The following is a 72,089-nucleotide window of genomic DNA, read 5'->3' on the forward strand; positions in this document are numbered from 1 at the left end:
TAAGATATGTCAACCATACAAGAACAACATTGGTAAAATATGAATAGTTGAATCACTAACTCCATGTGCCACTGCCAAGGATATAAATCATGCACACTAAAATAGATGATCAAGTGCAATTGCATATAATAACATAGCCGAAGCAATAAATGCATTAAATACCCTAATTTAACCATTTATTTAATTTTATTGAAATAATCCATTTACATTACTCATGTTCGCATAAAGCATAACAAAGAAAGAATGAAGTAAATAACCATAACATTAAATCCAACATATAACCAAATTAGAGATATGTCCAAATATTAGATAACTAGATATCATCATAAAACATACGATCATCTCAAAATGGCATCATCATGCAAATATGATCAACTGAACAACATAGTAATCTAACATCCATGATATATGCTGGTAAAATATTGGATGTTAGATTACTATGTTATCCTTGAAGAATGGAATTCCTGAAGAATTGTAAAGAATCATATTTGACATGTTTAAAACCTAATTTTTTTGTAAAGAATCATATTCAACATGTTTAAAACCTAAAATTCTTGCTGAATTTATGATGTTATCACATACCTTATCAATGTCTTGAGGAGGTCGCCTGAGAACAATCTTAAATCTTCTCATATCAGCAGAATTTATTCTTTCTACTTCATCATCATGAGACATAGCTACTAGTTTCCTCCCCAACTTCTTATGTTGACCTTGCTTGGTCCAGTTAGGCACTAGTTTTCTCTTTGATGGGGGCTTTCCTTTGACTGGATTGGTAATCTTTGTTGCCCCTTCCTTTTGCTTAGTAGTTGCACGGGATGTTGCCTTAGATACTTGACTAGTTATTCTTCTCTAAGGTGTAGAGGAGGGAAGTGTAATCCCTTTCTTCAGAGTCCTCTTGACCTTAGGATCTATAATAATTATTTTCTTCTATTTTGGTGCCTGAGGCTCGACAACCACCAATTCTTTTCCTTTTGATACACCTTCTTCTTCTCCCCAAGTTTTCTCATCCCATCTCTCCAATTTTTCCTTCAAGATTTGCAATCATCTTCTTCTTTTTCCTGTCTATCTTGGGCACTTTAGTTTGCATGAGAATCTTAAACTTTGCAATTTCATAAGTGTCTAATGGCTCGACATTCTTATCTACCTCTTATTGTAGCAGAATTGTCATTTTTGTGGATATCTCATCAACATTTACCTCATATTACATAAGCCTCAACCATGCAACCCTTGGTATTACAACTTGGGCATATGTGTAGTCAGTCTCCACCATGAAGCAAATGTGATCATAGTAATGATCAACAAATGACTTGGGGATTCTCATTTGTTCTTCATTTTTCCTTTGAACTCATCAAAGTATCCATCCAAAATAGTTTCAAAGTTCTCTCCCAGTTGCTCAATGTAGTCATTAATTTGCTTAGTTATATGTTTGGTTTTATCCCACACAACTTCTCCTATGGTAGAAAATGATTTTTGCATATAAAAGAATATACACATCAGAAATGATCCAAATGTACATGGGGTATTTTTAGCCTTCCTAATGGCTCCAATATTTTTTGCTAATTGGATGAACTACATAGTGCCTCTCTTGTTTGCAATCTGTACCTTGTTATGATAATGGATTTAAGTATATGCCTATAGAGGTACGTAATGGAATTCTTGATAAATTGTATAATAAAATGGATAAAAAATGGAAATGGGCATTGTCTATTGAAAGACAAATAAGAGAAACCACACTAGCTCATATTATGCTAGATTTAGGGAAGAAACACATGTCTATATCCCTAAGGGATTATGCCAAGAAATTTGTGCCAAAACTGAGGGCATATAAAATTTTGTAGAAAAAAATTGAAGATGTAGTACATGAGAGTAAATTAATATGGAAGAAAGTTTTAGGGTTGTTAACTACACTGACAGAAGAAGAAACAGAGGAAGAAGAGATAGAATTAGGTAATAAGGAGGATTTTTATGAGCCTCAAAATTTGGAGGAAGAAATAAGAAAAAATGTAGAGGAGAGTGAACAACAAGACGTTGCCATTATAAAATATCTCACTTAGGAAACACAACAAAATATTAATACCTTGACTAAGGCCGATCTAAAGAATGAAGCAGTTGTCAAGGATACCTCATATACACCTCTACGATGCATCAATGCAGTTTTGATACAAGTACATGATTATCCTAGGATTGATAATGCTTCTATTGTTGACTCAACACCTGGTAGTTTACAAATAACTACAGTCATAGTTGAAGACAAGAGCACACAAGGTTTAAGTGTCGACGAATAGGGAAAGACCATAATCACAATTCTACACTCACCACCCTCAGCCAATATTGTCATTAAAAAAGAAGAAGAGGAGCAAGAGAAACAAGATAAATCTAGGATTGATGCCTCAAGAACTCATGTTGAGGGAATAAAGGAGGCTAAAAACACAAAAGATCAAGGAATCATAGAAGCCAAAAGAGAAAGAGGTAATTCAATCATTAGTAGTTTAATTGCCAAGTATAGTGCCTACAACTAATCAATAGGTTGTATCTACTCATCAGGAGATAAGTGTTGCTACATCAAGCCAAGAGATGTTGAGGCCAAATGTTGAAATAACAATATTGTAGATAAGAATGTCGAGCGTTAGCACACCTAAGGCTAAGAAAATCAAGAAGAAGAAGAAGTCACCTGGAAAGCCAATGATGCTAGATCAAGTCATAGTGATTCCCAAGTATGACCCTAAGACAATAATTTTTGATAAAATTCAAAATTTTCAAGAATTATTGAAGAGAAAGACAAAGAGAGAGGAATTAAGGAGAGAACATCAGTAGAGGCAAGTACTACATGAAATAAAGGATATTTTTGTTGATGCTTTTGAGATTCTTAATATTAATGAATAGACACATATTATAGATAAATTAGTTTATATTATTGAGAAGGTCAACCATGATGATCTTGAGGCAAATGAAAAGCTAATGAGGTGGTCTGAGAAGAAATTTGAGACCAAAGTTTTCGAGAAATTTTTAACAAAAATTGCCATTAGGAAGGTTAAACTTTCCACCCTTGTACATAATTTAGAGGAAGTTATACAGAATGTTCATTATTTGTATAAGAAGCTTTGTGATGTAGAGTTCTTAACCAAGGAGAATCAACAATCTATTGATAAGCTTCAGTTAGACTTGAAGTCAACTAGGCATTCTTTGAGCATGGATGCAAGTTCAAGCTCCATTCATTTCAATAGATTGACTTTTTCCCAAAGCAGATTAGTCGAGTTAATGGCTAAAGATTATAACATAAGAGAAAATTTGATTTGTATTTGATCCATAATGATACATCATTTGGAGGTCATGTAGAAAGAACCGATAGCTACAAAGGACTTAGTACAAAGAGATCTTCATCTCTCAACAACAAACAACATACTTGATCTAGCTACTCAACTAGAAATCAATATAGAAGCTTTGGAATCTTTTAGATCTAGTCAGGATCATGCATTGTTCATAATTCTAAAGATTCATCAATCATTGTTGGATAAACATAATTTGAACCCAATACCCCCACAACCATTAGTGACAAACATAAAGGGGAATAGGTACCATGTAATATATACAAAGGGGAAATAGGAAGGAAACATGAACATATAAGTGTATGCATGTTACAAGAGGAAATCAATAGAAGAACAGGAACAAGGTATGCCAATGTAACAAATTACTCACTTTTGGAAGCATGTATAGATGATGTATGTAGTGAAGTCTTTATCAGGACTGAGTCATAATCTAAGGGGGAGTGCTATTTTGTAATTTTGAATTTAATGATAAGTCATGACAAAGTGTTTTTGCCACTAATGTCAAAGGGGGAGATTGTTGATCTCCAAGTCATGTTGACTATATGTGTTAAACACTTAGTCATTTCCTAGGTAGAGTTGGTCGATCATCATTGTGACTGAGCTACTCAATGAAGGTCAAGTGATGTATTTAGACTTGTTTATATGTCAATCTGAGTTGAGAAATTCTTAGGTTGTTGAGCACCCCGATATGCACCTAGTTATAGTTTATGCCGAGGAAGTCAAAAAATTTCGAGCTAAATAGAATTAGTTCATGCCGAGTTTCACAGTTAGTGGGGAGTATTTAGAAGTTGAGTGACAACAAGAAGTATTAGTCATGACAGAGCATCAGGGTATTCAAGTGTCGAGTAAACTAGTTTTGTTATATGTATTTGGAATGACACAAACACTTATGTAAATCATTTTGGCCTGTTAACATGATTTAATAACTATTGAGATAGCTAAGGAGTTGTTTACTTGTTTTGTCAATTATCATGAATCCCTATGCAAGGTGATCAAACAATCAAAAAAATGGAAGGATTAAGTGGCAAAAGGGAGAGATCTAGATCTTTGATTATGATCTAGAACCTTCTTCACATGGTTATTTAAGAAGGGTCCAAACCCTAAATCGGTGTGGTGAACAAGAGAGATGAAGAGATAGCGAAGGATATACTGAATGTGTGAAAGAAGCTATGTTTGATTATTAGAAGAAGAGATCAGAAAGAGCAACCTAGCAGTAAAGGACATAACAAAGTTTATCAGATAAGGAGATAATATCATTTGGAAAGAGGAGGTCCATAATCTAGCATTAGAGTGCAAACTGAAGGATCGGGTATTGATACATTCTAGCAAGTGAATCTGGGTAAATCTCTTAATAGAGTTGTCCTAACATGCCTATGTAAATCTCCTAACATAGTACTTACTTAATTGTAAGTTTAAATCCTTTAATCAAGGTAGACTGAATAAGTCTTGTAAGCTCTTAGCAAGGCAGATCCCTCACAGGGTAGATCACTAGAAGTGATCAGACATTGTAGCCTTAGCAAATACTTTATTGCTATAGTAGTGAAGATTTGTGGGTGTCATCCCCAAATGACTCTACTAAAGAGGATTAACAAACTACATTGTTGAGAAACATAACATCATAATTTTTCAGAGAAATCTACTAAATAGAAAATAAACTAGGACATTGTACAAGTATTCCAATTGTGTCCAAACCACACTATTAGAAACATCAATTCATAGCATTTTCTTGACTAATCTTGTAAAATTGCCACACTATCAATAGATTTCAATTATCAACCACATCATTGCAATTTTGAGGAATTGAAACCATAAGAGTGAAATGTCTTCATAAACATTGTCTTTAGAAGAACAATCTATCATCATCAAATGTAAAGGAAGGCAAAGCATATCAATAAAAGTTAATTAAAACCACATCAATTATGTTTTAGAGGGCTTGAAACCATAATAGTACAAGAAGGTAGAGAATTGTCCCATATAGCCTTCAAATGATCTTTCCTACATATTCTATCTTTTGACATTGTAGCATCATAAATGACAAATGATCACACAAGAAATGCCAAAGAATATAAGAACATATAAACACATATTCCATCACACCAGATTGACATCAATCACAACATTAACTCACATTTCCAAAATATATTACTTTCCATTTATGATCACTAATATATTGGGAAAACATTCATATGAGCATATGTACTATATTGTTTGATCCAATTGTAATTTTGGTTTTGACAAACCAAGTGTAACAATTTTGACAATGGTTGGAACTTATTTATTTGGTATTATAATGAAATGTCCCTTTTCTGATTTTACATGATATTTCCAACCTTTAATCAGATCTTTAAGATCAAACAACTAATATCACAAAGATCCTCCAAATTTCTCAAGAAACCCCAAATCGGGTATGCCAGAAATTGTGCCAAAAGCTTCACAGCTTCACCAATTACTAATAAATCTGAAAATGGAAATTTTTATAGAACTTTCAGCAGCATAACAGCCTACAAATTGACATTTCCAGATCCGTATAGCCTTTACACAACAGCTCAAAAATGTAGGACCAAAACTATGCTCATCGGGCTCCCGAAATAGCACAAAATATGCCCGAAAACACCACAAGAACACTAATAATCTATCTCAGAAGTTTAATCACGTCCCAATATATATATTCAGATCTATTTTAATAGCTTAAAGTCTAAAATACAGCAGCAACCAAAACTGATATGAAATACTCAACCGGAAACACCAAACTCTTACAAAAATACACCCGGAAACTCACAAATCTGCACTGTTCAGCACAAAGGCAAACTCTGTATGAGCATGCACATGGAATGGCTTCAAACTCCCGTCCTTAGCCTTCCTGGAAACCTGCAAACTCCCGTTCTTGGGTCTCCCTGGAAACCTGCAAACTCCCGTTCTTGGGTCTCCTTCTCCACAGGTTTGGCAGCCTCTGAAGAATAACAAAGAATGAGCGAAAATCAAGTCTGGAATCCCCCCAAAATGCCTCCAAACCTCTTTAAAAAGGGCATAACTGTAACTCACGTCCAAGAGAGGTTAATGAAACATATTTTAATAATAATTATCATTTATTAGTCCAACGATTTCCAAAGATTAACTCCCTTTTTCCGTAACTTCACTTTCTTGGGCCTGCCTGCCTTAGCAAAGATTTTCTTTTTTTTTTTTTAAATTATTTGAAAAGGGGACATGACAAGTCCTCCCCTCCCAATCATTGCTTGTCCTCAAGCAATGGCTGAACAATAAACCAATCAATCCACCTGGATCCCAAATGTAGTCATGAACTATACTACTACCAATTAACATAGGCTCCTGCAATATCCTTTGCAATATGACCAAGAGGAATCCATAATCAAATTGACAATTATAGCTCAACCAAACTCCGAAATCACCACTACCACAAACAAAAACCCATGAGGCACAAACTCTTAGAACATCAGAACCCAAGTAAAGTGGACAAATCAAACTACCAACACAGTAAATACCATCAACGCATCCCACTGGCCTATATGGAATGTACAATCCAACTCTGAAACAATGGTGAACCCTCTTGAATGAAACTGTACCAAGTATGGAGAATCCACACACTGTACAACTCCTGCAGTCAACACAACTCTGCAAATCATCGGCCACTATCTCATAACCATAACTCCCATACACTGCTGATGGTGAAAAGACATTACAAGATAAAGAGTAAGAAATGGAATCCAAACCAAATTTGTCTACCATCAACTCCTCAGCACAAGGATCAAATGCTAACTGATGTACATACCCTGCAATATAATGTTGATAAAAAAAACCAACCTCAGTCAAGAGCTCACCATGAAGAAGTGATACAACCCACTGTGACTGATCACCAGCTAAGTCAAGAGATGTCATAGCCAAAGGAGTAGAATCAATAACAACACCTGCTGAAGCATCACTCTGAAACTCCTGCTCTAAGTCATGTATTATCAAGCTGTCAACTGTAGAACCTATCGCCATGTCATGCCCATCACAACTCTCATCTTGAGGCATCAAATTGTCCCATAACTGATGATAAGCACTAGGAACCAAAGTACATCTCTGTATCATCATCTCATCAACATGGTCATCAAAGGTAGATAGATGAGCATACCTCACAGTGTAATGCCGATAGAATGCACCAATCTCAGTCAGTGGCTCAGACTGCAATCCAGATGTAACTAACTGCAATCGATCATTAACCAAATTGGAACTGACTACTACCTCTGAAGACATTGCGAAGGGAGTAGTATTACTAGTAGGAACCATGCCAACTATCAGCTCACCAATGTCACACATGGTCTTTGATACAACATCTCTAGTCTTCGTGCCATTAGTACTAGAGGTCACCACCATGTCAGGCATACAACAATCTGCTACAACACCCAACTCAATTGAACCTAACTCTAGTGGGAATGAACCTGATATTCCAATGTTAGTATCAAGAATGGATGCATCCCCATCTCTACTGTCTCTGACAATCTCGGCCATGGACATCCTCGGATCACCAAACACCACTGCTTGTGACTGTATAGAATCAGGTGAAGACTGTAGTCGCTCTAACTCCATGGTCACCTTAGCCAAATGAAACTGTGACTCCTTGAAAGCCAACTATGTACTCTCAAGAATCTCAGAAGTCACCACAAGCTGCTCAGTAATCTCACTCACCTCATCTTCCTTGGCCAACAATGCATCATATGCTGTACTGCCCCACTTCATAAGATAATCTCTGTCGGCTACCAACTGCATATAATCCTGTCTCAGAATCTGGATAGCCTCCCATAAAGAGTGGAACTCTGTCAAGGAAAGATAACTGCCTCCCTGCTCATCACTAGTAGGAGAACCCCATCCATAAACTGCTAACAACTGACGAGCAGCATCGAAATGCTGGCAAGTGATAGCAATGTCTTGGTCACTAACTCTCAACTGATTAGACACATGATGGCACTGGCTTGACTGTCTCCTACAAACCTCCTCTGATGCACTGTCTAAAGGAGTATCCTCAAAGTTACTAGTCTCTAGAGTATTACCATCCATATCCTGTGAATCAAATCTAAAACTCATATCAACATACAGAGTATCAAAAACATTAGCATTTCTGTCCAACTCCTCTATACCCAAGGAAACTAAGTCTTCAAAATTGCCCATTGCATCCTTCTGGATGTCATCAATGCCAATATGATCCTGGGACTCATCTATACACACTGCCACATATGAAATATCATCAACACATTCCAACAAGTATGGCCGACTGGATATATGAACAAGGCCCAACATTGGTGTATAAAAACTAATACCAACATCAGACAAGATACTGGCACAAGAAAAAACAACACCATGTAATCTGCTAATCAAATCCATGATAGCACCCAAACAAACACTGCTACCAAAAAGTGTTAAAGATATCCAGTCAACTGAATCCCAAATGCCAATATAACAATCTCGAGTCCATATCCGTAAACTAGAATCAACTGGTAACTCAAGCAAACTCCTCACCTGAGTAATATGACCAATACCAACTAACTCCACATACCTGTCATGATGAGATAATGAAGTCACAATACTATCTTGGTTCACCTTGAGCTGGCTGGACAAATCATGTGAAGTACTACCAGCCTCAACCTCATGTGATGAAGCATCTAACTGTGCTGGTACTCTTTCTCAGCAAAGTCATGAATGCTCAATGTCTGCTCATCTCTACCAGGTATCTCACCATCCTGCACAACAACATCCTCATAATCATCATCTGAACCCACTACACTGTTGTCACTGCCTGTTGTAACTATACCATCCTGAATACCTGTGGCATCACCCTTTGACAACCTGTAAACAATTGTCTCAATTTGAGTATCAAGTTGACCGTTACTATCAATCTGTGTAATATCCTTTCCCACCACCTCCTGTGGCAGAGTAGAATCTGAGACCTCTACCTGGCTATCAGCTAGTTTCTCAAACTCCTCATGCAAGTTCTTGGAAATTGTGTCATCTGTCCTGTGAGAAAATCTGCCAAATAGAAATCCAGTCAACTTATCCACCTTAGCTGGGTCAGATAACATGTCATTTATACGGTGGTGCTCAACCAACTGTTTAGACATGTCATGGCTTATTTTCATAAGTTTATCTCGAATGTCTAAATAACCATCCTTTCTATTATTTTGACTCTGGCTATCAATTGTCCAAGATTGTTCCCTCTGAGACTCTGTACTATACCTGTCCATTCTGGATAAAGTAGAGTGTAACCCCAATAGGATATAACTTCTTCAAACACCAAGAACTAACATGCAAATGATTAGAAGTAGCATGCAACCATAGATTTGGACATGCAACTGATTAGAAGCAACATGCAACCACCAAATTATGACATGCAAGATCTGGGTAGTTGTCAAAACTGAAATGCAAACTTCTACAACCACCAAATTCACCAAGAACTAACATGCAAATGATTATAAGTAGCATGAAACTATAGATTTGGACATGCAACTGATTAGAAGCATGCAACCACCAAATTATGACATGCAAGATCTGGGTAGTTGTCAAAACTGATATGCAAGATCTGGGTACTTGTCAAAACTGAAATGCAAACTTCTACAACCACCAAATTCACCAAGAACTAACATGAAAATGATTAGAAGTAGCATGCAACCATAAATTTTGACATGCAACTGATTAGAAGCAACATGCAATCATAAATTATGACATGCAAGATTTGGGTAGTTCTCAAAACTGAAATGCAAGATCTGGGTAGTTGTCAAAACTGACCTGTAACTTCTACAAACCCTCAGGCTGGCAAGATCATGGCTCTGATACCACTGAAATGTCCCTTTTCTGATTTTACATGATATTTCCAACCTTTAATCAGATCTTTAAGATCAAACAACTAATATCACAAAGATCCTCCAAATTTCTCAAGAAACCCCAAATCGGGTATGCCAGAAATTGTGCCAAAAGCTTCACAGCTTCACCAATTACTAATAAATCTGAAAATGGAAATTTTTACAGAACTTTCAGCAGCATAACAGCCTACAAATTGACATTTCCAGATCCGTATAGCCTTTACACAACAGCTCAAAAATGTAGGACCAAAACTATGCTCATCAGGCTCCCGAAATAGCACAAAATATGCCCGGAAACACCACAAGAACACTAATAATCTATCTCAGAAGTTTAATCACGTCCCAATATATATATTCAGATCTATTTTAATAGCTTAAAGTCTAAAATACAGCAGCAACCAAAACTGATATGAAATACTCAACCGGAAACACCAAACTCTTACAAAAATACACCCGGAAACTCACAAATCTGCACTGTTCAGCACAAAGGCAAACTCTGTATGAGCATGCACATGGAATGGCTTCAAACTCCCGTCCTTAGCCTTCCTGGAAACCTGCAAACTCCCGTTCTTGGGTCTCCCTGGAAACCTGCAAACTCCCGTTCTTGGGTCTCCTTCTCCACAGGTTTGGCAGCCTCTGAAGAATAACAAAGAATGAGCGAAAATCAAGTCTGGAATCCCCCCAAAATGCCTCCAAACCTCTTTAAAAAGGGCATAACTGTAACTCACGTCCAAGAGAGGTTAATGAAACATATTTTAATAATAATTATCATTTATTAGTCCAACGATTTCCAAAGATTAACTCCCTTTTTCCGTAACTTCACTTTCTTGGGCCTGCCTGCCTTAGCAAAGATTTTTTTTTTTTTTTTTTTAATTATTTGAAAAGGGGACATGACATATAATGTCAATTTCTTCATTTTTATAATCATTTTGTTTATGTTTTGAAAAGGCATATTGCTCTTAGTCAAGATATATTCTTTTTGAGGAACATAACATGCCAAAATTATTGATAACAAGGTGGAAAAGGTTGCATGAGTGGATAATCTTTATTGAGTATTATCTCTTGTATAAAAAAAATAAAAAAGCAAAAACAACTTGAACAATAAGAACTATTTGTTCAGAGTTCTTCCTATCATATTCTCTTTATTTCATATACGTCAAAAGATAAAGGCTAAATGTATAGCCATGGAGGGAGATTGACTTATAAATGATTCAATCTACAAAACTACCGCTAGTATTAATCATATTGTTGATGAGGACGATGGAGTTAGTTACTAGTAAATAGTAGTATGTGTGTTGGATTAAGTTGAGAAGGGGAAATTGAAACTCATTTCTTCTTATATGGTTTATCATAACTATGGGTAAATCTTCATGCTATTCTTCATCCGTTTGTCTTTCAACCTCTTGTTGTGTATTTGCAAGGTATTTTAGTGTTTCCTCTTATTCATCAATTTCTTCAAAAAAGGATTCATAAAATATCTCAAAGTTATAAATCTTCTTGTTTAACTTCATCTCAGCATGCTATTGCAGAAGGATAGCAATAGACAACTTTTACAATGTTATTTTGCAAGAGAATCAAGTGATTTATGATCTAGTTTATTTTAAATATAGCAATTAATTTGGTTGCTCAAGGGTCTTGGATGAGAGTGCTTACAAAGATATATGTTTTGGAAGCATAAGAATAATATCTATGGAAATTATGACAATGAAATTTGACTTTGATTTTAGAATGTCATTTATGGGCTTTGCATTGGATTTTCGAAAATGGTCTGCGACCATATGTGATATGGAAAGAAGGGGCAATGCATTGTGCTTCATGCTTTGTGACTTATGTTGATGTGTATAGTTTTTGATTAAGAGAAAATAGGATTTGAGGGGGGCATGTGACCCAATACAAGGAAGGTTTTAAACAAAGGGACCTCAAACCCAAATCGAAAGATATGTCTTAAGTTTCGCAATGGAAGAAAGGAACATAAATAGAATGTGACAAAGATAAAGAAGGGGGAACCAACCAATTCACATCCCCCACAAATCCTAGTTGGTGGTCAAGAAAAATAAATACAATCAATCATCGGGCTATCCAAGGAAAAGCAAAATAAAGATTTCCCCTTAAATCCTAGCCTGTGGGATCTAGGGTCATGTCAAAAGGAGAGGGTATTTTTAAATGTTTTCCTTTGACTGTAATCCATCCTTCTTCAACCTTAGTTGCCTCATAATGTCAAGCCAACTAATCCACAACACTACGAGAGCAAACAAAAATAGTATTTCCTAGGGGAGCAGAGTTAACACTAACAATGATAGGGATAATAGGCTCAACAAGGGGAGAAGAACCAACAACATCAGAGGGAACAAAATTCCCCACTGCAGTAAGAGGAGAAGTAGAAATAGCAACAACAATCTCACCATCATTTGATAGAGCAACAACAACAACACCCAAAGAGGAAGAATTGTTAAAGGAATCAAAACTTTGGACAAAGACAACAAAACTAGCAGGCATCGCAACCTCCTTATGACTAGAACTAGCAGGAAAAGTATCTTCCAACACAACAACAAAAGAAGAAGCCTCAAACCCAACCTATTCCTGATCTAAACCAAAAGCATCTACGAGAATGTCCTCCTCAGACAAGGGATTTTTAACCACCGTGTAGTGTTGTGACGAATTTCCCTTCCACCATGAATAGGGTTTCATGGCTTTTATTGTTTCAATCTCGCACTTTACTGCAACATGCCTAGTTTAAAAATATTTTCTGCATCTATTAGGAAGACTTTCATAATCTAAAGTTAGAATCAAAGATCCCTTTAGAGTACATATTTTAATCTCAACCAAAAGGCCTTTAGAGGCATCAATATCAACAAAAATCCTTGCATAGGTAGAATGAAACATATAAGAAAAATTTGAATCTACCATTGGGAGGTCTCCTAAGGCCTCTCCAATTTTCTTAAGAATATAATCCAGCTAGAGATGAAATGGAAGTTTAGAAAGTCGATTCCAGATTGACATCTTGCAAAATGATTTAGAAGATAGGTTAAAATCCTAATGCCAAGGCTTAACCATCAAAGGAAAACAATTTTCCCAAGTAAAGAAATTATCACATAGAATGACTCTCCTATCATCTAGGTTCTTGAATGTGGCAATGAAAAAAACCTTCAGCCAAAGGAAAAATCTAGACAAAATCTATAATATGTGGTTCGCAATGCTTAGATATCCAAGCATGGAGCCCCGGAAGAGTGGGCCAAACACCCCTAAATCGACAGACAACAACATCCTCAAATAAAGCCTCAAACCGTTTCTCAATGTCCAAAATAGTATTTTCATCTAGGTTCAATAGAATTGAAGGACGGGTACGAAATGGTTGAGAAACTTGCAGTTTTGTGGCAGCTCCCAAACCCCCACCATTACACAAAGATTGGGCACTAAAGGCCCTTTCTTGACTCCCAAACTACCATCTCCAGCAAGTATCGGGGTAGAGCCACGTAAATCCTCCACACCCAGGCCTACAGAGCGGCCACACACAGGCATCGCCACATCCCCAGTCGCAGCAACCAAAGCCAAAGAAAGAGCCTCCTTAGGGATCGCACTAAAGCCAACAGCCTTCACTGTCGTAGAAGTTCTTGTTGCAGCATGCAGGTGAGGCATAGAGCATGAAGAACCACCCACAGGAAACCCTGGAAACGCACGCACAAGCCCTCGAGGCATTTAGATTCAGATGGACCAGAGTTGTAGATACACATGCGGCAACGAACGTGCTTGGTTATTTTCTATTTATTCACTTTCTTTTGTTTGTTCTTATTGTTTATAGTTACTAATAAATCAAAGAATCTATAGAATCTATTCTTAGCTATATGGAAGTCCCTTTAGATACTTAGGTTTGCCCATTTCAAATTTATTTTTAGCTTTTAGTTAATAGAAAAGTTTTCTAAGAGTATTAAAATATTTTGAAAAATCACTTAGATCACAATATCTCATTTTCAAGATTTATTTTAATAACCTATTTTTTCTATATATTGTTTTAGGAAAGAAATCATTTACCAATAAGTCTAATAGGCAATTGATACGATTTAAATGAAATATATTTTATGTTTGTGATATTGCTATCAAGATTTAACTATGTAGTTTTTGAGTCAAAGTCATTGATCCATGTTTCATGAGTAGTGATTCTCACATGAATTCATCACTCATGAGAATAAATGGAACACTTAGCACTCAATCGATCTAGGTGATGCTCATAGAGGTGAAGCATCGGGACTTCCCCGGAGGTCACCCATCCCAGTACTACTCTAACTTGAGCGCACTTAACTTCAGAGTTTTCTCCATGGCTAAACCCACTCTACTTGCATTCCCATTTGCAAAACCTTCACCAAGTGTTGTACCTTCTGAACCATTCACTAGAAAGTTCCATAAGCTCATCAAGTGATAAGCTTAAGGGGCTTTCTAGTGAATTTGACTTGCTGTGGAAATATCTCCTACTTATCACTTGATGAGCGTAAGGGGCTTTCTAGTGAATGCTTCATAAGGCACAACACTTGGTGAAAGTTTTGCAAATGGGATTGCAAGTAGAGTGGGTTCAACCATGGAGGAAACTTCGTAGTTAAGCGTGCTCGAGTTGGAGTAGTACTGGGATGAATGACCTCCCAAGAAGTCTCAATGCTTCACCTCAATGAGCATCACCTAGATCCAATGAATGCTTAAGTGTTCCATTTATTCTCATGAGAGACAGATTCATGTGTGAATCACTACTCATGAAACATGGGTTAATGAGTTTGACTCAAAAACTACACAGTTAAGTCCTAATAGCAATATCACAATTTGATTTTTTGTGGAAATATCTCCTACTTATCAGATTTTATGTTTGTTGATTTGTCTCTATGTTGAATTTATGATAACTTTTGCATCCTTCTTAACTTCAACTTTATTCGTCCACCAATATATAACCACTCACCATATATAATTAACATTCATATTACTTATGTTTTCTAGGTTTGATCTTGTTAACAAAAGTATTTATTACTAATAAATTAATTGATAAGGATATTAAACATTATCAATCATCTTGTTACTATTATTGTATGTTAATATTTATTAATCTCCTTACTAGAATGAGTATACCAAATAAATTCACTTTCTTTTATTTCTTGCAATTTCTTTAGTCTCTTCTTTATTTTTCTTTTATTCTATTTCTATTAAGTCTTATATATATATATATATATATATATTTCTTTCTTTCTTTCTTTTTTAATTAATTTTTTTATTTTCCCCCTTAAAAAATGTGTCCTAATTCACCTCTCCACCTCATCTTTTCAACTTTCCTAATATGCTATTTACTCACTTTTTTATTTTTTGTTTGTTGTTGCTTCATCGTCTCAATAATGAATCACAAATACTTATATGAAACCTTGATGTAAAATCTAACAAGAAGCTATCTACATCAATGTTTAGTTTATTTATCTATATCAAAACATTGACATCAATACTTTGAAGGTGCATTTTTTATATGTAGGGAGAATATATAAGTTTGGCATTGCATATAGGGCAATATATAATGAGAAAAAGGGTTCTATAGATAAGATTGAGGTTATGACAACACATTCTAAAATAATATGTCATGTAGTCATTACAGAGACTAATCTAAATTCATGGTCACTTGTATACGGAGCTTGGAGCTTGGAGTTGTTGAAGTTAATTTTCCAAGAGTAGTGAATAAATCATAAGTGACTGTTGCATATGTGGCAACCTACGTTTGAATTGTTGGCTACATAAGTTCAATTTAATTGTATGTGTCATAGAGTTTTAGTTTGAAACAATAACTAATTGTAGATGTGTTTGAGTTAGGTGTCAACAAGTTCCAATTAGTCATCAAATTTATGTGTTGACAATCATAAAGTAGTTTGTTGTCAATCTAATTAGCAATCATTTAGGAATGTTGATGGGTCAATCTATTATATAAATATGCATTTATTATTCAATGATAACAAGCTTCATGTTTAGTGTCACTATTTTTAATTGTTGTTCTCTTTTTCTAATATGGTATCAGAGCCATCATCTTGTTAAATTGTGTTAGACAAGAAGCTATCAAGGAGATGAGGCATGGTGAAGATTTGCCAAGATATTGATGGTCATTATGATTTCGTTGAAGATGAAATAATTATTCTATTTTGAAGAAGTCAATGTTTTGAAGCTATGAAATGATGTAGTAGAGTCTAGATGGATGCTCGATAGTTTGAGGTGCTAACAGGTCAATGAAACTACACCTCATTGAGGTTATTAGACACGTGTGAATTGGCGTTCAATAGTTCAAGAAGATCTGTAAATCGAAAAGCTAGTTCAAGAAGATCTGAAAATCGAAAAGCTTGGCATTATACATTTACAAGTGCTATGAGACATTTCATGTGCAAATGGTGTCCAATGGTATTTCTAAGTTGGATGATAGTTGCATGACTATATCAGCAATTTGGAACAACTTGAAGAAGTCTTACTAGTCAATGAATTATTTTCAAAAGAACAATGTTTACATAGTGTTTTTTTTAGTTGTCACATTAAGTGGACGTGTTGGATTTAATATTCCAACAATGAATAAATCGTGTGATTTTTGCAAATGTGGCAACCTATGTTTGATTTGTTGGCAATATAAGTTCAGTTCAGTTGCATGTGTCATAGAGTTTTAGTTTGAAACAATAATTAATTATAGATGTGTTTGAGATAGGTGTCAATAAGTTCCAATTAGTTGTCAAGTTTATGTGTTGTCAATCTAATTAACAGTCATTTATGAATGTTGGTGAGTAAAGCTATTAAATAAATATACATCTATTACTCAATGATAACAAGTTTCATGTTTAGACTATTTTTCTAATAGGAGCTTCATTCACCCTTTGCCCACAATGACTAGAATCAATTTCATAAATGCTTCAATCTTCATTTATTAACACAGTTCCATCCTAACAATAGGAAGTTGTATGAATATATAAAGAACTTATCATATGCTCATTAGAGACATTGACTCAAATTCGTGCTCACTTTTGTTGTATAAAAAGTACATGGTTCGAGTTCCAGTCACCCTTTGCGCACTGTGGACTAGAATTGTTTCACAAATGGTTTACACACCGATTAATAAGTATCTTAATGTCTATTTTATTTTTGGCATCAACAGCACTATCTTAAATGTATATGGTTTGTCCAATTACATGCATATAGTTGCAAAGTTACTTCTGAGTTGATATCTGGTTATAGGAAGATTTAAGGAAAACAAATAAATAATTCTCACCACAATACATAGTCCATTTACGTCAGGCACTTAGAAATTATGAAGAAATATTGTGAGCACCTTGGCTCTCAATTATGAATATATGAACCCCTTATCACTGTGGAAGCATCCACACGAACCAGTAAGAGAACCGGTATCAATTCGCCAGCAGCTGATGGGGTATCTTATAAACATACTACGCAAGCTGAAGGACACATATCAATAATATATACTTCACTCAAACATTGTCAAAAGCTTTATGGACAGTGATGTCATATAACAGACTACCATGTACAAACGATTGTGCCCCAAATATACAACATAAGGGATAAAAGCAAGATTATTACATGTCTTCTTAGATGTGCATTGTACGTGATTCCTCCATAATTGGCTCTTTTATCTAAGAAATAAATAGAAATGTCAATATAAGAATTGACTTGAATACAATAACTTCGCTCCAAATTCCCACAACATTACAACTTGGTGTAAGCCAGGGTAGTGAACTTATGTTCATGGTTTATGGTCCAGCAGCAGCATTCATCAATTTCCTATATGACATGAATTTTCCAATCTCCTTTAGAACCTGTACATCAGAAATGGCATTAGATTCACCTCTTAGTGATCTACTTTAAAGCACGTCCATTAAAAACAGAATTAGATTCACGCCTGCAATATGTTAACCTTGAACCTGTTTCAAAAAGGGGCAACAGCTAATTTGAGACCACAAAGGATGGGCATCAAAATAAGCAGACTTAAAAATTCAGCCAAACTGAGAATCTGATATTGAAAGAAATTAAAAAAAGACTCTTTCCATAATTAGAAATTCCAAGGAAACTGTACCAGATTTATCATCCATGTCAATGCTCAAGATTTATTGCTGTTGAGGCGTATGGATTATGTGTCTGGATTAATCCATGCAAATATGCATGTTCTTGCCTTGTTTAATAATTTGACGGTATGTCATGATTTTCGATGATGTTCATACAAGTTGTTATTGAGGTGGATGGCTTTTATATATAAATTTATGTGAGGATTTTATATGTTGGATTCAACAGTGTTTCAATTTTGCTATTCTCACAATTATATATGGTTGTATTTATGATTAATGGATGCAAGATTTTGATTATTATTATGCATCTGTATATCTAAATTATGCTAGTGTTAGATGATTTCAAGTAGATGTATATTTTGAAATTATCTTGCAAGTAGGTATTTGTACTACTTCAGCTACTTTGTATTGGACAAATACGCATGATGTTTACTTAACAAGTCCAGGTTAACCCCAACAGTGATTAACTGAAGACAGACAGCTCGGTTAAATGTATTGTAGTATACCTCCCATCTCCCTCAAAGTCAAGCCACAAAATTTCTGTGTAGTCCTGCGAGCCTAAAACCAAATAATTTGATTAGGATTTTGAGTTATGTGCAATCCTGTAAACGTGTTTGTGTGTTGCCCAATTCAAATAAATCATTTTGTTTAATTACTTACAATGATTTGCCTGCCTCCTACAGTTTATTAATTATCTCCTGTGGATTGTTGTGTTAAGCAAACCAAATATGTACTATCATAATTTCGGGTGTTTCAATATTTATATTCAAATTTGACATGCAATTCAACGATCCTATGCTTTAGTCAGAAAGTTGTGCTAATTATTTCTGCAAAACATATGATTTACCTTGTCAGCATCAGTTGACTAAATTAATCATCAGTTTTCCACAATCCATATGTTTCTTGTTGCCTTTTCTGGTTTTGATTGTCTTTTTTGGCTTAACTTCCGGATCATACTGATCCATCATCAGGATGTTACAGAGCTCTCGAGAGTATAAAAATAAATAGATTGATCAAACAGTGTGATCCGAAACGCTGATGCATAAAAAAGAGCATAATGAAAACCAGAAAAAGCAACAAGATAAACTAATTGTGTGTAATTAAGAGGTTGCAAAAGTTATTTTAACCATAGTTATCACTAGTGATTTCATATGGGAAAGAGCCTTTTAGGAAATGCTTTGGAAACAATAAGATATAAAAATTCCCATCTCAGGAATGGGATTTCACATATAGTTTATTTTGGCAATTTCTGATCTCCCTCCATTCCATTCTCCTCTCACTTGGGCATACGACTCGGTGCTGCACTTGCAGTTGTTCTGTGAGGATCTGCCTCTTCTCATTGAGATTTCTCCTATTTTCTTGTGGGGTGTTTGGCGGAAGATGAGGGTTTCATCTTCTTTCTTTGTGATCAATTTCATGGTGCTTATGTCGTGCCCACCTTAAGTGGATGCACTGGCTTTCCATTTTGTAGGAAAGACTTATTGAGTGGATATGTGAATTGGTTGGAAAAGAGTGATTCCCATGCCCTTAACATCAAAGGTTCTGGATGTTGGAAATCAATGTTTAAAAATTTGCATTGAAACCTTAACTTGAAAATAGGCCTATGTGTGCTTTGATTATGAAAATGGAATAATGCATTGTGAATGAAATGAAGTATGTGGGAATATTGTTTATTATGAAAACAGGAACGGAAAAGTCAAATGGTCTTATATATCTTCATTTAACCTCATTTTTCATGTTATGTGATCACATGCTTTGTCTATTGAAACCTAGACTAGAATAGAGGAGAGCCTCATGCCCACCTCTCGTGTGTTAGCAAGAATCAGGCTAGCAAAGGTTGACGTAAGATAAAAGTAAAATGAATGGGAGATACGCATTTGCAAATTAATATAAGGTAAGCATGGACATGTTTCTATGCCGATGAGGATGTGCGGAGAAGACCACAAACATCAGGTGAGCTGCTTAGGCATTGGTAAGTCCACAAAACTCGGGACAGACTTGCATATTATAATTAGTGTTGTTGAGGGTCTCCATGTGATGGGGGCATACTCATCTATTTCCATACGATTGATATACAAGGGTACTTAAGAAAATGCTCTCTTCCTTTTTCCATACTTAATATGGCATGTGTAATGGGTAATTTGTGACTTCTTGTATATATGTCGATTGGTGTGCTCTTCCCAATCTTCTGTATGGATGGACCTTGTATTATGTTTCATATGCATGCTTGATGCTGTTAGATGATCTCCACATGTATGCCTGGTGTAATAATGTTATGTTTGTGACCTGTGTTCATACTGAATGATCGCTATATACAATACATGCTTATTGAACCTTTGTGGAGCTTATGTTTGAGACCTAGAATTTGTGTGCTTGTCGAACCCCATGCTTGGTATGAGCATGCCAAACTACTTGAATTGGTTGTTTCCCCATTCACAACAATGGGCCTAAGGGTTCCACATGGTTGTGTCTAGACTGTCTTGGAGTTATGCGTGACTAGCAGGCACTTTTTGGAGCCAATGTCCAAAATGCATACTATAGTTTAGACCCGCAGAGAAACGTGGACTCACACTGAAGTTTTGAGTTGTTGCACAACAATCAAACTCCATAATGAAGTTGCTCCATTAGGATCGGGCAGCAAAGTCCAAGGCTGCCATCCAATGCAATCAGAGTTTGACTTGAAGATTCCAACCTGCAATTTGTGACTTGGACTCCAACATCTGAACTGAGAATTGTAAGTTGGCCTAAGTTTGAGGTCCTATACTCTTGATCCAAGTGTCCGAGTAGGGATATGTAGGTCTCAAGTTGTAGATCAGGTGCCAAAGTCCAAGCTAGTGGTCATGCAAATTGTCCCTGAAGTCCAAACTAATGTAGACAGATCTTCAGCTTCCCAAATCCAAAGATGCCTGGGAAATGATTCATTAATTAAGGCGTGAGGGTTTGTTACTTGGCATGGGAGCCCCAATCTTCCTCCAAATATGATTGGTTGAGTTGGTCATGATGTGTTACCATTAGGCTATGGTGTTCTATGTATTCTACTTGGGTTGCCATGCTACTGCATTGATGTGCATGTCAGTAATAGCATTTTATGTCATGAGTCATGACACCTTCCACATGTAGATGTATAATTTGAGATGTTTAGTGTTGCATTTATATCATGAAAAAATTGTTAGTACGCTTTTTTCTTGGTAAGGTTTTCAGCAAAAGCTTGAGACAGCACAAGTTCAAATTTGTCTAGACAATCAAATGCACTCAAATTTTCTAACTAAAATGCATATAGTTTGTAAAATGAATAATTATTGATATTCTATATGTTTTCACTTATCTCTTGATTCATGCATATAACAGAAAATGTTTTGTTGGTTTGATGTGCATGCAGACATACGTCAAGCTCAATTATCCCAGCTTTTACAGCAGGTCTGCAAACTTTTGATTAGACAGCCTATATTTCTGATGTGATTAGCAGCTCTATAATGCTGTGTAAGAGAGAGATCGGGAATTAAATAAGTTGTCTAACAGAATTAGGTTATCCAAGTAATTGTGCCTGAACAAAAAATATGGATTCCAATACAGAAAAATCAAGATTTGTAGGTGAGTTTTGGTGATGTATTGCTCCTCCCAAAGATCCAAATTAATGAGGCCATGGGGATCACAAGAACGATAATTGATAAAGTACCGCAAAATCTTGTAGATCATGTCTGAGGCCAAATCATTAAAAATTTCAAGGAGCAGATATATGGGCAAAAACAAGAGACTCCATTATTTGCACATGCAAATGCACAAACTAGCAAAATCTTATAAATTGGGGTATTTCATTAAGCATGGACAAGAGACACAGGCAACCAAACGATAAATTGAGAGCATTATATTCTAAGTTTTCTTGATGTAAAGACACAGTAATTCATAATGGAGGTTATGATGAATTTATAGGTGCTACTGCTTACAATTGCATACCTCAAAACAGCAGGTCAAAAGGAAAATACAGCCGCATTTACAACTTGCACCAGAAGGTCTCATAAACAAATGTTGAGAAATTTAGCCTCATAGTGAATTGAAGCAAATTCCATTTGTAATAAATGTTAATATATATGTGTGTGTGTTGATGTATTTATGTTGATATCCGTAAATATGCCATTCCAAGAATATCACATTGAGATAATATATCTCCATATGCTTGAGAGCATATTGTGTTCTATAACAAATCTTCCCTAGCCAAGAGGGAGTGTTAAGATTATAGCTATAGTCGGATTGATTTAAAAGTAAGACATATATATATATATATGTTATATTGTGATTTATATTGTTAATATATGTTCACTAGTGATGATTAACCATGGAGACATGTCTCTTTGTGACCTCTCTTATTTATAAGCCTTCATTTGCATTTGGAGCACAATCAATAAAAATGGCAATTGTTAGTACATTTGCAGCGATCATAGAAACCAACATGGTATCAAAGCCAAGTTGCAAATGTAAGAAAGGAAAGAAAATGGACATAACTATTGGCAACAAGGAAGCCATAACGGGGGCAGTTAGAATGAGCACATAGAAAAATAAAATTTATCTTACATCGAATCAGTATGGCAATCACAGAGCATAGGAAAGATGAATAATTCAAAGAGACATTCATAGAGAGAATCGCTCTCATTAGAAATGCAAGATTGCGCATTTCTGTTGCTCAGGTCTGTTCAACCCATTTGCCTAATCTCAAAATTTGTCAGCACCTTGAAAGTTCTATCCAGATAGTGTTCAAGCTCCTTGGGAAAGACTGAGCTTTGGCCAAACCTTAGTTATCCATCCTGAACCCCCGGTGGTATAAAGGCAGCAAGAATGTGCTATAGTTCCCCTCTCTCTTACCCACCCAGGACGTCTACATGTAGAAGCATACGTAGTAATGGGGGTGAATCAATGTTTTATGCAAGATCCACACTTCTAAATAGTATGCCAAGTGTAGGATATTGGAATTGAATACTCATGCATCTAGAAGCAGTAGTTTGGCCAGATCTTAGTTAGCTTCTGTTATTGTTGATATTTTTGTGATTAATGGCTACCATGGAAACAAACGATATTGACTTGGGATGCCACCACAATTGTTGAAGAGGTTTGTGTGTGGTTCTACGAACCTGAGATTAGGATGTAGTCTCGGGTTTGAGTCCCTCCAGAGACAGAAAGAGGGGTGTTGATGGTTTGGATTATTGGCAAGTGGACTATGAGAAATGGGTGCATTGGATATTGTGTGTAAGCTCAGCCAACACTATGTAATGGTGTCGACCAGCTCCAAGTACTCTATGATATAGATCACAACTATTTTCCTGTCGAAGGCAGTGAAACATTATCCAATTAGTGCATGAAATAAATTACAATACAACTTTGGATATTATTTGAGAACATTAGATGAAGAGTTTGTATGTTGTTGGGCCTTCGTTGTGCAGAGCTTTTAGTTTGCTTGCGTGTATCTCTGATTTTCTCAAGTCTTTGCAGGTTTGATATACTTGTGAGTCGGAGCTGGCTCACCATGTATGCAAACTTGAAAGTCTTTGAGTCAAAATGTCCGGCTTTGATGTGTTGGCTCGTGCCTTTAATAGTCACTACTCAATGTTTCGATTTTGCAATAAGAATATTGGATCGGAATATCTCAAACCCTTGCAGCTTCCAATGCTTTGTGGACGAGCAGATTGGGACTGGGGTTCACTGCCTAATGTGCCTGCAGATCTAATGGTCACTGCAAGGAGCACATAAAACTAATGGAAAATGACCGCTATACATCAGGTACAAATGCCACATCAAAAGGAGACTCTCATTAACATTATGAAAGGACATTTATGATAAAAGAAAAGGTAAAAACACCACATTACAATTAAAAGGGACTGAAATGCATATAGTGACTTGTGACTAATCATCCAATTGGAGTAGATATCACATAATGAGGTAAGCATTTATCTATTTTTGTGAATATGCATTTAAGTGAATATTGATTGAGAACTTAGGGAGTATATTTCATATTGAAATGAGGAAATAATAGATTAAAATATATATTTTGAATATATGTATGTATTTAGATATATCTAAATCTAATTAGAATGATCTACATTTTATTGGAAAGATCTTATTTTAAGTATTAGATTAATCTCTGTTATTTTTATTTACTTTTATATGTACTATTAGGGCCCGTTTGGTTGCTGGAATAGGAATAGAAAAGTTGGAATACGTTTTCCATTTTCTGTTTGATTCGTCATGTGGAATAGGGAATAGGAATAAGTATTCCCATTTTGTCTCCAAAATGAGCTTATACCCATTCCAAAAAATACCTATTATTGGAATAGCCATTACTATTCCCAATATTACATGCCTATTCTCCATTCCTATACCCGCGACCAAACGAGCCCTAAGAGATATATACCTTGATCTTTTCCTCCGGGAATGTTTATGCAAGAAAAAGAGAAAGATTGAAATTCAAAGGGAGGCTGACATTTGAGGCAACCTTGAACGAGAGGGAGCATATAGAGGATATGATTCAATAAACCTTTGGTGCTCTTGATCATATTAAATCGGAGAGAGTAAGCCATGTTGTGATAGATTCACCAATGATATAAATTTGGAATACACAGATTGCAAGATGTGTGTAATATAGGTTTAATCAAAATATCAAACAAATACCTTTGCATGAACAAAGGAAATTTGAGTTGTGAGAGGTTAATGAAGCTTTTAAGAATTCATTTGAACCATCTATGAGTCTCTCTTTGATGAAAGAAACTCGACTTATGAGTTGTAGATTCATTCATGTGGCACAATCATACTCAATCAAGATATCGGTGTATCGTGGATAAGTTTAAGAGAATGGAAGGACATGTTTGCTTCTACTATTAAGCTTAATGAACGTTTGGACCTTCAATGGATGAAAAAAACAAGTTGGAACTTAGAAAGAAGTTGTCATTTTTGATGTGATGCAAAAGTGTTCAACGATATAAGAGTGGGAATTTTACATTGTTGGGGGAATAATAACCAATGTTTCATTCCCACTTGAACCGTATTTAGAGGAGAGATGTTTCATTCTCAAATAATCTAAGAAGACAATTTTTGAATCTTCATCTGCACATAAGTATTCTTATCTTTTACATTTATCTACTCCTTGAAGTCTCTCTATTATTTGTAATTCTATACATACTATAAGGGTTATTTCCCTTGATCTTTTCCTTTATGTTGAGGATATTCTTACAGGAAAAGAAGGTTGGTACTTTTGCTACCAAATATTATGCAGACTCAATCTAATGATAGTAGCTCAAAAGGCCCTGATGATCAAGATGGATAAAGTGAGGCTCTTGAAGCAAACATCTTTGATGATTAAGATTATGAGATTCTTCTACATTAAGACAGAGTATGACACTTTTTCTAAAGCAACGCAAGAGCTTAGAAGATTGATACTCAGAGGGAGTCTAGGAATACATGTGTGTGATTGCATGATTTTGATGGGCCTACTCCTATGTATATCATGAGGAACTGATGACTTATCAGCAAAAAATTAGATAATTGATATTAGACTCAAGAGTGAGTCTAACAAGAATCCTTGGGGGAAGAGAGCCTCTAAGGAAGTAACTACTTGACCTAACTTCCCAAGATCATTGTTCAGAGGAAGAATTTTTGAGGTGCAATCCTTTGTGAATGATATCTTCTCTATGAGGAAAAGTTCTAAATGAAACTCCTTGTAATGCATTCCTCTCTATGAGAGAAAATGAAAGCCTTTGTACCACCCTCTAACTGGGTTCATGGTGGTTACTATTTCACATGTGATATGTAATGAAAGGTGACGATCTTTCACTAACACTTAGAAACAGAAGGTAACCATTGTAAGGTGACAATCTTATAAATGGTAGACCTGTTACCATGACAAACTTCATTAAGTTGTTGTCCCAAAGTACTAGAAGTCATGACAACGAACGTATCAACCAGAAGGTAACTATTGCAAGGTGAGGACTTTTTCAATAGTTGATCTATCTCCTAACATCAAATGTGTTGGAGCAAGTGTTATCATGGTTCTTCGGGCCGAATTTTGCCAGACACCATGAAAATCAATTTGTTATGGTTCTTCGGGCCGGATCTTGCCGGACACCATATCATAGACCGCAGTTAAGGTGGTGTTCAAATCTTGTATTATAATTGTTTTAATTCTCTTTGCTAAAGAGGGAAATTTAGCCATATAGAAGCAAATTCCATATGTAATATATGTTAATATATATATGTGTGTGTGTGTGTGTGTTGATGGATTTATGTTGATATCGGTAAATATGCAATTCCAGGAATATCACATTGAGATGATATATCTCTATATGCTTGAGGGCATATCGTGTTCCATAACAAATCTTCCCTAGCTAAGAGGGAGTGTTAAGATTATAGCTACAATCGGATTGATTTAATTGTAAGATACAATGTTGATATATATATCATATATATAATAGTATAATTATACTACATATATATATATATATATATATATATATATAATTTTATATTATATAATACATTATATATTATATATAATACATATGTTATATTGTGATTTATATTGTTAATACATGTTAACTAGTGATGATTAATCGTAGAGATATGTCTCTTCATGACCTCTCTTATTTATAAGCCTTCATTTGCATTTGGAACACAATCAATAAAAATGACAATTGTTAGTACATTTACAGCGATCATAGAAACCAACAACAAAAATGGAAAAAGAAAATCACAAGAAATGTCATGTGATTGTATTTGAAGTGTTTATTCTAAATTTGAATACTAAATATAATGTAAATGTCCCCTTTCTGAAATAGCATTCAATAATAAATAATACTAATAAAATTAAAATATATTGAAAAAAGAAAAATAATAGTAAATATGATATATAAATTAATTACAAGGTAATTAAGGTCAAAAGATCTTTATTCCGATCAGAAATTGTCTCACAACAGTAAGACCTCACACTTTCTGACCTAATGAATTATACCTTCACATCCACTCAATAATCCGAAATCATAATTGTGAGCTGCTTGTCGGTTGAGAAAGAAATATACCATTTGCAGTAGACCAAGGCAAAGATATATGATATGATAACCAAGCTCATATAATCTATAGATGTCGCCGAGTATTGATGATGCAAACTTCGATATAGACACTAATATCGTGAGTGATTGACTGGGAGTAACTGCAGATGGATATAAAATATTAAAACCCAACATTACGTGGAAACAAGGTTTGAGTAGAAGTCTTACGTTACAGTCACAGAAGAAGCTTAATACTAATCACTACCTAATGTGAATTACACTCGCCAAGAGAAGTATGGAGCAAATGAAGGATTCAAAATGCCATATTATTGATGCATGAAGGAGTGGCAACTAATATAAGGAACTGTGATTGAAGGATCAACAATTATTGTATGGAACAATCCATAGAATTGATTTCCAAACACAACTAAATAATCTTGCCACTAGTAGGCAATAATCATCCCATATGATGGAGGTTGGAGTCTGCAAGCACTGCAAAGGAATATACTTCTTGGATTAAATGCACCAGTATTTCCTTAGTTACTGGGTTCGCGCCCTGCTGCCTGGGCGGACCTACAGTCCAAAATAAGGACCCTGCCCGGACCTGCAGCAAACCCGGACGGACCCACGACAAACTTGAAAGGACCCGTGGCGAATCCAAGAGGACCCATGGCGAATCTAGGAGGACCCACAGGTTTCTCTTTTTTTTGTATATATATATACACACACTCACAAACCCAAATAGGAAAAAAAATTGCCCGAACCCACAAACCCAAATCTGTCCCCGAACCTGAATTGGCAACTTAGAGTATTTCTCCAGAGTTGACACCATTAGACATACCTTTTCTTATATCAACCTAGACTTGGAAACTTAGACATCATTGCATTTGACTTGACTCCAAGCTTAAAAGCTTAAAAAGAGAGGACTAAGTATAGATGTATAGGATATAAGAGAGGACTAAGTATATATGTATGCATGTATGCATGTATAGATAAAATACATCATCATAGATATATATAATTCTGATCTCACTATTATAAACTGATGTTAGTGCTGCAGCATATATATATTACACCATATGTAGGGTTATCATGTGACGAATAAAATAATAGTTCATCAAGTGTTAGATGCTGTGATTTATTAATGGAAGTCAATTAAGAGTCACAAGGACATAAACCAGTGATTATACTAATCAGGTGGTAAGCTATCTAATGAGCAACAATTACAAGTAATGAGTGACAACAATTAAAGAGGTAATAATATAATCATTAGTATGCAGATCGATATTATGAAGAGATGCAAATTAATTGTTGAGATGAGACATGTCTCTCAAAATGCATCCCTTCCCATTGTGCAAAGATATAAGAAGACAATCATTACCATTAAATCAAGCATCTAAAAATCGAGGCTTATTAAATACATTTGGTACTTATCTCAGGGAAGGGATCAGAAAAGAAATAAATCATATTTAATTTCTATCAGGCATCTTATAACAGCAAGTTGGTATACTGCAACTTATCTATGAAAAAATACCAATTTCCAGAATATTATATCTGATATGTTATTACAAATAAGGGGCCAATATATGGTCTAATATATATATGCTGCAGCACTAACATCCGTTTATAATGGTGAGATCAGAACTATATATATCTATGATGTTGTATTTTATCTATACATACATAAATGTATAAATAAATAAATATGTATGTATATAATTATTTATTATCCATTTGAAGTTAGTACACTAATAGCCACTCCCTAATCACTCACTGTAGCCCTTAAGAGGATAGGTTGGTTTTGCTCGGGAGAGAAGGGGTAAGGACATGTATTTCTGATGCCTTGAGGGAGAAATCCTGAGATGGGTATTGAAAGTGTGTTCCTGAAACATTGTGGGGGCCTGTTTGTATATGGTTTCCAAGCGCCCTATGACAAGGAATTCCCCATCCTCCTTACGATTTATGTTTAGGAGAGATGAAAGGAACTGGGGCTTCAGTATGTTAACTTCAAATGAATAATAAATCATTAATCCAATTTAAATGCAAAGTGATGGATGTGAATCATTGAAAATCAGCAGCCTCTTACTAGGAGACATCACATATAAAGTTATAAACTAAGAACATTCTATAAATGTGAGAAAATGCGTACCTCAATTGCAATAATTGTTGGAGTGAGGGGAGAGACATCCTCATGACCATGTTCTAATGCAATTTCTGGTAACAACAACGGGTTGCTTGTATTATTCTCTTAGAATTAATAAAATCATGCTCCAAGAAAAACCACAATATTTAATTTAAACGAAAAAAGACTTATGAGGGAATCAACATATAAAACAATATGGAACTCAAGAATGTTAATAATGCGCATTGTCATCTTGAAATCATGTTCAAAATGAACTATGAGAGATACAGAAATATACTTTGAAGTGAAACTTTTACATCAGAATTTCCATATGCTTCAGCTCTATCCTCATAAAGCTTGGTGAGCCTCGTTAAAGCCTGTGAAACCCAACACATACACAATGGTAACTATAGTCTCTGAAGTAGCATTCATTAAATAAATAAGACAAATGAGGCATTGCATATAGCTCCGTTTCATATGGTATGAACTGGGTTATTATTGGCCATTTGATGATTAAGGACCAAAACCCATTTCATTACCATTTAGACATCCATTATAGTGCATCCGGCGTACAAGAAATATAATTAATCTTAAACTAGAGATTTTTCTATTCCATTTGGGAAAAAAACATGCAAGCTTCATCCAAGAACATGATGTGACAAGCTCCAATTTTAATCAACCATGTTTCTTAAGCACCAAATTAACCTAAAATCTTGACGGCGTAAGCTATCACTAGTAGCATACTTGAGTCTACCTTTGAAAGTGGACTCAATAATTGAAAATTGAAAATAATAAATGTTTGACACTTCCAATGACTTCTTTGTGGAAGACTACACAATTGTGATGTTCAAGACATTCTTTTGGTCTGATGTGTCCCAGCTCAAGAAGAAAGAAAAATTCTTTATTAACCAGTAGATTAAGGGCTAGTACCGAGATGGTTCAAGAATCCATGAAGCCTTCACCTTTGATAAGGGATAATTTCTACCTAGGGAAATGATTCATGGAAAACATACATGAAATTCATGGATGGAAACAAAGTGAAAAAGAATTAAACAAGGGAATCATGGATTCTCAGCATGTGTTAATCTTAAGAAAACCAAAGGCAAAGATTATGTAGCTTTTTGTTGTTCCACAGCATAAAATTTTATAAATAGGTTTTGCCTCACCATTCTGATTTTCTTGATAGCATAATGCCAAATACTATGATATCCAATCAATAAGTACTCATACCGTGCATTCAGATCATTTTGAACATGTTTAAAGGTTTAAACATCAGGTGCCAATCACAAGTCCTTTTTTTAGTACCTGTTGCCTCTTCAATGAATTAGTATGGGAGTTTCAGATTTTTACTAACGAGAAATAGGTATACACTCTTGATCTTGAAGCCATTAAATTGGGGTCAGATGGGAGAATTTATTTGCAGCCTCTCAAGATTGTGAACTTGATTCCGTTCCTTTTTACACAAATTATTCTTGCACTTTATAATTGTACTTTATAGTGTAAAACAAACACTGAGTTGTTTAGAGCCTTATAGGTAGTCTTCAATTTTAGTACATGAACTGTTTGTAAAGTCATGCAATTGCAATTTTGAGAAATGTGGTTTAGATGAATTAGACACCTAGTCTCTCCTTTTGGAGTGAATGTGTAACAAGGAAAACATACTTTCAAAGCTCACTTAATTCTTGAACATGAAACAGATTCCTTGGGTTAGCTCAACTTTACTTGTTACATCCCAATTTTTGGCTCAATTTTAAATGTTCCTTTATAGCCGTTAAAGCTTCATGAGAAGTTGAGTCATTGGTTAAATTAGTTATTCGTTATGATTTCATGCAAAAATAAAGTGTTGGTTATTCGTTATGATCTCATGAGAAATTGGAATATTGGTTAATCATTATGATGATATATGAATTGGAAATGGTTGGTTAATATGATTATATGCTATAATAATTTTGATTTCATAAAATGATGAAAAATATGTTATTACCACGGTAAACATTTTTCTTGTAGGAGTGCGAAGAACATTGCCAAAAAGGGAATTGTCATGAGGGCACCACCTACCACTGAGGTAATGGTTATGGGTCCTAAACCACCATGGCCGAAGAAAAGGACAAGGCAAGCTAAGGTATACCAAGTAACCACCATGAGCTAACTGGATCAACACACTCAATGAGATAACAAAAGTTTTCCACTTGAGCATGAAATAAACTAAGAACAATCATAATATATAATAATAGAGTAAATGATCGTTATAATAAATATAAGGAGCAAAAATTATTATTTCCATCCTATGTCAATGTTTTTTATATTATTTCTCCAACAGTCCTTTATATTCAACTTTTGTCAATGTTTCAATATATTATTTTCCAACCTTGGCAATAGTTTTATTAATTTTAATAATTTATCTTGAGAGGCCATATTTCTATAATTCATCAAGCCTTATAGTTGTTCAGCGGCCATTTTAATATTATTGCCACATTTGTACCGATGGCTTTTGTTTTGTAACTCCCTGCCACCTTCACATTTATAGTAAAGGTTCATATTGAGCAACACACATCATTGAAAGAGTGATTACCATCTCATACGGCCTGCATTATTTCTTTCCACATTGCTTCACATATTCTCTGTGATTCCTACACATTTTCTTGCAGTCTCATACGAGCTGCTATTACCTTCTTGTCATTGATAGTTCTTCCGCCTTGATCAGGTGTCACTTATTCATATTTGCAATACAGTGCCGGGCTTTCGCACCAAGCAATCAGAATTACTTGCAACACTATCTAGTCTACGATCAGCAGCTTTGGTTATGTTTCAGCAGCATTGTTTAAGACCAACCAAGCATTTCAAGAAGCAACATTACAGTCAGGTCATGGAAACATGTTTGCTTTTAAATTTGATATAATGCAGCTCGTAGTTTTAGCTTGGAATCAAAAGGTAACGTTAACATTGATAGAGCATTGATCAGAAAAGATCGAATGTTTATTTCATTTGCATAAGAATTGTAAGAATACTCCAAATTGAGCAACACTGTGGTACATTGCATACCCATAATCTTTTCAAAATTATATTTAACTGAAATAATATCCGAAAGTGCAAGCTTATACAGAGGTATCTGCTATATACTCTCTGAGATAAGAGATGGCACCATTATGAAGTCAAGAATAAATTGCAAGGATTATGAATCTTTAGTAATGCCATAGGGCGAGGTCAGGTAGAATGTAATGGCTGTGATTATATAATGCTTATGCAATCACCGCAAAAATTCATCAAGGAAGACCAGCATAGTCGAGATGTAGGTTGTGATTATATAATGCTTATGCAATCGCCACAAAAATTCATCAGGGAACACCAGCATGGTCAAGATGAAGGGTGTGAATTGATAATTATTGATCCATGGGTTACCCTTGCATGTTAGTAACTAATAATCAAATGATAAACAAGCAAACATTGACTAAGTCAGCTCATGGTGAACAAATGGTACAATTCTTGATCTCTAGTTGAGTGATGGGTTGACACTCTTAACACTAAGTTGTTCAGTGACAAGACAGGGTAGGGAGGGTCTTTCTCAATTGAGATTGTGTGGGGATATTTTAAGGGTCTGGGGTTGGGAGGTTAAGCCCCTGACAATGCTTCTCCTTTCCATCAAATGCCAAGACTAGCACAAGACATAGATATGATCTGCACTCAAATATCTTCTAGTAACAGATATTTTACTTTTATGAGTTTGCAAATTTCAAGTTGAAGATATATTAGATGGTTAACATTGTTTAAATAGTTTTTTTTTTTTTCAAATATTTTGTTATAGCTGTTGTTTCCCTTCCATCTGAATATGAAAAGTAATGTATCTTTATCAGTAGAAAATATCTCTCTTTCCATTAAGTAACGGTACAATGGCAATTATATGTCTTATTTGTTGGTTAAATGCTCCTTCAATTGTTAGTTAAGATGTTTCAGTTAAACTGATAATAACAGTTAATCTCTTTCATATGAACATGTAAAATAGCTGTTATAACTGCCTTCCCATACTCATGAATATGGAAAAGAAACCGTGTTCAATGATATGATAGTTGTTAGTTAAAGCTGGAAAAACAGGTTGTTACATTACTCAAGATATGGGACTGTCTGCTCTATCAAATATGATGCTAACTGAATGAAGAATAAATTATTATCCTTTTCATTGTGGCAAGGCAGCCAAATAGTGCTTCATAAAATTAATTCATGTAATGACAACCATTCCATTGCTTGTTTACATGTGTTGGATTGTCCTTGTGCAATGAGATTGACCAGAAATAAATGCAGGAAAAATGTGAATACAAATGAAAAAGAACACCTACGTGAAAGTGGGGGTGAATTTTCTTGAAAATTGAGTGGATTCTAAGGAGGCTTGTCATGCCCCCATGAAGCGAAGGAGATAGCAGCCTTTCTAACAATCACATTGCAGCCTTTAAACTATAACTTAGGTGATTGAACTAAGCATAACAGCGATTCTATTAATGCATGTAATGACAACGATTCCATTGCTTGTTTACATGTGGCATTAGAACTATTCCCTTGGCATATGACACGTGTTGGATTGTCCCTGTGTAATGCGATTGACCAGATATAAATGCAATAAAAATGTGAATACAAATGAAAAAGAACACCTAAGTGAAAGTTGGGGGAAAATTTTCTTGAAAGTTGAGTGGATTCTTAGCAGGTTTGTCATGCCCCCGTGAAGCGAAGGAGATAGAAACCAATCACATTGCAGCCTTTAAACCATAACTTAGTGCAATTGAACTAAACATAACAGCAATTCTATTAATAGGCTGATTGAAATAAAAATTATGTCATTAGCAACAATTGTGATAAAAATTATTGCAAAAATTTCAAGGAAGTGCTTGACTATTAAAGGGTAACTCTTACAAATGCGATAGTTTTGATGAAGAGATATTAATATAAATGGGAGAGCATTTTGTTTAAGAAGTGCATCAAATCAGAAAAACAATTAAAGCACCAATGATCCAAGAAATTAGCAATAATATAACAAATACATCAAGCAACTAATTTAGATTTTGAGAAAGTGCCTTTCAAATAGGAAGGATGAAATATCTTCCAAGTTCATGAGGGTAAGTACGAAAACCCTTATTGTTCTTATCGAGTTTGGACGAAAATTTAATTCTTGGTCAAGGAGGATGAAAACCCTCCAAAGTGGACCAAGAGTTGGAAGGATGAAACCCCTTGATATTGTACAACACTGCTGAGTTAGGCATGAAAACTTCTAATTCAGCAGACTTGTAAGTATTTTCACATTAGGGTTACTTTTGAGAATTACGCTATGATTTATTGATCTAAATAATATAATAAATTATTAATCTTTTACATAGCTTTGTCATTTTGAGTAAATATTATAGTATTAAGGGGAAAACCGGGAATGATCCAGAAAGAGACATTACAAGGCTTATTTGCAAAAGTGTGACCAGTGCAGGGTTGCTCGAAGCACTACGAATATCTCCAATACCTCCAGGAAAGCAAGGCAGCAATCTCATGGATTTTAGAGAAATACAATATGTATTTGTGATGGTAAACCAATGCAAAAATTTTGTGGCTTTGAATCTACTGCTACAAAAAGAAAGGTTAATGATCTCTTGATGAAAATGGAATGAATAAATCAACATTTTCCATGTGCAATATTAATGGTGCAATGTGCACAAACATATTTTGGAGGAACAAAATGCCAAGCAGCCTTCCTCCGAGTGACAATTAAACAGTGGCAGTAGATGGGACTCTCAATGGATGCATACTAGAGCAACATTTTCCACGAGATAAGTAGGCTTCTTACTGACTTTTGGGACAAAATAATGCCAATCAAATGTCAACCCGAATGTATCCTCTTAACCAGTATATGTATATGGCACTCCTATTGCAGAATAGCCAAAGGAAAAATCAATGTTTCAGTTTTTAAAAAACTGAAAGAACAAAATGAGCTTCTAAAATTAAAAAAAAAACAGTTGCGTCCAAATATAATGTTTAAAAGCAGCAAGACAATACAGTTTTAGGTGCGAAATTGCGAGTATCAAATTAACGGTTGCTCTATATTCAATATTCATTACCCAAGATGAAATCAAGAATTTAATCTCAGTACAGGGTGAGCTGTCACCCATGCAGGATGAGAGGGCAGCTAATATTCGAACCTGAAATTGTCCTGTAGGTGCAGAGAATTCAAGCTAAGTAAAATTATTATAGATGAAAATGTGTTTTTGTGTTAGGAACTCCCCATCCATAGTATCATATGAGAAAATTGAAGTATTGCCATCCAACAACATTCTCAACCAATTGTGTCTTAGGAAAAAGGCATACGACAGAAAACAAATTTAGTGGTAAGGAATCCAGGCCCTAGCCCTGACCTCGTATAAGAAAAATTGAAGTATCATCCAGCAATGTTCTCAACTAGTTGTATGTCTTAGGACAAAGGCATCTTAACAAGGGGGTCGTTATATGACCACGGCTAGAAGTAAATTTTAATTAGTCTCTCATTAACTTTAAGCTATGTTCCCAGAATACAGTTGTGGATGTGCATATGCATACAGATATGACTCTTTTTCAGGAAATCCCCATATCTAATACAGCATAGATAAATTCATAACTAATACACAGATATACATAGATAGAGAAAGAGATTTATGCATATATAGATAGATATGTATGCGCATGTGTGTAACACTTTACTTAAAAGTAGTCCCATTGAATTTAGGCTCTGCTTATTATGTAGGTGTGTGTGTGTGTGTGTGTGTGTAAACATTATATCATGGGTAAAACAAATCAATATGGGAATCGCACAAGAAGCAATGTCACCATAGGAGAAAGCACCAAACAAAGCTTGGAGGTAGAAGGGAACTGTTTAGACAAAAATGCAAAATCTGAAAAATAACAAAATAATTTCTAGTAAAAGTATCAATGTTTGTTCAAACCAGAAATTATGTTTGCTTACACCAGTCCAAACAGCAGATAAAGATCCCTACATTACAGCTTGTTGAACATAAAATGCTAAAAGGTTAGAAAACCAATGCCAAATATCAGATGACAGGAATACAGATCTATCACAATAACTCTATACAACACATGGCACAAAGGAAGCAGCAAGGGAAGACAAAATTAATCAATGCAAAGAAGAAACAATTTTGCCAGGTCAAGAAGAGACTTGGTAAAGAATGTTGTTAGTGTCAACCCATTACAGTTTTGGATACTAGACCAAGAAGAATGTAAAACTAGCGCTTGCAACTTTGAAGGGTGCAAGGGTAAGCTAATAGTCTTGTATATTTGTGATGATCTTCTTGAATAATTATTACATTATTTCTGGTTATAATTAAATTTTGTAATTCCAGTTTAAAACTTAATAGAATATTTCAACTTTTACTTCTTTACACAGTTAGAATAAGAAGGTGGATCATTCGCCGATGTTCAATCCCCTCGTATTACGGTCTTGAACAAGCTGGGTAACAAAATTTATCTTTACTGAAGAAGATTAGTGCCGCCTTCAAAGTGCATTGGAATTGTTGAGATGATACCAAAACATGTTTCTTTATATCACTAGTTGTCATTTGTGCACTTGGAAAAAGTGTGGGATTAAGTTGTCCTGAGGCCATGTGTGTAGGTTGGTAATGTTTTGCTCATACCAATACTTCAACTATTTAGTTTCTTGTATTGCAGGGTTTATTAACAAAGATGTATTACTTAAGGTAATTATAACACTTCCATTAAATGTAGATGTCCTTCCATTCTTGATAGCAATAACTATAGTTTCTTGGAGGTAATACTTTTGTTGAAAATTTGCACCCTCTCGCTCACAAACTACTCTCCATAGTGTGACACCTCGTATAGTATAAGATAGGTCTAACATAGTAATGGTATGTCTAGAGACCTCTATCCCATCTTTTCTTTTAATTTTTGAGGTTTATTGTGCATGGCAAACAATTCCAACAAGATCAACATCCATATTGTTTGGCATCCCGATAATTACATCAATCGGTGTAAAAGTGAATTGGTGCTTAGGAATAGATGGATCATCTTCACATGAGACAAACTTTGAATTTGTTGTCAAGATTATCTATATCCCACTATTGAGCTTATTTTAAAATTTATTATCACTTTTCACCATACCATGAGCTATCATATAGACTTCTCCAACTTGTATACTACCATAATTGATGCTCGCTATGTCATTGAAGCAAGTTATTGGGTTTCGGTGCCGTCATTATCTACAATGTCAAAAATGAACACTTGCCCCGACATATTATCTTTGACATATTGGTGCATATCTTTCTTTGTAGTTACACCAGCCTTTATATGCCACAATGTTTGATATGGATTTAAATTTTTAATAGGCATCAATATGGTGGGTATTTCATTGTCTACTTTAGGTCTTTTTATACCAAACAACACTTTTTGCTTGGGTATAATTGTAGTTGTGGGATGGATCGGTATCTTTGATTTTGAAGATGAAGCATCAGGTACATTTACATCTTTCTTATTATCACAATCTGCATCCAAAGTAGTTGGACTTCTGAGAATGGTATGTTCTCTGTGAACAATATCAAGATCCATTATTATAATCCACCTAAATATTTTAATATAAGAGTTTGTAAGTCAGAGATTTAAACACAAGTACATAGATTTTGTTCAAAATAGGTCATAATTATGCACTCACTGCATTTTTCTTGATCTTGAATAGCTATATTCTACTAAACATATAATTGTTCCAACTATGATGTCCTCAGATGATATATATTTGTTATATTTCTTCGGTAATGTTGCATGATGTTTGTGAACGCCATCAGATATGTACAACCTATACCTCAAGTGTCTTTAGCCTCCTCTCCAATGTTTTTTATTGATAATATTTGTACTATTGGTGCCAAAGTTGCATTACCATTTTAATATAGTTTCACAACACCTACTGTTAATGGTCCCATTATTAGTGATGCTTTTGGTATATCTGCACACTCTTGAGTCGCAACCTGTGATTCACGAAAGATAACTCTGTGAACATCCTACACTATTTACAAATGGAATCCAACTCTAAACTAAACATTCAAGATTGCTATTGTAATATGAAAATAATCCAATTATATTATTTCCTATGATGAACTCCTAAATAATCCAATTATATTATTGGTGATATTTATTATACATGGACTATAATTACAATATTAATATATTTTAGAGTGTGTTATAATACTTGTCCACAATTTATGTTTTGAATATTTTTAAAATACAGGTTCACATTAAGATTTGGGTAAAGAGTATTATAATGTATAAACACATTCTAAAACCATGACTGTTAAAACCTTTAACCAATATAATCCCATCAAAAAATGAGAAAAAAATATAGAAAAAAATATAGTAAGTAAAAAATAATGGTAATAATATATAAGAAAAATCCAGGGCTATAGCTTTTGATTGTGAAAATGTGGTGTGAGTGGTTATGGTGAAGGATAAACAGAAGTGAAAAACAAGTGATCTATGGGAGAATAGAATGTAAGTGAAACAATCTTATAAAGTGTAAACAAGTGTTTTATTGTAGCAGCCATTTAATATTAGATAATATGTATTTTCACTAAAGTTTATATCATAGCACATATGAGAATATGTGTGTAGGATCATGTAAAAGACATGATGCCTATAAAAGTTGAAATACAAACTATATAGACATTCACAATATGATGGAGTTGACACTTGGAAAATAAGCATGCAACGATTATGGTCACCATAATTCATTTAAGTAAATAAGAAACAACCGCTTTAAATACCCTGTCTCGTGTACTCCATAAAGAGTTTCATAATGGGCCTCTTTTGCGTTATCATAAAATATATTCATTATTCTGATGGTCAGTTGGCATATTCCCTTTGCATCACGAAATAACTCTAGTTCGTATTCTTCGAAGTGGTCAAAATTTATACATTCCTTCCTTAGTTTTTCAACAATATTTTTATAGGCCTCTGAAATTTTGGTCGTAAGGTTTTCCATACTTTCTTTAATGAACATACGAGATTGAACTGATGGACATTCCTTCCTTAGTTTTTCAACAATATTTTTATAGGCCTCTGAAATTTTGGTCGTAAGGTTTTCCATACTTTCTTTAATGAACATACGAGATTGAACTGATGGGGAGCCAATTGAGCTCTATGATGATGTATAAGTGTTGCAATGTGTTGAAACATTGTTAGATGTGGATTCTAAGATAGTGACCACATCATCAGAATTCTGATTATGCACCATTTTTTCCTTGACATAGAAATAAATGACAACTATCAATATAATAACAACCTGATAAGATTTGCAACCTTAAAGTAGCGGGTGAATATAAACCATAGGCACTTTATTTTATTTTTGTTTTCATTTTTTTTCTAATGTAAATAAAGTAAAAGTCATTCATCTAAAGGCAAGAGCTTACAACACAACGGTAATTTATGAACCTCTTATGTAGGAGGTCTTGAGTTTGAATTCGCATAACACATTAAAATAATTAATTACAACAAATAAAAATAATTAATTACAACAAATGAAAATAAAAATAAAATCATTCATCCAAAGAAATTTATTGTTTAATATTAATTTTGCTTCATAAATGTTAAAATCTATAATTCAATATGTGTATATAATTGTTAGATACCTATCATATTGTTTCTTTAGTCTTAGACAATAACAACTAAGGAATTATTAATATTATTATTATTAATAATTATGTTTTATTGATAATATTGATAATTAATATTATTGATATTATTATTAATATTAATTAAAGATTGATTAGGAATTTGGATGACATAGTACTTATTATAAAGTATTTACTCATTTCTAGAGTAGATAGTGGGAGATTGAGATATTAATGTAATGGAACGTACTTTTTGATTTGGTTGCTTAAATTATTTAAATGGTATGATTTATATCTTTAGAATTTGATAGAAATAAATAATAAAAATAACAATTATTTTGTTGTCTTATTGCAATTTATGTATTTCTTTATGAATAGGTAATATTTTTTTTTTTTTGTTAATAATCTTATTAAAAAGTAATGATATAAAACATGCTTTTCCATTTGATTATTTAAATAATATTATTTATATTTCCTAGAATTTAATAGAAACAAATAGAAAAAAATAGCATTTATTTTGTCGTGTGCAATATACTATTGCATTCACTTCTACTTATATAGTGACTAATCTTATTTAATTTCAACCAATTAAATCTATATATTTTTGCTTTAAATTTCGATATTTTACTCTTCTAATGTATATTTGTAACTTTTTAATTTCTAAAATTAATTTAAATATTTTACTTCAACTCATATATATGAGGTATAATAGGGGTGGATTTCTAGGAATCACTACCTGTACTACAAGGCTATATTTTAGAATGTGTAATTTGATAATCTTAATTAAATTTTGAGAACTCTTATGCTACTATTCTTTTAAGAGAGCTATTTAACAGTCATGCTTAAAAATAATAATTAAAATATGCAAGAAGATAAAATTTATTGAATAGTGTTTAAATTTAAATAAAATACACATACACTAAATACAACTAAGATATAATAGTAGCATTACATTAATATTATAAATTTTTAATTATAATAATTTTACATTAAAAAGATTATGTTTCAAATATATAAATATGTGTGCTTTGCAAAGTTTCATTTAAAAATGTTACATATTAATCAAATATTAAAATATTAATTATATTATATTAAACATTATCTAATTATTAATTTTACTATACTACTCAATTAAATTATTATACATACGGCAAATACAAGCCACTACGTAGCACTTTATTATTTATCTATATCTTGTTTGGGTTTTGTGGGAATAGTTAATAAAAGAACTCATACAATGGAAAGGAAGTATGTAGTATATTGTACCTTTCACTAAATCAATGAAAAGAAAATTCATACAGAAGTATGCGGTGATGGAGAGGATACACTCAGAAAACTCCCAAAATAACCAAAGAAGATTCAGTCAGAAAATCCTGAAATGGATACAGTGAAAAAGAGTATGAATTAACAGTATAAACCAGTATTAATGATAGTTTAAGAACAAAGGTGTTGATTACAAATGAATCCACAGAAAAATGAATTCAAGGCTTTTTGCATTGAATTATATTGGAAAACAAAATTTGAACACGTCTTCCATCCTCAAAGGAGAAGGTATAAGAGGAGATTAATCCGCATATATGAATCCTTCCTTACATCACACCTCCATAGAGACAATTCAATGCTCATAATGGTCAGTAGAATGATACACAAATGGCTTAGAAAAATATCATCTTTATTCAACTGAAACTAGTAGTGCAAATATTTTTGCTTGGAATTTTTGTTTTCTAATTTAAATTGGGGATGTAGATTTCTATCTACAATGATAACAAACATCCAGAAAACCTGAAAGCCCATAATTGTTAGAAAAGATTGCTTTAAATATGTACAGTTTTCCACCATTCTCCTCCGTTTTCCCCATTTTATTCCTAGGCGACAATTCTACAAAGACAATGTGCGTCACTTGTTTTTGCTCGTAGTTATTATCATTATCAAGGGCAACAAGAATTCCAAACCCTATGCAAAAATCTGCAAATTCAATGAAGAAGTTGGGCTCAAATTCCCAAAGTTTACATCAGGAATTCTACTTAATTTTCTATGCCCAAATCCAACCAGTATACGAAAATACTTGAAGCTGATCTCATTTCTAAGGGGCTATCAAACATGAGAAAACTATTGTAAGCACGTCTATGTGAAACCATCATGTTTTCGGAATATATATATATATATATATCTATATATATAATTATAATTTTGATTGACTAACTAAAATAATCGATATCTATATTAAGTAATCGATGATATAATGAAATATTCTTTGAATTTCTATTGTAATATTGTAAAGGCTAATTTCAATCAATCGATGAGTCAAGATTAATTTATTTTCCTAATTTAAAAATCTAGTGAACAAGAAATAAAATTTAAATTTAATTTTTATAAAATTATCCTTTTTAATTTAAAAATATATATATATTTTTTTAAAAAGTTAATAAATAATAGCATTCCATAAGATTATTTAATTTAAGTTTAATAATTAAATAAACTTTCTGTGTACCTTGCAGTTGGCAGGGATATTAAACTAGACAACTTATTACTGGACAAATATTGACATATCAAGCTATTAGATTTTAGCTTATGTAAACCATTCGACTGCCGCAATTTGCCTACTCACAATGAAAATGAATTTACAAATGCAAACAACTTAAAAAAGTTCTACTTCTAGATGGTAGTTCAAATGCATCATCCACTGTCAAACAGACTCAACAGGAGCAGCTCCAATACTTGCAATACTTGCAATGAAACAGAGGCTACTCTTGAACATCACACAGTAAGGGAAGAATTAAGCTTGGAAAAAAAAAGTCAACTTTGACTATTTAACACTTTTGGTCTAGGAATTAAGCTTAGTGTGTGATGTTTAAGCCGTTCCTGAAACAGACATATGCTGGTAATGACTCTTTTGTTGTTTACATGAAGCATATTACATAAACCAAGTAACATAGCTATTTTGCCACATTCTACTTCTAAAAAATTGGTCATATTACAAATCCTATTTTCTAACTAAAGACTTTTCAACACCTTATGAATCTTCAAAGGAACAAAAGTAGATCCACAGAAATAAAGATTAACAGAGTTTACAACTCAGTATATCTAAACACGATTGGCCTTAGGGACTACCAGCCACATAAACTTCCCTTGATGTTCTAACTAAGGGTATAATTGTTGATGATGATCACTTTGTACCAGTTATTTCAGTCATGAGGGTCCCTGACCCTGGCGTTGATGAAGATCTGGCCAATGCAAGTAACATTGTGGTTTACATACCACTGGTGTCTAGAGCTTTTCATGGTCCATCTCATTCACAACATAACAGACAGAGTCTGGATGATTTAACTATAGTTATCACTAATTATGGTATTGTCTTGGTTTTTTTTTTTTTTTCAGAAATATAGATTAGAATGATTTTCCGAGCATAGTTTATTAGGAACTTTTGCGATACTGTCAAATTCAATCTTTCAGATATGGTTTTAAGATTCATGTAGGGATAAATTAGATTTTTGAATGACTTTTTACCGTTAATGGGAAAAACGTCAATGCAAACAGTGGACATGTGACTAACCATTTTTCACATTTTCCGACAGGCTTTCTTCTCTCCGACATCCAACAATTCCGACATGTCATAACATTCCGATCACAACCCTCTTAGGAATAAGCCTATCGGCTTAATCAACATCAAACTGGAATGCAAAGATAAAACTCACTTTGAACCAGCATATCTTTTAGGTCCCTCAATAGTTGTTGAAGTGGGATAAGCATTTAAACTTTAAATGAATCATTGGACAAAGATTTCATAAGACCTTGAAAGAGCTCCTTATATTATCCCACTTTTATCATCAATATAAAAGTAGAACAAGCTCAAGGAAAGAAAATATTTTGTGCAAATTACAAGCCATTAATTGGCATCCTCAAGCCATTTAATTACCCTTTTGCATTCCATCTGCCTCAAAAGAGGGGCATAACAATTCCAAGTTTAGTCCTTGACAGCAAATTTAGTTTTGGACCAAAACTTTTGGTACATAATGATGTAAAGTAGGAAACACCTTTTTTGTACCACAAGTTATGCCATTTGATTTGGGTAGAGTCTCGACTTATTCTTAAATAAGGATGGAAAATGCAATATAGGATCTAAAGAAAATTGTGCTGTATATACTGATGATATTAAAGATTAATTAAAAAGCAACTTGAGCAGCTTTTAGAAACCATCAAGCTAGCAGAACATCCGTCAAAAAAAAAGATGCCAATTGAATACAATGACTTTGAATTTCTCTGTCTTGATCTAAAAGAAGGCAAGGCAAGGCACCAACATATTCTAATTAGAATCTATGAATGCCCAGGTGATCTCAAGGATAAAAAGCATTTGCAAATATTTCTTGTACGCTCTATTTATGTGTCACCATTCTTTGAAGATTTCATTAAAGAAAATGGTCCAGAATGGGATTATATCATTATAAGCTAACATGAGTAGTAAGAGATACATATGCAAAAATATCTCCAACATCCAAAAAAATTATCATATCATTATATTTTTTATTTATCTTCTTATCCTTGAGACTACACTAGATTTTATGTTGGGACACTTTCAATCCCTCACAATTAATAATATCATTTCTAATCTAGGCTACTATTTTAGTATATTATATATTTAAGACAATGTAGAAACTTTTTTTTGTTTTTATAGTAAGAATATCAACCTATTAATCTTGAAATAAAAATATAATAAAATTAAAAAATAATAAGAAACTTTTTTATTTTTCATCCATTTCAGTGTCACAAATGCCTCAAATTATATGCTTCTATTTTTTATTGACAGACATTTTTGCATCAATATGTGAGTGGCATATGCTTTCAGCATAAAAGCTAACAAGGGATAGTTAAAAATATAATATTGAAAGATATCATTTTGATATTATGGATGTTTTAGACCTTTTGGAAGCACCAACCATCTCAGAAATGTTTTCTAGTTTGATCTTGTGAATACTTGTCATCAGACTGGTAGTTAAATATAGATCAAAGATTATAATTCTTCGCTCTGTCAGAATGTTAAATAGGTTCAAATTTGGTAGGTTTCCTTTTGGAAAATGTAGAGATGGATATGGAGCTGTATTAGATGAACAAACAGTTGATTTCCTCAATTTAATTAAGCCCAGATTTCTTATACAATTATTAATGGATTAACAGATTACTTGAATCAAAAGTATTGCAATTTGTGCATAATAGATTTCTCCCCACTTGATTGGGATTGGAAGGCTAGAGTCATGATCAAAGATTCCTGTGTCATCATCAAGGACACATGCATAGCATTTAGATTTGAAATGGACCAAATTTGGGCAGGCATATTCCATTATTATGTCATATTTGGATTCCATCAGCATGATTCTAATGAAGACTACTAGTATTTGCCCCTAATGTTGAAAAAGGAAGGACCTAGGATTATCAATTCAGAATACAACAAATTCTCCACTAAAAATTAACCTTAATTGCTATATTCTTCATTGTTGTAATTAGAATCACTTACACATTTTTGTTGGCCTTTATTTTCCTTATTCTGAGGCCATCGATCTAGCTTTTTTTTCCCTCTTCCACTGATCTTACTTCATCATTTTCTAATAAAGGAGATCTGAGAAGACTTGGCATTAGGAATTGAAGGCTTTAGAGTTTGTAGTGTTTCAAAACCTGAGTTTAGAAAAGTTTTTAAGTTGGAGGTCTTAAGTATGCTCTTTACCTGTGCTATCTGTGATCTTGTAAAATAGAAACAGCTCCATATTGGAACTGTAATCTGCAAATATTGAATTAATAAAAGCTCTATTGTCTATCATCAAATATATCTTCACGTGCTACTTCACTCTTCTCCTGAAGATTCGTATCGGTCTTCTGCAAGGTTTGTTAGCCCTTGCTCCCCAACTGATAGCTCTGTGTGCAGTAGGGTCTGAAGCTGTCTTGCTCCTTCTTGCAAGACCTCTTTGCCTGATGGCACCTGCGACGGGAGATATGAGGATGCTTTGTCCTTCCCCTCGCTTGCCCCCTCAGCCTCTACACTTTGAACAGCCCCTGGACTTTGGCATTGAGGGCCCTTCCCAAGGCTTCGATGCTTTGCAACTGTCTCCTCCCATTGCATGGAAAACCCCTTCTAGATTTGGTGATTCAGCTCTCCATGGCTCTGGCTCTGCCATTTGCATAAGTCAGTCTTCTTATATTTCCTGAGGGTTTTTGCAGGGTCTAGCAGGTGCTAGGAAAGAATTCTTGCAAAGTAATGTGTTGATTTGAAGATTTACTAAGATCTAGCCTAGATTAACAGACCTACATTCTTGGGTTTTGGATAATTGGATAAACTCTTTAAAAGAGGAAATATGCTAGGAGGTTTTCTAAACTTCTATACTCAAATTTGAAGCTCTAGAGTTCAAAGAATGGATAATAGAAAATGGGCCTTGGGTTTTCCAAGGAAATCTATCTTGTGCATGAAAACCATGGTATCTTTCATTCCCCTCTACATTCTTCAAGGGGTGTGGTGTGTCTTCCCTGTCACCCTTTCCTATTTCAGAATTGATTGCCTGCAGGCACTTGGCAATGGCCTTGGTGAATATAATTGCAGTTCTGATGAAACAATATACTACCAAAGCCCTGTCCTTGCACGTCTATGTGGAGATGGACCTTTCCAATAGTCTCCCTGCTGACACTTTGCTAAAAGTTGGCAATTGTTATTGGACCCAGTCTGTGGATTATGAAAAGATAGCTGTTCAATGCAGGAGATGTTTCTCAACTAATCATTTCACACCCCAATGTTAAAGATCACCAACCACCAAAGAAACATGGATTCAAGAGGGAAGCTGATATGATGAATTGAGGTTGAGCCCCAACACCATGTTGTTCCACCTAGTGCTCAGATTTAAAAGGTTCTATCTTGTATATCTTTGACATTTCAAGCACACATAATGTTAAGCCTCATCCTCTCACAGATGGCAATTCTTCTCCTGTTGAATCTCCTTCACATGGATCTCAAGTATGTGATTATATGGTTGCTTATGATGATAAATCCAAAGCAGATGACTCAGTCACCTCAGTAGTTTCTGCAAAATCAGAAATCTCTCCAACACCACGGGAAACTCTAATTGTTAGAAGTTCCCAGGCTTGTTCAAAGGAATCCTTTGTTACTTTCTAGCAAGAATGGACAGATGTAAGGAGAATGAAAATTCTCACTATCAAAATCTAGACATCCAATGTTGCTAAGGTCATCAAGTAAACAGCAAAATAAGGATGAAGTGTGTACTTCGGTGCACCCATATCTATGGGATAGGGTTTCTTTGTTATTTTTGGAATGAACTTCTGGTGCACCCCTATTAGAGTGTTGATGTGTACAATCATTTTTTTATGCATTCAGTACATGGGACCAGACCCCTTGTCCACAACACTCTGAATACACACACAGAGAGAGAGAGAGAGAGAGAGAGAGAGAGAGAGAGAGAGAGAGAGATTTTACAGTAAGTTTTTATGGGTTTTATTCATATATTTGCAAAATACAAATATACAAATATGAATCTGGATACATGTATTAAGGTATGAGTTTAAAAATCAATCCTCTCAGTATGCACGAAGGGGGATTGAAGTTTTACACCTAAAAGGTTTGATTGTGGACCCATGTCCAAATCTCCATCATTTCCGATTATTAGACTGAATTTAGTTAAGCAAAGGTTTTGCATGTGCATAAAAATTTAACAATAGTTGATTTTGCTCCCAAATATAACTTTAATTTGCTTTAACCAATGAACCTCTTCCTGTTTGAGAACCATTTTGAATTTACAATTATATAGCCTGACAGATATCAAGAGTTGTTCTCATTTTTTATACTCCGATAACAATTACTTTCAAAAACAAAACGAAAGAACATCAAATCATTTCATCATTTCCCACATTTCAAATCAATGAACCAGTCAGAATTGGGACTGACCATCCTTAGAAGCCGATTTATAATCACTTATTGATCATGAAAGCTAGTAAAACAGAGAATTGTGTTTGCTTGCTAACTAATATATATATTGGAAATGCTTTATTAACAAACAGAAATCGTAATTTTTAGATGCATTTGAAACTACCATTAATTTGTAGCAGTAAAAGATGACAACTCTAGCGAAACATAAAAGTAAAATGAAGAAAATGAACCTCAGAATAACCATTGCCAGATGATTGACCTAAAAGAGGTCGAGAATGTGTTCCAACAGCTACAACTCTTTCAGCCAGTGCCTCCAGTGGAACATCCAGCCAAACAGTAATTCCTTGCTTCATATAGCCCCTTTAAATTTTAAACAAATGAAAAAACTAGTCATTCAGTTACTGCATTATAAGAATAAGCAAAAGAAATGCTCAATATGAAGATTGTCAGCATAATACACTGCATTGTCCTACCAATTTTGAGGACGAACTACAGCACCACCTCCAGTAGCAACAACTAGACGATACATGGTAGATAATTGTTTCAGTACTTCACTCTGTAGCAAATCAGTTCATTAGTATAACTTGTAAATTCTTGCTGGTTAAATTTGCCAGATTTCAGAAACATGTATAAGTGCAACATAAAAGCAAGCAGAAATAGGCGCCTTTCTCTATCAAGAGAAAGGTTTGGTGTCAAATGCAAGATAAAGAAAACTATTGCTATTGTGAGATATATAATTGCCTGCAGTGTAGAGTAGTTTAACATTGAGTTAAGAAGTTAAGGATCTTCAAAAGATTAAACTGAGGAAAACTCAGATAGCCACCACTAAAACAATCAAGGAACATAAGCACAATGCTACCTCTAAAACCCATAGCCATAAACCATGCAAGGAAAGGTACTCTAAGAAAGAGGAGAATACCTCAGAATCTCGGAAGCCCTGCTCATTGCGATCTTTAAAAATCTGGGCAACAGATGCACCTCCTGCAGCCTCCTCTACTAACCTATCACTGTTCATAATATCAAATTGTTTAAAGCACATAATGGAAACTGCAGCTTTTAAATGGTGATTATCAGAACAGTAAAAGTGTAATCCACACCAAAAGTTCCTTGGAAACCAACCTGTCAAAAAAGTAATATCCCAAGGATTCTGATATAATCTTTCCAACAGTTGTCTTTCCACTACCCATCATTCCTGCACTTAGAGAGATTTTTTACGTCAAACCCTGTTCAGAGAAATGAGTTCTGCAATCTATGGCTCTAGCCTCTCCCTGTTTTATAAATATATTTTTGAGTGTTGTAATCAGTACTCACCCACAAGGAATATACATCTTCCTTTTAATTCTGGAACAAGCACATCGGCCTTCTTCTGCATCAGAAATCTCTTATCAGGAAATTGAAATCAAATGTATACATCTTCAAGTAGGCACAGGTTCTCAATCAACAATAGCACTCATGATAGTTGAAAATACTGCGTGATTGTATATAACTAGGAGCAGTTAAATATGAATATAAAACATTACACTGTGTGTACTACTATAAGTACGAAAAAATTGTCAATATATGAAACCTCACCTTCAGTACTAATGCCTCCTCATCCCAACTTTCAAATTGGTCTTTTTCTGCTTCAGATACTGTTTATTGAACATTAAAATGGTTTACATTTTAGAACTATGATTGGGCACCAAAATGAGAACAATGACTCTGAATATTTTAATATATAAGAGCCAATACTAACCATTATGCATACTACCTCAAGAATAAAACTTAAAAACTATTTAGATTTCGAACAAAAATAACTAAACTAAAATTTCAATGTTTAGAAGTAAAATGAAATGCATTTCAATTAAATATACAAATATTATCAATTTTGAACAGAAAACTGACTGGTATAGCAACATATACACTCCTTCCATAAAATACTTTGCATATGCAAAAGGTCCATAAAATACTTTACATATTCAAAAGGCTCTAGGAAAATGGAATAAAGGGAGTGCTGATCAACCAAAAGTACAGAAATAATATATCATTCAAGTAAGAAGAGACTGAGTAAACAGTCTGCTCATTATCAGGACACCCAAAAAGTACATATCCAATAGCCTATATTGTTTTGGTCAAGAATCTATGAGGATCGCATGCCCACTTATGCACCTAACATAGACGAAAAACACAAGTTATATGAAGATCAAAGACATTAAATCTCAGCTCTTTATACACATAAGCAACTAATCAAAACTATAGATTTGAACCCTGGGTTACATATGACCCTTGCTTTGAACCAAAAGAAATGCACCTGGCTTAAATAAAAGTAAACCTGATAACTACTCTACTCGTTGCCAAAATAATGTCATTGTGTCCAAAAAACTAATACCGAAAGGTCTTCGTTGATGTCACTAGCTTCCAGAAACACGCCAAATAGCTATGCTGTACATACAGAAGCACCTAATTCAATGGATTTCTCAGCAGCAAGTAAAAAATGCAATACCAAAATCTAGACAAGAAAATGAAAATTCCTTAAAAACGGAATAATAAAAGCACAACTTCAGGGAAAATTTACCAGGTGACATGTACTGAAAAATGAAGACTTCTTTGAACCCATAATGTTATACAAAATGTTTGGGAGCAAATCCATATTTCATGCAGTGAAAAATGAACAACACTATAAACTCAAATGAATTAACATTACGGAAATAGAACTTTACTAGGAATAATGCAAAGAAACATTACTATATGATATCTAAGTTTAGACATCAACTCAAGGAGAAAGTTCTCAAGCTTTCAGTTATCGACTGAAAATTAAATTGATGCCTAAAGAAATCCAATCGTTCCTGCTTTCCCCTATTGATTGTCTGGACAAGCCATCTTAGCTCAGGTCATTATCCTAAGTACACCATCAGAATCTATATTGGCCTTTTTGCTGTGATCCAAAAGGATGTTCCCAACTCAGATAGAAACGAAGCTCTTGTTGCACTTTTCACTAGAAGCTTTACTATGTTACATGCATTATGTGCCTAGAAAGTACTGAGTACTTTTCTAAGTAAATGCCGACTTGTCTTTTGTATTAACCATTGTGATTCATCCCTCCTCTTATTTGGTTTCATTGCTTCCCAGAGTTAATTTTAGATACTGCACATTTGATTGTAGCAAATCTTGAATAGCAATGTAACTCTATGTCTTTGAGTCACATTGAACTATGTTGATCATTCATAGCCATTAATATTCTTTCTTCCTTCCTCGAGATTGGCATTATCATTTACACTGAAATGTCTTTCTATTTGCTGCCACCTAATATTAAAAATTTAGATCTCCGTTACTCTTAAACAAGATGCACAGACAACATTCATTCTTTTGTTTTATATATAATATATCAGACATGTCGTAGACACAGATCAAGAAAACAAAATCAAATATACGCCAACTTCTGACACATTTCTTAATTTAAGCAATGTCAGTTAATAACAAGGCAAGCCAAATCCCTGTTGTAAAAACTACTGTTCTTAAGCCCTTTGTAATGTACAAAAGTAAACTGTTATATTCTTTTGTTGACGTGAAAGTGCTTACCAGCATATCCTCCGTGAAAAGTACATGAGAGGGGCTGAAATGAGGACAACCTAGCGGCCTTTGTAACAGGAGCCACCACCAAGTGTAGATTATAACACTTATGTAGCTTCCGACTTCCTTTCGTGTGCCCAGCAAACTGCACAGATAATTTTCTTCTCTCCCGGACTGCTGCAGCATCCTGCGAAGGGCAATAAGGATAGGACTGCAACTTCCATGAAGCACCCAGCTGAATTTTCCCAAGTTCCATGCTGGCCAGGCTCATTGTAGTTGCAGAGACCTATTGACCTCAAAAGGGATCGGTAAGGAAAATCCAGAATAGCCTACAACAAAATAAGTAATTGGGCAGCCCTAAGGACCTCCAAATCACAAGGTAACAAGTGATAGACACACAAAATACCCTCCCAGGGCCTTGTAGGAATGGAAACAGACGTCCAACAACCCTGATTTGGGCAGCCAGTTGGACCAAAAGAAGTTTTTCTATCAATCCACGCTTCAATTCTAAACTCCTACTAATCCAATTTTTTGAGCTTAAGAATCGTTGATTTTCGCGAAAAATGGTGGGACAAAATTGGGTACTGCTTAAAAAACTATAGGATTGTTGCTTATTCATCAATCCAGCAGGAGCAGCAATGCACCTCCAAATTTTGGCTGCTAACTCCTCCACCGAATTCTTCGTGTGTGACACGTGGGATTGGCCTTCTGAGGAAGGGGCCTATTTATTGGAAGATGGCCCTAAACAATGCGTGTGTGCGCCAAATGATAAGGGCAAGACAATGGGTATTGAAAGGGTAGGTCCTCTTGAAGGATGGTAATTGAGTATTGTAGGGCTATCGCTCGATCCTGACAAAGAAACGGGAAATTGGGGGCAGCTGGTGACGGGTAGAGATTGTGAGGGCTTGACTTTCCGATGAGGAACTCAGCGTAGGAGGTTGGTAATCTTGTGGAGAGTTGAGGTTGGTGATCTTGTGGGGAGATGGATGGATGGTTGTAAACCTATACTGTCAATTCCACGAACCTCGAGGGACCCAACTCACCAATACCCTCCATTGATTTTGACGAACTATATACATTGAATACATATCGTTATGTATAGATAAGATAGTATGGCAATTCCTGTTTGAAGGGAATAGGAATCGTCTATCGATAAGCTGTATCACGAAAACAAATTGCAGAGCATTGGAGGAAAACAATCGTGCTAGAAGTAGGAATCAAAGAGTAAAATCATGTAACCTAACCTATATGCATAATGCCTGAGCGAAAAATGGTGAAAATTTATCCATCAGATTAGTTCTTATCGTTTTTTAAACTTCAGGAATGACAATTTATGAGATTACAAGCTATAAATAGTCGTTTCCTTTTCCCTTCTGCTGCGATTTTCGACATTTTTGGGATGTGATTTTTCGTTTTTTGTTTTTATGGCGGAAAAGGTCAGCGGATAGCCACGATGTTTGGAGGCATTATTTTATCATATAAATAAAGGTTAGTATCTTTTTTAAAACGTAGTGAATATATTCATTGTTCTTAAAGATAAAGACTAAATACTAGCTGGTAGTAGCAAGTTTTTGTGCTTTCAAAGATGAACTTATAGGAATTTGAGTTTTTTTTCCAGTTAGGATAGCTTAGCAAAGATTAGATAAAAGCTTAAGACTATCAACTATGGCATCATTGTTTGAAGCATAATAATTAGTATTCGAAGGTATAACATTTAAAAAAATTTAATGATATTTATAATTACAAAATGGGGAAGTGAGGAGTTACAAGTATAATGATATCTTAGTGTCTTTGTCACCTTCAAATCCCTATACAATTATAATATTATTTGCAGAGTATAAAATTCTACTCATTGTGCCAAAAAAGAAAGCAAAAGTGGACTATTCTTAGCCATCTTTTGTGTCGGGTGTTAGTATAAATAATTAATTATTTTTACACTTTACTTAAGTTTACTTAGGTTAATGCATTATTATATTAGTTGTCATGTAGACACCTAGGAGTATGTGTAGTTATATGAGTTGTCTTGTTGACAACACAAGAGTTTTCATAATCATCTGAGTTGTCATATTGACAATACAGTTGTTTGCGGTCCAATTGAGCACATGGTGTCTATAACATCTCTTTACGAGATACACCTATGTAAGCTTATCCTCTCATCATCACACAAACTCTTGTGTTCAATGGAGGATAATCCACTCTTGGTGGACATGTGCTTAGTTGTGAGGCTTATCACTTTACTGACTCCTAGTCATTCTAGATGCCTTTATATACAGGCACTTCTAGTGTGTATTGATATGATATTCACTCTCATTATTGTTATTATGATCATACATTATTGGTCTATATTGTGCTAAGTGCTTGAGCTTCTTGATCTTGGCGTCATTTTGCCCTAAGGCAAATTCTTACATGGTATCAAAGCTGAGGAAACTTCATTTCATAACCATTGGAGACCATTTTTGCTTCAACTCTTGGAGGGTCGCGATTCAAATCCAGAGTATTTGCAGTTATTGGGAGCATCTAGAGCCAAAGCGGACCTCACCATTGCATCTAGAGCATTGATTCAATGAATTTTGACTATAAATTTGCCTACCTAGGCCATAGTCAAATTTGAGGCAAAAAAAATTGCAAACTGAAACTTGAAGGCCCGATTTGCAAAATTGGTATTATCTCTATAGATCTATTCAATTAATTTTTAGATTTGCATTTTTTATTTGTGTCTTTGCAAAAAAAATTCGGATCTGCATTATTTTTTTTCGAAATTTTTTTGGCCATCAAGCCTGCAGGAGAGCATGTTTTGCAGGCAAACCAAGCGATCAAACTCTTGCAGCCGCGGCTAGTATATTCCATGGAATATTCTACACAAACACAAATATAATGATATCTTAGTGTCTCTGTCACCTTCAAATCCCTATACAATTATAATATTATTTGCAGAGTATACAATTCTACTCATTGTGCCAAAAAAGAAAGCAAAAGTGGATTGCTTACGGCCATCTTTGGTGTCTAGATGATGATCAACAACAACGCTTGGCATTTCATGAGCATTGTGAGGGGTGATCTGCATGCATCCACAACATCATACCACTGTGTAGCAGAAAACTTACTATTCTAAATCTTTGAATTAGGAACATCACCTATCATTTCAATATGACATATTTTTAACAACTTATTCAAATATTCCAACTCTCTAAGATTCAAAAAACCCTAATATGCATCAATATAGTGGGTAACACAAACATCATTTTTAAAGATTTGCAGTGAACCATCTCTGACCAATGTCATGAACCTGCTTTTGGGGATCTCTAGTTCCAAGGAAACTTGTGACATTATTGAGAAATGGATGAATTTAAGATTAAACTCGGTAGGCCACCTTGTCTCCTTTTGGAAAAATTCTTGATTTGTATCTTTCCAAAGCATCCAAAGCGCTTCACAAGCTAGAGCAGAGTGGAATCTATTAAGGTTAGAATCAAATGACTCAATGTAATGGACACCCCTGGATGTCCCAAAAAAACTAAACCAAATTGCTGAAAGGAATTATGTCAAACAGTTTGCATTCAACTTCTTAAAACCCCTTATAACTCTGGAAATCAACCGTTTATTTGTTTGTTGTGTTTCGTGCATGGAATTGGTATCATACAACATAAACAAGAAAGAAACTACAATAATATGCAAAGTGGAAATGAACTGTTGCTAATAAAATGTTATTTTCAGAATTCATAAAACCAAATACATGGCTGATTTATCAACTCACTAATTACTTCAGCAATATTGTCATAATACTTCAGCCCATGCTTACGAACTTGCTGCTACAATACTTTGTCCTCCAATCAGTCCACTACCTTTATAATACCATTCCCTCCAAGCGGCATAAGCGTCGGACAAGTAGTGAAGAAGATATGAGCAAAATATCAAATCTGCCTGTAGTCGGAAATGCAACTAAACTGCCTGATAATGAAGCCAATAAGAAAGAATTCCAAAGGCCAAACCCCAAGGGAATGACGTCTAGAATGTTACAAGAGAGGATAGACGTCCTCAAATGCCAAGAACAAAGCTGCAACTCACACACCAATTTCTTCTCATATTCAACCTGTCTAATGAAGCTACAAATGCTTCCTTTTATTCTATTCCCACGGGTCCGCTCAACTCATATGGGCAATGTGGGATAAAGATGTGTAATATAAAACATATATTAAAATACCCCTTATGTCTCCCTTGGGTACACATCACCATAAAATAAATATTAAAGTAACACTTTAATATTTTACAATTAAATTAGACGTTACTTTAATAAAACTTCAGGCATTAAAATGTATTAGCAATCGGACTCCGAATAATGTGAGTGATAGCTCATCGGAAAGCTCTCGCCAAGGAGTATCGAATCCAATCACCAAAATTGACCTGCACTATGTCCTGCCAACTTACTAAAAATAGTAAGTATGCCTGAAACTGAATAAATCAACTTCATTTTGGCCCAAACTGGAAATGACTAGGCCAAAACACTCCAAGATCCCATTAAACCCTTCGTTAGCCCTCGGGACCATGTAGAACAAGGCTAACACACACACACTTGGTCAACTGCTAAAATGGGGACATTACAATCCGCCCCCCTTGAAATTGCTTGTCCTCAAGCAATCTCAGTCCAGCCTGCTGAATAACCTGCTCACTCTCCCATGTAGAATCTTCCTCCGGCATATCTTTCCATCTGACCAAATACTCCTTCACTATCCTATTTCTAAGCTTCCTCTCTCTGGTATCCAGAATAGCCTTAGGTACTAACACAAGCTTCCCCTCCTCATCCAAAGGGGGTAAATCTGCAGAAGGCACTGCACTTTGACCAATGGCTTTCTTAAGCCTAGACACATGAAACACATTGTGCACTCGATTGCCCTCTGGAAGCTCAAGCTCATAGGCGACTTTGCCCACTTTGCGAATCACCCTGTAGGGACCATAAAATCTAGGTTTCAACTTTTCAGCTCTGCTCTTCTTGAGCGATGACTGTCTATATGGTTGTAGCCTCAAGTAAACCATATCCCCTACCTCGAAACTGCGCTCTATTCGGTGCTGATCAGCATACAATTTCTGTTGATTCTGGGCCTGTTGTATATTCTCTTTGAGCACTTTCAGGATGTCCTGACTATCCTGCAATAAGTTTTTGGCTTTGGGCACTCTACTATCCCCCAAAACTAAATCCATGAAGCTAGGTGCTTCATAACCATAGAGTGCCATGAAAGGAGTCATCTTGATGGACATATGATAAGTGGTGTTATAACAATACTCTCCCATATGCAACCATCTGATCCAAGCCTTTTGTTGTGTAGTTACATAATTCCTCAAATATCCTTCCACCCATTTATTCACAATCTCTGTTTGCCCATCTGTTTGCGGATGATAACTAGTGCTAGGTGTAAGATCTGTACCACACAACCTAAACAACTCTTGCCAAAAAACACTCATAAACTTACTATCCCGGTCGCTGACAATGAATCTGGGCAACCCATGTAACCTGAATATCTCTTTAAAGAAAAGATCTGCCACCTGTGCTGCTGTGTAAGTGGACGGAATAGCAATGAAGTGAGCAAACTTCGTCAAGCGGTCCACCACCACATAGATGCAATCCCTTCCCTGCACTCGTGGTAAACCAGTGATGAAGTCCATCGAAATACTTTCCCATTTCCTATCAGGAATGGGCAAGGGCTGTAATAAACCTGTAGGAAATGTGTGTTCTCCCTTATTCTGTTGACAAACCACACACTCCCTGACATACCTCTAAACATCATCCTTGAGCCCTTTCCATGAAAATCGCTCTCGGATCTGCCTATAGGTCTTGAAGACCCCCGGATGTCCAGCTGTGGGTGCATCATGAAATGCCTTCAGTATCGCCTCTCTCAAATGTGATGACAGAATCAAATAAACCCTGTCCTGAACTCTGATCAATCCATCTATCACCTCAAAGCGATCATCCTGTATGGTACCTGAAATCAATCCAGAAGCCCAAGCATCTCCGACATACTCTTCTATAATCCGATCTCTCCAATCTCCTGAAATCTCTGCCAGAGCACATAAGTGAGGTCTCCGAGATAAGGCATCAACCACCACATTTTTCTTACCTTTGACAAACTCTATGTCAAAGTCATATGCCTGCAATTTAGTCACCCATTTTTGTTGCCGGTCATTAAGATCACGTTGGCTCATGAAGTATTTAATACTGTTGTGATCAGCCTTGATCACAAAACGTCCACCTACCAAATATGATCAAAATTTGGCCAATGCATGCATTATGGCCAACATCTCCCGGTCATAGACAGAATAACTTTTCTCAACTCCTCGGAGCTTCCTACTCTTGAATGCAATGGGATGCTTCTCCTGCATCAATACTGCTCCAATCCCATTACCTAATGCATCACAATGAAGCTCAAAAGGCTTCGTGAAATCCGGTAGAGCTAGAACTGGACATGAAGACATTACCTGCTTGAAATGCTCAAAACACCTCTGTGCTGCCCCTGTCCACACGAAGGCTCCTTTCCTGGTAAGATCTGTCAAGGGTGTAGCAATCTGTGATAATCCCTTAACAAACCTCCTATAAAAACCACATAAACCAAAGAATCCCTTAAGCTGTGTAAGGTTTGTGGGAGTAGGCCATTCTACAATAGCTCTAATCTTTTCGAGATCAACCCGAACGCCATCTGCACTAATGATGTGCCCCAGGTAAAGGAGCTCAGTCATACCAAACTCACATTTAGATTCCTTGGCATACAATGACTCTCTCTCCAAAATAGATAACACCTCCTCTAGATGATGTAAGTGCTCCTCCTAGGTCTTACTGAAGACCAAGATGTCATCAAAGAAGATCAAGACAAATCTCCTCAGCTGCTTCCTAAATACCTGGTTCATACAACTTTGAAATGTAGCAGGTGCATTGGTTAGACCAAATGGCATAACCATGAACTCAAAGTGGCCATAGTGACATCGGAAGGCTATTTTCTCAATGTCCTTTGCTCTCATCCTGATCTGATGGTATTCGGATCGCAAATCAATTTTGGTGAAGAAGCATGCCCCATGCAACTCATCAATCAGCTCATCAATCCTAGGAATGGGATACCTGTTTTTAATTGTTTTCTTATTCAGTGCCCTGTAATCGATGCACATGCGCATCATCCCATCCTTCTTCTTTACTAATACTACTGTTGAAGCAAAAGGGCTCTTACTGGGCTTGATATGCCCCATCTCCAACAAATCCTTAATCGCCTTCTCTATCTCATCCTTGTGTTTCTTAGGATGACGATAGGGAGTAATCATAACTGGTTTGGCTCCCTCCTCGAGCTCAATAACATGTTCCATCCCTCTGTCAGGAGGAACCCCATGAGGAATATCGCTAAATACTTTAGCGTGTCTATCAAGTATCTTCTGGACATCTAGTGGATGACTCTTTTCTTGTGGCTCTGGTGAAGTTGGCATAATGTGGCACTCTGCCGCCCACTCTATGTCATCATGACGAAAAAGTCTCTGCATTCTCCTCAAGGACACTACTCTGCAACCTCCATCTAAAAGCCCTCTAAGTACCACAGTTTTGCCCTCATGCTGGAATCTCATCTCCAATTTTGCTAGATTGAGTGTGAACTCAACTAGTGAAGCCATCCATGTCATGCCGAGGATGACATCATAATCTCCCATGTCCACAACATAGAACTCATCCTCCAACTCGTAGCCATCTCCAAACCTGATGCGAAGATTAGATATCTTTCGAATGCATAATAACTTATCACCATTAGCCACCATGACTCTAAACCCATCATGCTCCTCTGTCTGTAACCCTCTCCTGGCTACCAACTGTGCATCTATGAAGTTATGTGTAGCCCCAGTGTCAATAAGAGATATCACTTTCTGCCCCTGGATAGTACCCCTGACCTTAAATGTGATTGCCTTTTGGGCCCCTATCAAGCGTGCCAACAATCTATCATCCTTAGGAATGTTGCTCTCCTCTATAGTGTTACCCTCATCTAAATCGAAGTGCTGATCCTCCCCTTCTGACTCTGACTCTTCTACTGAAAAATACTCCATTTGATTTGCCTTAGCCTTGAGAGAACATTTATGAGATAAGTCCCAAGGCTCTCTACAATGGAAGCACAGCTTCTTCTTTCGAAGTTCATTCAAGGTTTCATTGTCTAGTCCTTTTGATCCTTCTTTGGGTTTGCTATACTCTTTCTGAAATGATTTTTTGTCTTTGTCCTTGCGGTAGGAAGAATCTGTTGAATGGTTTTTTCCTTTGTATACCGAAGGGGCTAAATCTCGTGCCTTTTTAGTTGCTTCAGCTAACGTGAGTGGATCATGTCCCTTCACCCAACCTCGTAATGGATCAGCAAGACCATCACAAAATAACACCACCAATCTCCTAGGAGAGATATCAGTAACAAGTACAGACAAGCACTGAAACTCGGCAATGTAAGCATCCACTGAACCTGACTGTTTTAACTGTGCTAGCTCCTTGAAATGTAACTCGGGATCCTTAGTGTCAAATCTCCCAATCAATGTTTTGGTGAATTCCTCATAGGATGTAATCTGATTATGCCCCAAAGTCACCATGCCATGATGCCACCATTCATGTGCAATGCCATCCAAGTGCATAGCCGCATACTTGATAGCCTCCTCCTCAGGCATAGGATTTAGCTGCAAGTATGTATCTACCTTCTGCACCCAAGCTCGTGCAGTCATCTTCCCTGAAGCATCATAATAAGGTAAAGAAAGTTTTCCAACTTTCTTCCTCAGTTCAAAGTTTTGATTCCTCCCTCCTGCTTTAGGCATGTGTCTCATCCTCAAGTCCATATAATCTCTAAGAGAAATATCCGCCTGAAACTCTGGTCCACTAGCCTCCCAGTCCCTCCTGAACTGATCCTGTAATTCGGTAATCTGCGGTTCGTTTACTGGTTGAACCAAATCTCTGGGTGGAAAAGTGGGTAGAAGAGGTCTCGAGCTCGCAGTCCGTGCTGGGCGTGCAACGTGTCTAAAGTTATCAGCCTCATTCCCATTGTTGCCGTGTCCATTATTACCATTAATGTTATTCTCAAGACCATTGTTGTTGCCTTGGCCTTCATGGTTATTGTTTCCCCCGTTGTTATTGTTTCTCTCGTTGTTATTGTTTCTGTTGTTGGTATCACCTGGATTAATATTGACACCCATCTGTCTAGCCATGAGCTGCAACATCATGTCCATTCGCCTATTCTGCTCCTGCTGCATACGCTGCCCCTACTCTAATGTATCCAGTAACTGTCGGAATAGTACCTCCCCCTAATCTGGACTAGCATTTCTGCCTCCACCTAATCCTGTATTCCTGTCATCTCGATCACCCATATTATTGTCCTGATCACTGAATATCTCCTCTGTGTCTGTATGGTTGAATTCAATGTCCCCCTGCACGGATGTACTAGACTGTTTGCTTTGCAAGTCTGAAATCCTATTTTGTCTTGCTCTGGTATCACGGAAATTATAAGACCCCTGTTGCATGCTCAAACATAAATGCTTAGCCTGTGTTTTTTACTTACTTTTTCCCTCTATCCGGCTGTTCCAAATTCCCTATAAGACCTCCATAGGATGGCAGGACTTATTGCTCTGATACCACTGTAATGGACACCCTTGGATGTCCCAAAAAAACTAAACCAAATTGCTGAAAGGAATTATGTCAAACAGTTTGCATTCAACATCTTAAAACCCCTTATAACTCTGGAAATCAACCGTTTATTTGTTTGTTGTGTTTCGTGCATGGAATTGGTATCATACAACATAAACAAGAAAGAAACTACAATAATATGCAAAGTGGAAATGAACTGCTGCTAATAAAATGTTATTTTCAGAATTCATAAAACCAAATACATGGCAGATTTATCAACTCACTAATTACTTCAGCAATATTGTCATAATACTCCAGCCCATGCTTATGAACTTGCTGCTACAATACTTTGTCCTCCAATCAGTCCACTACCTTCATAATACCATTCCCTCCAAGCGGCATAAGTGTCGGACAAGTAGTGAAGAAGATATGAGCAAAATATCAAATCTGCCTGTAGTCGGAAATGCAACTAAACTGCCTGATAATGAAGCCAATAAGAAAGAATTCCAAAGGCCAAACCCCAAGGGAATGACGTCTAGAATGTTACAAGAGAGGATAGACGTCCTCAAATGCCAAGAACAAAGTTGCAACTCACACACCAATTTCTTCTCATATTCAACCTGTCTAATGAAGCTACAAATGCTTCCTTTTATTCTATTCCCACGGGTCCGCTCAACTCATATGGGCAATGTGGGATAAAGATGTGTAATATAAAACATATATTAAAATACCCCTTATGTCTCCCTTGGGTACACATCACCATAAAATAAATATTAAAGTAACACTTTAATATTTTACAATTAAATTAGACGTTACTTTAATAAAACTTCAGGCATTAAAATGTATTAGCAATCGGACTCCGAATAATGCGAGTGATAGCTCATCGGAAAGCTCTCACCGAGGAGTATTGAATCCAATCACCAAAATTGACCTGCACTGTGTCTTGCCGACTTACTAAAAATAGTAAGTATGCCTGAAACTGAGTAAATCAACTTCGTTTTGGCCCAAACTGGAAATGACTAGGCCAAAACACTCCAAGATCCCATTAAACCCTTCGTTAGCCCTCGGGACCATGTAGAACAAGGCTAACGCACACACACTTGGTCAACTGCTAAAATGGGGACATTACACTCAACGTATCATGCTAAGATTTCACACCATGGTAGACCAGGCTTCACATTCCATCTAATTGGAAGACTAAAAAACATGGACCAAATTTTCTTAGCATATATGCAATTAAAAAAGAGATGCTCAAAAGTCTCAACCACATTACACAGATACAGATAGCTAGCTCAAGACCCATACAATAACTAATACTTCTCACAAGAGGTAAACCATCAAGTACATTATATGAAGTAATATCTTGAAATTCATCCAACAAAGATTCAATCTCAGGTACATGCTCAAGTTTATCTTGTTTCTCAATCTTCCTAGGAATCATAGCAAAACAAATATTATGCTCCTTTACATCTTTAACAAAATAATTTCCTTCAACCAAGCATACTCTTATTGTGTTACAATGATTCTCATCAAGTTTCTCTATCAAAGGAAACAAAATTTGTTTCTTCCCATTAACCCAAATATTATACTAATTTAATCTACCATCATGTAAATCTTGTCTATCATACTGCCAAGGCCTAACCAATACAATATGAAAACAATACATAGGCATGATATCACACAAGACTTCATCATAATAATTTCCAATCATGAATTTAACAAGGCATTTCTCCCTTACTAGTAACTTATGCTCCTTAAGGATCCAAGCAATATGATAAGGTTTAGGATGTCTCAACCTTTGTAACTGCAACTTGTTAACTAGCTTCTCTAATGCCAATTTATCCAAACTTCCACTGTCAATGATTACTTTGCAACATTTTTTCGTGATCTTACATTTATTCTTGAATAAAATCCTTCTTAGAATAGGTTCTTCATTGGTTTCTTCATTCCATAAGATTCTTCTCAACGTCATATTTTCACCATGCTCATTTAAATTATGTGATTTAGTGACTTCTTCCAAATCCAAGGTATTTGTACAATTATATCCAATCTTCTTACTAGAATTATTATATTCAAAGGCTCTTTGTCCTTCTTCACCACACTTGAAACAAGTTCCCTCAAACCAAAACCTCTCTTCTCTCTTACCATTATTGTTATTCATAAAGTAAACAATATAGATACCTCTAGTTTAATTACCTCTTTTACTAATAGTTTCTTCTTTCCATTCGGTCTTTCATTTATCTTGCATTGCATTGTCAGATATGCTACTTTCTTGATAGGTTTTATCTCTACTTCTTTGAAATCTACCACCTCTTCCTCTTTGTCTTTGATCATATTTCTTTGCCAATATTTCTTCATCTTTTAAGGCATATTGATACACTTCTTTTACACTCTACATATTAACATAGCTAATCTCATCTTGAATTGATGTCCTTAAACCTTTTAGGTATCTAGCCACCTTCTCCACTTCATCATCCACATGTCTAGATCTAATATCTAATTTGTAGAATTCCTCATTGTATTCTTTCATAGTCATGTACTTTTGCCTTACATTCTACATTATTCTCAATAGATTAACCCTATTAATCTGTAGGAAGGAGCTTCTTCTTCATCATGTCAATCATCTTAGCCCAAGTCTTGATCTTTTCTTTTACTCTTTTCTATCTCTCAATCTACAAATGATCCCACCAAATTGAAGCATGACCCTTCAACTTAGTGACTAATATCTTAACCTTCTTATTATTAAGAGTACTTTCATACTCAAAGTATTTATCCATCTTAGAGATCCAATCCAACAAACATTATTTTCAAGTCTTCCATCATAGTAAGCAAATTCAACAAAAGGTCTAGAGTTTTCCCTAGACAAAACTCTTAGAAGTCTTTCCTCATTTTTTTTCTATCTTAGAATCAGGATTAGGATTAGGTGTTGCTTCTTCATCATCACTAACATTCTCATGATGTTCACCTCTTCTCTAATCTTTCTCAACAACTTCAAGTCTCAATGTAATCTACCTCAACATGTCTATTATAAAATTATCTTGATTTCCTCTACCTTGAACCATCTTGATAATAGCTCATGCAAGATTGTAACCTTCTACAAATTATAGGTCAAATTTTGGATTCACCACCCTAAAACCAATCTAATTAAGGTTCTCTACTACCCCAAAATTCACAAGGAAGGAAAATTTTTCTCTAATACCATCTAACACAAGGCTGAAAGATGAGAAGATGGATTTCCAAACACCTAACAACTTGTCAAGAGTACACATGGAAGTAAAACACAAAATTATAGCAAAGAGACAATAGAATTCATAGATTTATTGATTGATCACACAATTCTTGTGATAAAATATTTGCAACAACAAACAACATTCCCAAGTATGAGGCCTTCCAAGTTATGGCCAATACAAAGAATTATAAGTACTAAGCTCAAATCTCACTTTCTTATTCTTCCCTCTATCTTCCTACTACATCTCCTTGTTGCCTCTATAATAAATCCAAGTCTTTATATAGCCAGCTAGACCACAAGTTAGCCAAACAAACATTTAATTATAATATAGGTCCTTCCTTGGAGGAGTAGAGCACAACCCAAGTAATGGGCATCAATTGTTCATGTGCACTTAAAGGTAGGTCCAAATGCAATCAAGGAGTCTGCTCCCAACTATGCAAGATGCCATGTCATCATAGGAATTTGCACTAGAAGTAACATCTCTCACTAGATAAAAACAACAAAAAATAACAACTAGATAAATTAGCATAGAACTCAAAGCAAATGACTCATCAACTTTTGTGCTCTTAGGGTAAGGATCTAAAATAGTCCGCAACAAGATGTTGACTACACACAACTCAAAACTCCAAGTTGCAATGACTAATTCATGAATAGAAGATTGGTACAGAAAACAAAAAATATTTTTGGTTGATGCAAAATTTCTCATTGACCCAAGATGCTCTTGTTTTATAGCTCCTCTTTGAGCTCTGTAGAATGGACCTAGATCTCCTACGGGATAACACAGTAGGAATATGGGTCTCATACTATATCTCATTTAGTAGTGGATGTACTCCTCTGTATAATTAGCATATAACTCTGTTATTGTTAGGACATCCTCTCCCCCCTATTTATCACTAGAGATGATATTGACTACTATAGGATACTGTATAGAATTGATTCTGAAATATATCTTTGAGGATAGACATACCATTGCATTTCTCTAATTACACTATACTACAAGCCAAACTATCTCAATACTTAATCATAGTAGTATGACATGACCACAACTCTATCTTCCCTTTAGAAATCTCCTCCTTTATGAATATCTCATTTGTTATGCAGTATTAGGCCACTCTTCCATTTGGAGGTATGGTCTCTATACTATCTCGTCTCCTTGCATATGATCAAATATAACTCTCCTAAATAGTATCTCTCCAAACTACCAAACCTTGACAAGAGGATGTGCAAACACTCTGAGAAGGATTTAATCTAGTGCTTTAGGAACTCTAATTGACCTGGTGAATGTAAAATTATCAAATAACCACACCTGTAAGAGTGTAGATATTGTCAAGCTAACTCTCTAGTATCTAGTAAGTCTACTCAACTCTACATACAAAGTAGCTAGCATACTCTTACCCCATGCAAAGAATGTGCAATCTCTCTCCACTACTTATACCAAATGTGTAAAAGGTGATAAAAATATTGTCCCCTTACCATTTGGGGTAATGGTGTATCTCAATGTACAACATATTCACCATCTCATTAATGGAGTATCACTTGAAATGATATCATTTAGATTGATTTGGTCTTCTCTAGATCTTATCAATGATCTCTATCCTATGTAATACTCCTCATCTATAAATATCTAGTATGCATCTATACCAACATGAGGTTTCACTAGGAGCCCTTTGATAGGAAGGTAGAGTATCCAATATACATCCTTTAGGGTCATAGTGATCTCTCCTATGAGAAGATAGAATGTTCACATATCCTCATCCCATTGTTCCATCAGTGCTAAAATCATTCCCCAATGAAATCTCAAGTACATAAGTTGGCCTACCCAATATAGGCCCACATATTTGAGTGATGGGATGTCCTCTTTTCGCATGTTCTTCATATTATCTTAGATGAAGTACATCTCCTGTGACATCCAATACTCCCATAGAGACACTAGTACCTTACAATCACATAAAATTAGACATCGGTAAAAAATTGTGAGCTAGTCTAATCATTTTGGACATGGTTACTTCCTCCTAATTAGGGCCAACCTCCCCTAATCAAGGTCAACCTCCTCTTGATCAAGGTTAACCTGCATCATGAGGGTCAACCTAGATAATCATGGTCGATATATACCCATCTTGATAGTCAGACTCTCCTCTAAACATGAAATATACATCATAAAAATTAAAAATATGCATTCAAATTTTTAGAAACATGAATATCAAGGCAAAAATCACTCTACGCTAGCACTCAACTCAAGTAGCGGATCATTGACCATAATGGTTGCTCCTCTAACCTTCATCTATGTTAGCTCTTGCTCCTTCTTCACGTTCAACACTCATTCTCTTCAACTTCAAACTATAGAGGTAATAAATGAATGGTAAGAACCTCTATTTATAATGTTTTCAAGGTAACTAAGTGTTCTAGTTAGTGTTTCCTTTCTATGCATTTAGAATAGGCATTCAATCATTCTATCATAATTCGAGCTAGATAACTCTAATTTTCTCACCATTAGAAGCATCGAAACTGTGATTTGGTCATATTCCCTTTGAAATTGATTGAGTGACACTTTCATAAATTCCTCGCTAAGTTTGAAAGTTTTTTTCATTAATTACACTTCAGGTTCTTAGGGTTAGCTATAAAACCCTCTTTCACTTTTCCAAAAAAAGCAAGCCAAAATAGGGGGCATATGGGCACCTATGAACATCATGTAATCATTCTTAGTAAGATCTAGGAGATTTTAGATTTTCACTAACCTATGTTCTACAAGATCCAAGTACTAATACATTCTTGTAGGATCGTGGCTTCTAGACTTGGCTATATCATTTTTCCTCTAAAATGAATTCTTTACTTTAGCTTAAGTAATAATGTAGTGTCATATTCAGCTAAAGTAGGGACTAAATGTCCAATCCTAAATTAGAAGCACTTAAATTTATGATCGTTAAGCACCTATTTAATGTAATTTAATGGTAAATTTGCATTTTAGATGTATTCATACCTCTTTCCTATCCTTTTCTTAAAAGGGATCTAGGTAGGACTTAATAAGTCCTCCTTGGCATTCCTAACCTACAATGCAAAAATTAAGGTAGGATCTATTTACCTAGCTCCTCCCCCTTCCTTTCACTCAATCAACATAACTCTCTTTCACCACTGAAATAGGATTTCCTTGGTATCTAGACCTAATTTCTAGATTTTGAGACCTATTCTAGGGCCCTGAGATTGTTCTAGGGGTTTTTGCACCTAGTTATTAGGGACACAGTATGCTCTTGACTAATCATGGATGCAATACACCCCTAAATAGGTCCCATTTTAGATCCTAGTCATTGGTCCTTTCTCAGGATTCGGTCTAGAACTAGGTTTTTGAGCCTAATTGGCCTACAATAAAAAGTAAATCTGAATCCTATATAAACATCCTCAATTACTTTATTTGGAATATATGAAAATTAAACAAGAAAGAATACATACACTCAAGCAAGATCAACTTGATTTTAGTAAAGTTTTTCAAGTTGATTGTGATGCTAGTGGAAATGTCATTAGAGATATTTTGAGTCAAGAAGAAAGACCCATAGCTTTCTATAGTGAGAAGTTGAATGATGATAAGAAAACATATTCAATTCATGATCATGAATTTTATGCTATCGTTCAATCTTTGAGTAAGTGGGGCCATTATTTGATGCCTAATGATTTTATGGTGTACATTGAGCATAAAGCTTTGCTATATTTGGGAAGTCAAAATTAGTTGAATAAGATACACATGAAGTGGATATAGTATTTGCTAAAATTAGCCGTTGTGTTGAAACATACGAGTGGATAGCCAAATAAAGTTGTTGATGCTTTAAGCAAAAGAAGAAATTTGTTGACAAAAATGAGAGTAGAAGTACTGGGTTTTGATGATTTGAAACATTTGTATGAAAATGATCCTAATTTTGTAGAACCTTAGAAAGCTTGTAAGAATCAAATGATGAGTGATGAAGATAAGTGGGATAAGTAGAGTGATTATTTCATTTAGGAAGACACGTTGTCTAAAGAAATTTGATTGTGCATACCTAAAGGATCTATGAGACATAAAACCATGAAGGAGAAACATAGTAGAGGAATTGCTAGCCATTTTGGAATTGATAATATGGTAAAATTGATTCTAGATAGGTATAATTGGCCTTAGATTTACAAGGATATGCAAAAGATGGTTAGAAGTTGCAAAATTTGTCAAACAACAAAAGAACTAGTCAGAATTTGGGACTATATTCACCATTACCTATACCAAATAAACCTTGGGAAGATACTAGTATGGAATTTGTTCTTGGTTTACCTATAACCTAGAGAGGTAATGATTCTATTTTGGTAGTAGTTGATAGATTTTCAAAAATGGCTCATGTCATATATTGTAAGAAGGCATTTGATGTAGTACATGTGGCTGATTATTTTTTAAGGTAGTTAGATTGCATGGATTGCCTAGGAGTATTGTTTCAATTAGAGATACCAAATTTATAGATTATTTATGGAGGAAACTCTGGAAGAAGTTGAATACAGAGATAAAATTTAGTTCTACATTTCATCCATAGACAGATGGACACACTGGAGTTGTGAAAAGAAGTTTGGTTAACTTACATAGATATTTGGTTAGAGATAAGCCTGGTAATTGGGATTTGATTTTGGCACAAGAAGAATTCACATATAACAATTTTGTGACTATAAGTACCAAGAAGACACCTTTTAAGATTAATAATGGATTAAATCCTAAAGGAACTACTAAATTAAGAGATTTGAATGCTGAGATGAAGAGAAGTGCTGAAGTAGAGGATTTGCAGATTTCATCAAGACTCTACATGAGGAAGTAAAGAAGAATCTGGAGGATAACAATATTGAATACAAATAGATAATAGATAAAGGAAGAAGACATAAAATCATTTGAGTTTGGAAATAAAGTGATGGTTTATTTAGATAAAAATAGATTCCTAGTTGGTCTCTATAGTAAGCTAAAGATTAAGAAGTTTTGTCCTTGTAAGATTCTAAGTAAGTTTGATAATGGAAATGCTTTTGAAGTTGAATTACCTGAAGACATGGATATTTCACCTATATTCAATATTACAAAAAAAATTTGATACTTTTAAGTAGACATGAATTAAAAGATAACCTAGATTATCCCAAGAAGAAGACTACCAACATTGATAAGGCTTTGGATAGTAGAATAAGTAAGAGTACTAGATGAAAAGACTACATGGAATACCTTGTTCAATGGAAAGATAAGTTGACAGAAGACAATTCATGAAAAACATAAGATGATTTGGATCTTTATGATTTAGGTCAGATCATCAAGATTTCCTAATAAGGACATCAGTTCTTTACTTACCCTAGGTGTCTAATGTAGGAGCATCTTGGGTGCATTAACCAAAAACATTTTTTATTTTATATACTAGTCTATTGTCTATGAAGTAGTTGTTACTACTTGGAGTTTTGAGTTGATCATGATCAACATCTTTTTGTGGACCTCTTTTAGATCCTTACCCTAGGAGTGCAAAAATTGGTATCATTTGCTTCAAGTTCTCTACCAATTTCTTTGGTTTTTTTTTCCTACTACTTTCATCTAGTGAGGCATGTTAATTCTTTCAATGTAGTTTCCTACATGACCAGACATCTTGCATGGTTAGGAACCAACTCCTTGATCATGTTTGGACTTACTTTTAAGTGTGCGTAAAAAAATAACACTCATTAATTTGGTTATGCTTTACTCCTCCAAGGAAAGACCTATATTGTAATTAAATGCCTAACTTGCCAACTTCTGGTCTAGCTGGCTATATAAAGACTTGGATTAATTATAGAGGTGGCACAAAGAAGTATTAGGAAGCTAGAGGGAAGAAGAAGAAAGTGAACTTTGAGCTCAGTACTTGTCAAAAGAGCCAAGGCATAAAACTTGAGAGGTCAATTTGATTAGACAAAGATGAAAGAGAATGAAAACATTGCGAAATATATTAACAAAATCAAAGCTAGTGTCAGTGCAATCAAAGCCTCCAGAGGGAAAATTGAAGATGTGATAGTGGTAAGCAAGGTACTCAAAACCCTTCTTCCTATCTATGCAATTAGAGTGTCAGCTATTCAAGAGATGGGATGTGATTCAAATAATAAGATAACATTGGATGCTCTAGTGGGAAGATTGACAACATTTGAGCTAGATAACTATGATAATTATGTTCCTAGTTCTAGCAATCTTGAGTTTGCATTTGAAGCCAAGTTGTCACTCAAGAAGAAAGCTACAAAGTCTAAAGGAAAACAATCTAAAAGTGAAGATGAAGACAATTTTGACAGTGATCTTGAAGCCAATGAAGCATTGCTTGTAAGAAGGTATCCCAAAGGAAAAGGAAAATACAAAGGTAAAATTCCTTTAATCTATTTTTCTTGTGAAGAAGTTGGTCACATTGTTGCAAGGTGTCCAAATAGAGAAGACACAGATGAAAAGAAGAACAACAAGTATAAAGGCAAGAAGGATTTAAAAAGCTACAATGACTAAAAGGACAAAGGTAAGAACTCTTGTTTCATGGCTAAAGATTCAGATAGTAGTGGTGATGATGAAATGGTCTATATTGTTGTAAAAATGAATCTAATAATGAGGAAGATAAAATGACGCTTATCTCTCATGTAACAAAAATGATATATGGATTATTGATAGTGTTTGTTCACATCATATGAATGGTGATAAAATAATGTTCAAATATATGGAATGCTATGATGGTGGAAGTGTAAGATTTGGAAAAAAATGAACTATGTTACATAAAAGGAAAAGGTTGTATTTCTCTAACCAATAAACTCAGATGTGATAATGCTTATTGGGTTGAAGGATTGAAACATAATCTACTGAGTGTGGCACAGTTGAATAATATTGGATTCAAGGTAGAATTCATGAATGGGAAGGCCAAGCTACTAGGTGAAAAAGAAAATCTAGTTGGGTTCGGTAACCAAAAAAAAGGTAACTTATTCTACCTAGATCTTAGTGAAAGTTTATGTTTCATTGCTCAAGTAGAAGAAAATTGGTTATGGCATAAAAGATTATGTCATGTGAACTTTGATAACTTGATCAAGATAATATAAAATAAAAGAGTAAGAAGTATTCCCAGTTTGAGGAAACCTAACATGGGCCTATGCAAGAATTGTCAAATTGGTAAGATGGGCAAGACAAGTTTCAAGAGCAAGAACTACCATTCTAAAGAAGTCTTGGAGCTGGTTCACTTAGACCTTTATCGACCTATTGGTGTTGAGAGATACAATGGAGATAAGTACTTTATTTTATTTGTTGATGATTATTATAGAATGATGACAGTAATGTATCTGAAAGATAAATCTTAAAATTTTCAAAAATTTAAGTGGTATCTGGCAAGAGTAGAGAAGGAAATAAAAAAGAAGCTAAAATACTTGAGATCAGATAGAGGAGGTAAATTCATTTCTAATGAATTCAATGAATTCTGCACTAAAAGAGGAATGAAAAGACAAGTATCAACCCCGGTACACCTCAACAAAATGGTATAGTAGAAAGAAGGAACATATCAATCATGGATTGTGCAACAACTTTGATGATAGAAAATAATGTTGCAATCAAATACTAGAAGGAAGGAATCAGTGCAACAATACATACTTTGAATAGAGTACATCTAAAGAAAGACTCAAATCAAAATCCTTATGAACTATGCTATGGCTACAAACCTAATGTAAGTTACTTGAAAGTATTTGGTAGCAAATGTTATATTTTGAAGGAGACTAGGAAAGGTAATTGTGATGTCAAAAGTGATGAAGGCATACTCCTAG

At 35.0% G+C, this 72,089-nt stretch overlaps 1 protein-coding gene across 2 annotated transcripts; it reads right to left on the reverse strand.

The window, feature by feature from the left end:
* Positions 1–17,472: 17,472 nt before the first annotated feature.
* LOC149556031 (shikimate kinase 3, chloroplastic-like) lies at positions 17,473–52,811 on the reverse strand. 2 transcript variants are annotated; one of them, XM_089830146.1, is made up of 10 exons: positions 51,496–52,811; positions 49,510–49,568; positions 49,249–49,303; positions 49,057–49,129; positions 48,857–48,944; positions 48,411–48,493; positions 48,168–48,297; positions 29,690–29,768; positions 29,419–29,483; positions 17,473–17,997 (listed from the first exon to the last, which is right to left on the reverse strand). In XM_089830146.1, exons 1-10 carry the CDS (start codon positions 51,755–51,757, stop codon positions 17,932–17,934), a joined length of 960 nt encoding a protein of 319 aa, XP_089686272.1. In that variant the 5' UTR covers positions 51,758–52,811; the 3' UTR covers positions 17,473–17,931. The 2 variants fall into 2 exon arrangements, with proteins under 2 accessions (XP_089686272.1, XP_089686273.1); XM_089830147.1 differs by lacking the exons at positions 29,419–29,483; positions 29,690–29,768 and having other exon boundaries at positions 51,496–52,227.
* Positions 52,812–72,089: the final 19,278 nt, after the last annotated feature.

The sequence above is a fragment of the Cupressus sempervirens genome, chromosome 5 (genome assembly GCF_028749045.1).
Source record: "Cupressus sempervirens isolate cs-2001-9-10 chromosome 5, ASM2874904v1, whole genome shotgun sequence".
NCBI lineage: Eukaryota > Viridiplantae > Streptophyta > Pinopsida > Cupressales > Cupressaceae > Cupressus > Cupressus sempervirens.

Coding starts and splice junctions, on each gene's coding strand:
- LOC149556031 (XM_089830146.1), bottom strand. CDS start 51,757: ATGAGCCTGGCCAGCATGGAACTTGGGAAAATTCAGCTGGGTGCTTCA. Junction 49,304..49,509: donor AGGAGGCATTAGTACTGAAG/GTGAGGTTTCAT, acceptor TTTCTGATGCAG/AAGAAGGCCGATGTGCTTGT. Junction 48,945..49,056: donor GGATATTACTTTTTTGACAG/GTTGGTTTCCAA, acceptor TATTATGAACAG/TGATAGGTTAGTAGAGGAGG.